This window comes from Pinus tabuliformis, chromosome 6, assembly GCF_031772625.1.
Source record: "Pinus tabuliformis cultivar Carrire ecotype Pingquan chromosome 6, CPIR1, whole genome shotgun sequence".
Classification (NCBI taxonomy): domain Eukaryota; kingdom Viridiplantae; phylum Streptophyta; class Pinopsida; order Pinales; family Pinaceae; genus Pinus; species Pinus tabuliformis.
Window position 1 is genome coordinate 2,036,287,018 of NC_142292.1, and position 72,089 is coordinate 2,036,359,106.

The following is a 72,089-nucleotide window of genomic DNA, read 5'->3' on the forward strand; positions in this document are numbered from 1 at the left end:
CGCGTTTTCTGTGAATGAAAGACGCGTATACGTAGGTTGGGTGTGGTACAGAAGCGTATACTCGTAGGTTGATGAACAATGAAGTAGCGTATATGTCTTGATTTTTGTTCTAGCTGCTTCTGTTTTATTGCTGCAGTGTTCTGGGTTCAGAATTGGTGTTTGATTACAGTTACTGTGTTCTGGGTTCAGTAATCAGAGAAGTGCTTAGCTTTTGATTGGTGAAAAGGAGTTTTGGGTTATGCAGAAATTCTTGATGTTTGATTGATGTTACTTGTGGATCCAGTCTGAAAATTAATGAAACGAGGTCCCTGAAAGCAAAGAGAAGGTTGGAGCCTTCTGCAGGTAGGAGCCTGCGTACTAGTATCTCAAGCTACTACAAGAACTAAGGGGGTTGAGAGCTCCCTTCCAGGAAAGCTGGAAAACGAAAGAGAGTTGTAGCTCTCTGCAGGTTGCAGCCTGCGCACTGGTAAAGTCTGCTCCAGTACAAGACATTGTAAAGAGAAGTTCCTAATTAAAAAGAAGATAGAGACGAATTGCAGCAGGGGGTTTTCACCCACATTGGGTTTCCTCCTTATATCTTGTGTTCTTGTGTGTGACTGTCTTCTGCTCTGTTTCACTGTTTCTGGTACTGTTTATGTGCATCTGAATCACAGATTAATAACTGACATCTGAAAGATAATTCAAATTATAATTCTGATTTATATACGCTGGTTTCTTTATCTGTAGTTGCGTATATACGCGGGTTGTTTTAACTGAAGTAGAGTATATCATCTGGAAATTAAAAAGGAATTATTTGGCTTAATAATACTGATTCACCCCCCCTCTCAGTATTATTTCCAACATACCTAAGTTGGAGGCCTCCGTGAAGCTCTTCTTAGCTTACATGAATGTCTGCTTTGAGCGTTCTAAGTCAAACTTGGGTTCCTTTGTAGGAGCCTTACGAACCCACGCAGTGTCTTCTAGTTGTTTCCCTTTATCATCTCCCGTGGGCATATCACTCCTAAGCATCATGTTTACATTTGGGTCTTCTTCATGTGGTTCAAACCTCATCATTTGTAAATTCAAGGTCGGAGGGAGCTGGCGTACCCCTTTTTCGCGCATCTTTGCTATTAGCAAAGGGAAATCTTTTGCCTCATGATCAAACTGATTACAGTACCAACATGATATCCTAGTCAGGTTCGTACAATCGCGGGCATAATGCCCTGACCCTCTACAATTGTAACAAATTATCTGGCCATGATCCCTTCCTAGTCCCATTCCACCTTGACCCCAACCGCGCTCCTGAAACCTAGCGCGCGCCATCCCTGCATTTGGGTCGAGGGCTCGCGTTTCGTGATCCAAGTGGATCTTCAGATACAATGGCATGGAAAAGCTGAAAATTCAAAATGGAAGAAAAGTAAGTATCCTAACATCAAATCGAAGTTCTCATCACCCTGATTCCAACGATGTGAACGAAACTCCAATCTAAGTCTGAATGATGAAGTTATGGCAGAAAGAAGGTCACCTTGTTCCTTTGGAAAATGAGGATTTTTCCTGAAAAAAAAATGGGTTGTTAGCTTTAAAAGGGAATCACATCAGAAATCATGCAAAGGGAGGACTTTAAGACCCCCGATCAATGATTTTCGATATATTGGGTCGGAGAAGTCAAAAAGCGGAGAAGCAAGGGCATCGGAACCCCTAATTAGGGATCTCTGACTAATCACAATCGGGGGGTAGGCAATCAATGATATCGGGGACATAAAGCGGTCAGAATCACCGGATCGGGTCGGTGAAACCCAAGGCACAAGACCCGGACCTTTGGTCCATTTTGAATGTGATCGCTAATCAGTGACATGCAATCTCAGCCGTCGGATCAGAAAGCAGACCAATGGCTGGGATCTAATTGGTGATCAGCGAATCAGCAAATTGATGATCGACAATTGGCAATTTCCCGGTATATAGGGGCATGAACCTTAGTGATAGCAATTTGTGATTGGTATCGGATCCAATAGATTTATAGGGCCGATTTGATATATTTGAAGTCCGATTTTAAAGGTTTTGGTCTGATTTTCAATGTTTTTTCGGGTTTTTTGTATTATCACTTTTAAATTATAAAAAGGCTATTTAGAGGGTTAGTTGCACCAGTCAACCCTTCTACCTGAACAATTTCCATTGTAAAAAAAACAACTTCTGATTTTCAAGTAACTTTGTCATAAAAGAGACATATAAAAGCCCGATGATTGAAAACAAGAGGGCAAGAGGGATTTTCAGCACACAGTTCATTTAGTATGGGAGCTCTAAAGTGGCCGATTGTGCACTTTGTCTGATTTGGACAAGTTTTATATGTTTTCAACCCCTCTCAATGCCACGGACGCATTGGTGTTGTCCATTTCTCCATCTGAGGTCTCCATTTCATAGCCATATCCAGAATGGAGGTATAGCCTCTTTTTATGCAACTGATGATTGTAATTCTCCTCTTTTCATGCCATTTAATAGATGAAGGCCTCCCCATTGATCTAATAGGGCCTGGACATGTAGTCCGAGTTGGACGAACTCCATTATCAAGTCTTGTTGTCTTCTTGTTGTGCCTTTATGTGTTCCTTTTTCTTTTATGTGTGCACATTAAATTTTTGAGTTAAGCTGCAATTTCTACATGTGATTCTTTTTATACGTCGATAAGCAAAAGATCCCTGGATCAAGTGGTATCACAATAGGTCTTTTTAGATGTGAATTGCATGTTTGTATGCTAACAAGAGACAGACTCCGAAGAGGTGAAGGGGAATTAGAGCCTTTCGATCCCGAAGCGGGGCATGCACATCGAAGGAGAAACATGGCATAAGATGATGCTCATCTTGAAGAGGAGCGCAATTTCTGCAAGACCTTCTATTCAATGGCAGAGAATATCAGTCATCTAGTTTTAAGGCTGGAGAAAGCAGAGGAGAGAAACCCAAAAGGAAAAGGTTCATCACATGGGAATGGTGGAGAAGAACCACCTCCTTCTCCATATGGGAGTGAAGGTTCTCCTTCCTCTCACCACCATAGTCGTAGAAATTCAAAGGATGCATCTAATAAACCTTTCTTTAAATTAGATGTTAAATTTGATCTTCCCATGTTTAACAGTGAAAGTAATGTAGAGAATCTTAATAATTGGATTAGGCAGATTGAGGTCTACTGCAGGATTCAACAAATCGTGGAGGATGAGGTAAAGATTTAGCTAGCCTGTCTATGGCTGAGCAACACCACTCTCATTTCGTGGGAGAGCAAATTGCAGTGCAATAAGAATGTGGGTTGCCTCTTTTTCTCATGGCTTGATTTTATTTCTGCATTAAAGGAATAGTTTTATCCTTTAGGATACAAGAAAAAAGAATTAATTAATTGGCAGTATTTAATACAAGGAAAAGGTCAATATGTTTAGAGTTTTATAGAAGAGTTTAGGAAGCAAGCACTGAATTTGGGTATTCCACTTGATACACCTGAAGTTGTAACTAAGTATATTGGCTCACTGCATAGCTATATTAAGCTTTCATTGTTGTTGTTTGAACAACCAAATTGACTCAGCCAACTTGAAGGAAATTCATATTGAGAACAGGGGAAAAAATTAAAGAGATGATCATTCCAGAAAACCACCATTCAAACCTCCCAATGGCAAATCCAAATCGAAATGCAAAGGAAAGGAGAAGAAAACGACAGCAGCCAAAGAAGGAGAAAGGCCATATTGAAATCACTGCAAAAAGGAAGACCACGATGATGATGACTGTTGGAAGCAACACCCAGAAAAGCATCCAAAGAAGTATGGAGGAAAAGGGAAGCAGAAGGCAATGGCAACGACGCAGCAAGACCTAGGATTGGATTTTGAAGATGAAGCGTTAATCATAGCCATGGGAACAAAAGGTACTCTTACACCTCATGTCAATTCTGAATCGCATGAAAGCATAATTTCTATAAATGAGTCCCTTCCTAATGATCGAAATAGAATTGAGCTATTTCATATCAAATTTGTCATAAATAATACCAAAGCTGAAACTATGTTTGATACTGGATCCCAAGCAAACTTAATTGCAGAATCCTTGGTAAAGAAACTTTGCTTAGAAACAAAACCACACCCGAAACCTTACCCACTGGAATGGATACATGATAAAGCAAAACTGAATGTAACCAAGTAGTGTGAAGTCAAATTTGTAATCACTTCTAAGCTAGTGGATGAAGTAGAATTGGATGTGATTCCATTGGATATTTGTGGCATGGTAATAGGGAGCCCATATCTGTACGATAGAAAGGCAGTCTTTTTCCGTCATGAAAACAAATACCAAATCACAAAATATGGGGTAGAATATATAGTAAAGGCTCATCAAAAATAAAATCAATGGTAGCCTTGTAAGCGTTGGACAAATGAAAAGACTGGTGAATTCCAGTAAGGGTTGCATGCTTATGGTTGTAAGGGAAAAAGAGGCAGAATTCACTGATGCTTTCTAGGGCTGCGATTAGGAACATAAACAAGAATTATTTGAATTAACTTCTAATTATGATGAGTCGTTTCAGGAACTAATGGGATTACCTCTGAAGAGGGAAATCCAACATCAAATCCATTTGCAGCATGACACTCCTTTGCCAAATATTGGAATGTACATGATGTCGACTATTGAGATGGAGGAAATATTGGGATGTACATGATGTCGACTATTGAGATGGAGGAAATCAATAAACATGTGCAGGAATTGCTAGACCAAGGGGTCATCAGGCCGAGCACTTCTCTGTGTGGTTCACCAATTGTCTTAGTGCCAAAGAAAGATGGCACCTGGAGGATGTGCGTGGATTACCGCGCACTAAACAAAATTATTGCAAAAAATATCTACCCTCTTCCATGCATTGATGACTTATTAGATCAATTAAAGAATGTTGTTTATTTCACAAAATTGGATTTGCGTAATGGTTATCACCAGGTCCAAATTGCAGAGCAAGATGTGTGGAAAACCACCTTCAAAACCAAACAGGGGTTGTTCGAATGGATGTTGATGCCATTCAGGCTTTGCAACGCTTCAGCCACTTTTATGAGAGTCACGAATGATCTCTTTCGGCCTTTCATTGATGAATTTTTTCTTGTATATTTAGATGATATACTTGTCTTTAATAAAATTTGGGTTGAACATGTGTGTCATGTAAAGAAAGTGCTTGATGTACTGAAAAAAGAAAAACTCTTTGTAAAATTGTCAAAGTGTGAGTCTGGGAAAACCTCTTTGGGTTAACTAGGTCATATTTTTGGTCATGGGCAGTTACAAATTGATCCCTCTAAATTTGAAGCAATTGTAAATTTTCCTAAGCCTACTAGTGTAACCAAGGTCCGTAGATTTTTAGGTGTAGTCCAGTATTGGAGGATATTTATTGCTAATTTCTCTGTTATTGCAGCACCTTTGCACACATTGACAAGTGTGAAACAGGTCTTCCATTGGGGAGGAAAATAGCATAAGTCCTTCGAAACATTGAAGGAAACAATCAGCACTACACCAGTCTTAGCCTTACCCGATCTTCAACAACTATTCGAGATCGAAACCGATGCCAGTGGTTACGCCATGGGAGCTGTACAGATGCAAAAAAAGAAGCTGATTTGTTACCATTCTGAGAAGTTTTCTCAAGCTGTGATAAACTATCCCACTTATGACAAGGAGCTCTATGCCTTGGTGCAGAGTGTGAAAAATTGGAAACACTACCTGATTGGCAAAGAGACTATTATCCATATGGATCATCAGCCCTTGTAGTACCTTCAGTCACAAACCAAGTTGCAGCAATCTCGTCATTTCAGGTGGATGGGTTTTCTTCAACAGTTTCATCTAGTAATAAAGTATAAGAAGGGAACTAGCAATAAAGTGGCCGATATGTTATCTCACCCTCCTATTTCTGCTTCTGTTATTTTTCATAATTCTTTGTTGTCTTTTGAGAGTTATGCTAAACAATATGCTAACGATGATGAATTTAAGGAGATTTATGCAAAACGAACCCATGGTTCACAGGTGGACAACTATCACTTGCAGGGGAAACTGGTGTATCACCTTGGTAAATTGTGTATTCCCACAAGGGAAAGAGTAAATGTAATTCAAGAGGCCCACACCTCTCTTCTGTTTATACACTTTGGTGTCAAAAAGACGTTATGTCATGTACAAAGATTTTGTTTTTGGCCTCATATGAAAAACATTGTGACTCACTATGTAAAGGGTTGTGTGATGTGTTCTGTTTCAAAGCCCTCTAATAGAAAATTTGGGCTCTACACACCACTCCCTATTCCGACTCGTCCATGGGAAAGTATGTCAATGGACTTTGTAGGAGGTTTGCCTTTGTCTAAAAAGATTCACGATTATTTGTATGTCGTCGTTGACCATTTTAGAAAAATGTGTATTTTGATGCCTTGTAAAAAAAAATCACTATAGAGCAGACTGCTTCTCTTTTCTTTCTGCATGTTTGGGTCCATTTTGGATTACCCACATCAATTGTGTCAGATCAGGACTCTCGATTTCTTGGAGAGTTCTAGACCAACTTGTGGAGGATGATAGACACCAAATTGAAAAGAAGCATGGAATTTCATCCATAGACAGATGGACAAACAGAGGTTGTCAACCATACTGTGGTACATTTGTTACAAGGCTATTGTGGGAAACATCCCAAGTTGTGGGATGAACATCTCCCATATGTACAACATTCCTACAACCGAGAAGTGCATTCATCTACATAACATTCACCATTTGAGACATGCTTTGGATACTTGCCAAAGGACCCTTTGATATGGTCTTTGGAAGGGAATATGGCTCCAGTGGGCGTAATGATAGGGACAAAGCTTAGCAGTTCATTCAGCGAATCCAATTGATTCACCAAGCAGTGCAAGAGCAGTTGGAGAAAATTCAAGCCTGTTACAAGGCTCGACATGACAAATACTGAGTTAACCACCAATTCCAAGTGGGAGAAAAAGTGTGGTTCCACATTAGCAAGGACAGGATGAAAGGAGAAGGGAAGAAGTTGCGACCCATCCGGTATGGTCCATTCACCATATTGGAGAATATTGGAAACAATGCCTTTTGTCTTGATTTGTCGATATATATGCAGATGTACTCAGTAGTGAATGTAGAGAATCTAAAGCTGTATGAACCTCCATTGATCATGGACACCGATGAGATGGGCACAGTTCTTATAGTTAATGATTTGGCTCCAGAATATCTTGATGAGTTACCTGAAGACATCATCCTTGAGAGAAGGACTAGAACTTCATAGCGAGGAGATGTGGAATAACTTCGAGCTCATTTCAAGGGAATGCACCCCAACAAGGCCAAATGGCTGGAGAAGGAAAAGGTGAGGGAATAATTCCCTCACTTGCCAATTGACTAATGAAAGCTTTTGGCAGTCCAAAATCTCCTCAATGGGGAGCATTGATACAGGTGGATCTTCAAATACAATGGCATGGAAAAGATCAAAATTCAAAGTGGCAAAAAAGAAAGTATCTTGACATTAGATCAAATTGCTCATCACCCTGATTCCAATGGTGTGAACAACACTCCAATCCGAGTCCGGATGATGAATTTATGGCACAAAGAAGGTCACCTTGTTCCTTTGGAAAATGAGGATTTTTCCCTAAAAAAAATGGATTGTTAGCTTTCAAAGGGAATCACATCGGAAATCATGAAAAGGGAAAACTTTAAGACCCCCGATCAGTGATTGCCAATATATTGGGTCAGAGAAGTCAAAAGGTGAAGAAGCAATGGCAACAGAACCCCGATTAGCGATCTCCGATTAATCACAATCACGGGGCAGGCAATCGGCAATATCGGGGACATAAAGCGGTCAACTTCGGCAGATCGGGTTGGTGAAACCCAAGGCACAAGACCCAAAAATTTGGACCATTGCAATTGCAATCGACGATCAACGATGTGCAATCTCATTCATCATATCAAAAAGCAGATCGACGGTCAGGATCCAATCGGCGATCAGAAAATCAGCAAATCAACAATCAGCGATTGAAAATTCCCCGGTAAATAGGGGCATGAACCTCAGCGATAGCGATTTGCGATCGGGATCAAACCCAATGGATTTATATGGTCGATTTGATATATTTGAAGCTCAATTTTAAAGGTTTTGGTCGGATTTTCAATGTTTTTCAGGTTTTTTTATTATCACTTTTAAATGATAAAAAGGTTATTTTAGAGGGTTAGTTGTGCCAACCAAACCTTGTACCTAAATGGTTTCCATTCTAACAAAACGGACCTCCAATTTCCAAGCAACTTTGTCATAAAAGAGATATATAAAAGCCTGATGATTGGAAAAAGGAGGGGAAGAGGGATTTTCAGCACGCAGTTCATTTGGCAGGAGAGCTTTCAGGTGGCCGATAGTGCACTTTGTTTGATTTGGACAAGTTTTATATGTTTTCAGCCCCTCTCAATGCCACGGACGCATTGGTGTTGTCCATTTCTCCATCTGAGGTCTCCATTTCACAACCATGTCCAAAATGGCGGTATAACCTCTTTTTATGCAACTGGTGATTGTAATTCTCCTCTTTTCATGCCATTTAATATATGAAGGCCTCCCCATTGATCGAGCAGGGCCCGGAGACGTAGTCCGAGTTGGACGAACTCCATTTTCAAGTCTTTTTGTCTTTTTGTTGTGCCTTTATGTGTTCCTTCTTCTTTTACGTGTGCACATTAAATTTTTGAGTTAAGCAGCAATTTCTACATGTGATTCTTTTCATACATCTATAGGCAAAAGATCCCTAGATCATTTTAGCCTGCACCGTGTAGGTAGGAGTCTGGTTCATAGCTTCAACGGGTGCGTTCGTCATGGCCTACATACCTACAGAAATTACAAAACAATTGTTGCGACGTCTGCATATACTTCTGCAATAGATGACAATTATCCATGGTGTGTTTTTCTCCTATCTAGCAGATCGCACACCATAATGCAGACACCGCACTCGGCCCTGCCTATGCCTCTGGTCTTAATGGCATTGGCCCTCCCCCTGCCAAGTAGTTTTTGAACACTGGACAGTGCTTGTTGTCGTGCCCTTGGCCTTTGCATTTTATGTACCATACTTCCTCGTGCACCTTCGGCTGAGTTGTCCTGTCTTATTTCAAACTTTGCATCTCCAAACACAGATTCTGCAGTTGCGCGTAGATTTGTTGGAATCCCAACTCAGGGTCTTGTATAGGGGTATCATGTAATCTTATTTCCATATCCAATGCTTTGGCCTGGGTGGAAAGTTTTTGTTCGACAACACCGTCCTTAAGTGTGGCATAAGTGAGGCCACAAACCATGTGCGATGTTGTGCATCTGTTAACGTCATATTGGCTTCGCGGATCATACTCTTCAGCCTTTGTTCCAGGGGGTCTCACCTAGGAGCATCATGATCTCCTTAAACCCAATGATTTATTGTGTCTCTAAGTTTGGCCTGCTAAATTCCTTGTTCAGCGCGGTCTGGATCTTTGCAATTCCTACGTTTTGGTGGTGATCAGAATGCTTGATATACCACGTTAATGTGTAATCCTGCAGCATACTCACCAGCGTATCCTTTTTAATATTATCATCCACGATGCCCTATGCTTCCCATATTGCTCTTACCACGAACTAGAATTTTTATGGATCTTCATTTCCTACTCCTCTGAACACCGGCAGTTTTATCACACTTGCCATACTCAATTGCGATGGTGGCGGAGGTGGAGTGGGTGGAGATGGAGGAGAGGGGGGTGAAACGGGTGGCAGTGTGGGTGGGGTGGTAAACATGATATTCTTTATCTTATCAAATGGACCGCACTTCTTGGAGAAACTTTCGCGAGCTCCTCGTCGCTTTCCTGCAAGGGTGAAACTAAAGGACTATTTTCCAACTCCTCACTACTTCTTCTTCTGTAGATCTTCCCACTCGCAGTCCCTTGAGAAAACGTCGCTCTACCTCACTGTAGCAGACAGTCGTGTCTACCATGAACTCAATGATAAATCCTCCTATTATTTAGTTGAGCCAGTGGTCCAAAGCTTGCGCTATATTATCTTCTAATGCTTCTAATCTGTGCACTAGTTCCGGAGTCCACACTATTGGTTTTTCTAGCCTACACCTTCCCTAACTATCTTCTAACTTCAGGATCCACTCATATAGCTCAGATGGAAAAGATGTGAAGAAAATTTCATGGATTTTCATATACAAGTAGCGTTCCAACCACTGTTCCTTAGATACTCGCGGATTTTTGTTCTCCTGTGCCGCGAACTCGTGAATCTTCTTGTCCCACCACTCTTCAATTTCTTTCTTCGTTGGATTCCAGTGGCACGACATCAGACATCCTTTATGCAGATCTCGATCCCCGGAAATTGAGCCATTTGTTGGCTTTTATGGGCCTAACCCAGGTTCAGAGGTGATTTAGCCAGGAGAATCCTAGTACTACTGGCCCTTTTGGCAATAGTTCATGGAGCACGAACTGAGGTCTCACCCAAAGTAGTATGGGAGGGTGCTAGAACCAGGTTTCCACACCCTGTGGATGTTTGATGGGATTCTAGAGGTTCGCAGTCCGACCCATTGCTACATGCACTTGTTAGTCCTTTGCAACCCGTGTTGTTGTTTCTGCATAGCCCTACTCAGGGCACGACCCATATAATACCCAAATTCCTTGCTAATTAACTGATTACTTAACTTGCGTGTGTAAGATTTATGGTTATTACAACATATTCAGCAATCATATCAGTGCGCGCGATACATAAACTAACACAAACATAAGGAAGATCGTGCACAACAAATAAACATAAATAAGAATCAACTTCTCTTTATTAGTCTTCAATCCTGATTACAGACTCGACACCGTCCTGCGCACTTAGCTACAAGGGTCCACGCACTCAGCTACATAGTTTACTAGGCCTCTGCGCACTCAGCTGCAAAGCCTCTTCCTACTACTACAACCCAATACACTTAGAATCCTACTCTAAGCTCGAACCATTCCTTTGCTATTCATTCTATCATCTACTATCTTTTCAACTTAAAGCCTCACTCTATTTATATAATCCCATGGTCCGTGGACCATGGGTAGGCCGACATGACTTTGCATTACATTACATTACTTTAAGGTGGACAGCCCTATGACTTAACCTCTACTTTGTGCTCCCCCGCAATTCGCAGAGTCTTACAAAACCTTTGACCAAAACTTAGGATTTGAGACCAAAAACATGCTGTGGGGGGATTCCATGCCCAAGAGGAACATCATGTACTGTGGGGTTCTATGCGGCCTCGTCGATGGTTCCTTTTGCTAAGCCCAAACCTCTTATGGTAGTCGTCATCCTGTTTGAGCTGTCTGTGGGCATTCGTGAACTTCGGGGCTCAAATCTTGCTCGGTGCTCAACACTTTGTGCTCTAATCAACTGCTCAAATCTCAAATGAACAAGTGTTGTCTCGTCGTTAGCCCCTAGAGTTTTATAGTGTTTTTTGAATTCAAATTCGACCATTCCCCCTAATTTTGGGCCATCATTGCTTTCTTGGCAGCATATTGCCCCAAATCTTTCCCTTAATTTATGTCTTAAATGCCCGTTGCCTGCTCCCTTTTGCATTAAATTAGACATCTTGTCATGAATAGTAACACCAACAATCACTTCCCAGCCTACCGGCACGGCATCGTAGCCTCCTGTGCGTGGTCATGACCGTTGTGACATGCTGATTCTACGCGCACCTCCCTCATTGCGTAGCTCCCAAACAAACTCTTTTATAGTCCCACACTCTCTTTCAACTGCATGGAGTGCTAAGACTATGCTCCCTATGGCTAGTTAGGTGGTCGTACCAACTGTGCAAGACTTCAACTTGCCTGTTGGCATGGTCCGTGGAAATTCCTTAATTGCCTTTGCGACAACCGGTGCCGCGCATTCTACTGTATGTAGTGCCCTCCCCTAGTTACTATGTTTGGTAAGGTGTGGTCATAGCCATGGTAGTAGAGTCATAAATTCTCAGTGACAATATTCTAATGCAGTGGTATGATCATCCGTATATTGCTTTTTCATCCTTGGTTTATCGACAAGACATGCTTTCGTGATCTCGTTTTCCAGCCTCTTGATCTCATTGTACATCAAAACAATTTTCTTCCTTAATTGTATCTAGTCCTTTTTGAGTTCGTGAAGTCTAAGGTTCCCTCACCGGATGGATTCCTAAATCCTTATATGTTCGACCTTGCATAGATGTGTGATTTCTTCCTCCTAGTCATCGCGTACTGTCACCATTGTGAGATCCATTACGTGTGGATTCCTTTTTGTATTCTCTTCAGAAATTACGGTCTCTACTCTGTTCCACACCTTTGGAATCATCTCCGCGTTTAGTGTTTTACACATGGTCCTATAGGTCCATTGAATCGCTAGCATGTGCAGGTCCCAATTAGTTCATCTCGCATGGTGAACCTTGTTTAGTACTCTGCACACCCTATCAAATGCTTCATTGTGGAGAATTGGTAGCACGCATCACCTTTCCTGCTGCTGCAGTTTGTTCTGATTCTTTATTCTGGGGGTGGTGTGCATTTGTGCAGGCTGTACAACATATGTCCATACCCATTGGGAAAGGTGGACGCGCAAGTTGATCCACCCTTGCTGATTGGCTTTCGTTCAGAGCTGGGGTTTTCCAAAGCTTAGGCACATCATCTTTCTGCATTTGTGCCATTCCTCAAAATTTCCTTGATGCGTAACCCACCATCGTGCAGGCATTATGTGCAGCACCCATTTCAGAGAATTGAATCACTACTGTTCTGGTACTGTGCTTTCAAATTTTCTCAGAAATTCATCCACCACTATTAATCCATCATATGTTGGCAGCTCCCTTTCCTCTGTTGTCACACAACGAAATGATCTAATCATCATGTTGCAATTTAGCGTTGTTAATTCATGCAGCTGATTTTGCCATTGTTCTACTTCTTCATCTGAATCTGAAGTGCAGGAGCTTTCACGCTCCCACGAAATCCTTCCATCTGTATTCGGATTCACTCAATCCTATTCTCACATAGTTATCTTGTAAATACAATCGAGATCGTCATCACTATCATCCTCGCGCATCAGTTCAGTGTATCGCGCTCCTTTGGCTAGATCTAGTGGTACTACCACGCGTAGTGACTTTTTCTCAAAGATCATTTTGCACTTCTTCAAATTTATGACTTCGTTCATATCGGTGGTCCAGTCTATTCCTAGTAGTGTGGGATAGGGATTAATATCATTGACAATTTATATCACTTCAAAATCTGCCTGCACACTCGCACCTTCCATATCTACCGTTACCCCTTGCAATCTTCCCATGGGAAAAATATTTTGTTGGTTCACCATTCATAACTGAATAGGGGACCATTGTAGCGTGGGTCTGCCCATGTGTTCCCATGTTTTTTTTTCTGGTAGTACATTTGTGTCCAAACCCAGATCCAGGATTACCTGATCCATTTCATACTCGCTTATTTGCGCAATCAACCACCTTTCCCTCCCTGTGCGCAATGCATGCTTTCCAAGTTTCCAGACCACACACGGTTCTCTTGACCCTACGCACCTACTGATAAGTTCCTGTAGTCCTTTGACTGCCTCGCTGTCGCACAATAGTTTCATGCATGTCTCCAAAAAGGTAGTGAGCATGATAGGATCCATCCATGGTTCTAGTTGATTCTTACTACCTAAAGTGGAAGCCTCCTTGAATCGCTTCTTAGCTTCCATGACTATCTCCTTTGTGTGTTCTAAATCAAATTCGGGTTCCTTTGTACGAGCCTTGCAAACCAACACACTTTCTTCTATATGCTTCCCTTTATCATCTCCCATGGTCATACCACTCCTAAGCATCATGTTTACATTTGGGTCTTCTTCGTGCGGCTCAAACCTCATCATCCGCAAATTCTGAGTCGGAGGGGGCTGGAGTACCCCTTTCATGCATCCTCTCTATCAGCGAAGGGAAGTCTTCTGCCTCATGACCAAACTGAGTACAGTACCAACATGATGTTCTTGTCGAGTTTGTGCAATCATGGGCATAGTGCCCTGGCCCTCCGCAATTGTAACAAATTAGTTGTCTGCGACCACTTCCTTGTCCCATTCTGCCTCGACCTTGACCACACCCCTGAAATCCAGTGCGCGACATCCCTACATTAGGGTCGAGGGCTTGCATTTTGGTCTATACCTTGTAGGCAAGAGTTCGATCGATCATTAGTTCATAGCTTTGGCAGGTGCATTCATCATGGCTTACCAACCTACAGAAATTATAAAACAATTGTTGGGACATCTGGATATACTTCTGCAACAGATGAAAATTATCTATAGTGTGCTTTCCTCCTATCTGATAGATCACACACCATAATACAGGCACTGTGCTTGACCCTGCATGTGCCTTAGGTCTTAATGGCATTGACCCTCCTCCTGCCAAGTAGTTCGCGAACACTCGACAATGGTCCTTGTCGTGCCCTTGGCATTTGCATTTTATGCACCATACTTCCTCGCGCGTCTTCGGTCGAGGTGTCATGTCCTGTTTCAAACTTTGCATTTCGAGACACAGGTTCTACAGTTGCGTGTGGATTTTTTGGGCTCCCAACCCAAGGCTTTGTATAGGGGTCTCATGTAATCTCATTGTCATATCCAACGCTTCATCCTGGGTGGAAATTTTTTGTTGTGACACCGCCATCCTTAAGTGTGGTGTAAGTGATGCCACAAATTATGTGCGATGTTGTCCATCTGTCAACGTCATATTGGCTTCGCGAATCGTACTCTTCAGCCTTTGGTCCAGATCCCAAGGGGTCTCACCCGGGAGCATCGCGATCTTCTTAAACCCGATGATTGATTATGTTTCTGAGTTTGGCCTACTTAATTCCCTGTTCAGCGCAACCTGGATCTTTGTGATTCCTATGTTTGGGTGGTCATTAGAATGCTTGATATACCATGTTAATGCATGATCCTGCAACGTGCTCACCAACGTAGCCTTTTTAATATTATCATCCACGATGCCTTGTGCTTCCCATACTACTCTTACCACGAACCAGAATTGGTCCAGATCTTCATTCCCCACTCCTCTGAATATCGGTAGTTTGATCGCACTCACCATACTGAACTGTGTTGGTGGAAGAGGTGGGGTGGGTGGAGATGGAGGTGAGGAGGGTGAGATGGGAGGCGGTGTGGGTGGATGTGGTAAATGCAGAATACGCTGCCTTATCAGACTGACCACACTTCTCGGAGAAACATTCGCGAGATCTTCCTCGATTTCCCATGAGGGTGAAATTGAGGACTAGTTTCCAACTCTTCACTAGTTCCACTTCTGTAGATATTCCCACTTCGCGTAGTCCCAAAAATTAATTTATTCACATAACCCATTTTTCACACAATAGCATCTTAATCCAAGTGTTCAAAGATTTAATATACTTACCTCGTGGTCCCTTGAGGAAATGTCGCTCCGTCGCACTATAGCTGATGGTCGTGTCTACCCAAAACTCAGTGATAAATCCTCCTATTACTTGGTCAAGCCAATGGTACACAGCTGGCGCGATCTTATCTCTTGACGCTTCTAGTCTATGCACTAATTCTGGAGTCCACACTATTGGTTTGTCCTACACCTTCCCTAGCTGTCTACTAATTTCACGATCCACTCATACAGCTCAGAAGGAAAGGATGCAAAGAAAATTTCATGGATTTCCATATACAAGTAGCACTCCAACCATTGTTCCTTCGATACTCGTGGAGTTCTGTTTTCCTACATTGCAAACTCATGAATCTTCTTGTCCAACCACTCTTCAATTTCTTTCTTTGTTGGATTCTAGTGGCATGACATCAGACATCCCTTATGCAGATCCCGGTCCTAACAACAGAACCATTTGTTGGCTTGTATGGGCCTGACCCAGGTTCAAAGGTGATTTAGCCAAGAAAATCCTGTTACTAGTAGTCCTTTCGGCAACAGTCCGCAGAGTGCGAACTGAGGTCTCACCCGAAGTAATATGGGAGGGTGCTAGAACCAAGTTTCCACACCCTAGGGATGTCTGATGAGCTTCTAGAGGTCCGCAGTTTGACCTTGCATGCACGTTGCTATGCGCACTTTTTATTCCTTCGCAACCTATGATGCTGCTTCCACACAGCCCTACTCAGGGCACAACCCATATAATACCCAAGTCCCTTTCTATTTGATTTGTTATTGCCCGATTACTTAACTTATCAGTGTAAGACTAATGATTATTATAGCATATTCAGCAATCTTATCAGTTCGCGCGATAAATAAATAGTATAAATGTAAAGAAATCAATGCACCAGTAGATACACAGAAATAAGAATCAAATTCTCTTTATTATTCTTCATTCAAGATTACAGACTAGACACAACCCAACACACTCAGCTGCAGGGGTCTGCGCACTCAACTGCAGACTGTACTAGGCCTCTACGCACTCAACTGTAGAGCCTCTTCCTACTACTACAACCCAATACACTTAGACTCTTACTCCATGCTCGAACCATTCATATTCTTCTCTCTTCCTTCTTTGCTCTTTTTGCAACTTAGAGCCTCGTTCTATTTATACAATCCCATGGTACGCGGACCATGGGTAGGCCGACATGACATTACATTACTTTACAACACTTACAGCAGACAACCCTATGACTCATCCTATACTTCGTGCTTTGTGCCCGTAATTCACGAAGTCTTACAATACATTTGACCAAAACTTGGGCTTTGAGCCCCAAAACATGTTGTGGGGGGATTCCATGCCCAACAACAACAAAACAGTGAATGCCATCTAGTAAAGTCCTTTACCAAGCCTTGGAGAACTTGTTTTACCTCCAGCATGAGGTAAAGCACCTATTTGTAAATAAGCCTACATTTGCTAACTACACAGAGGCTGATGAGGTCTTCAAAAAGTTGAAGAACATTCAGTTAACAATTGACAAGGGATGGGAGAAGCTAACTCACTTACTTTAAGTAAAAGTAAGCCCAAAAATTAACACAGTTCGATAAAAACATAATGGTTAAAGTAAATGGGCAGTTGTCCTAGTCAAAGAGTATTAGTGAAAGAAGATAAGTCGAAGAGTATCATATGACAGCTAAAAGATCAATCGACTAAAAGATAAAAAAAGAAATGAGATACAATAGTGCTAGAAAGAAATCAGTTAGAAAGGTGGCATTACCTTTTTAGAATTATATATTTTTTCCATAAAATAAATCCCAAGTTACTTTGGGATATTTTGTAAATAATTCTGTATAAATACTTCATAATTCGAAGCATGTAGGGTGGATTTTAATAGAAATTTTTACAGACTTTTTTATCATAAGACCTAGAGGGTTATTGTATCATTTACTGAGCCAGCAAGTTGGATTAATACATAAAGATTAGATATTTCCAAGAATTCATGTGTTGAGTGAACTTCAGAGAAGTATTCTCATGTTTTATTGTTATTTTTCTCAATTTATTTATAATATTTAATGTGTGTTGATACTGGTAAACTGGCTGCTGGAAAGCAGGCCCGAATTGGTACTACCCCTGGTACGGTTGATATGCGAATTGTCGTTGACTAGTGACAACCGTACTTAAACCAAGCTGTCCTACAGGCATCTGAACCGTAGTTTGAATCGTGGATCCAGACAATGGTAAAGATGTCTGAGGAGTAGTTGCAGAGACAGTAGAAACCAGAGCTGTCGATACTCCAGAAGTAAGTGTGGTAGACTGAACAGATGTTGCGGTAGTTGCAGCAGTCATTTGAGATGGAGTACTAGGTGCAATAGGCCCAGACTGAGAAACTATCGAAGGTACAGAAGTTTGAACACTAGACTGGACTAGTTGCTGGGGTGAACCAGAAACTAAAGGTTGTCCAGTTTGAGATGACAATTGTACACTTGGCTGCAATACCTGTTGAATTTGCGATGGATCCCACACTATGTTCATTCCGGGGTATTGACCCATAACAGGTTGAGGATATTAAGATCCATAACCAGATTGAGGATAGGATTGATAATTGAAAGGTACATTTCCCGTACCTTGAACATAAGATTGACCTTGGGGTGGTTGATAACCTTGACTCGAGTACTGACCTTGGGGTAGATACCCTTGAGGTAAGTACTGATACTGGGGTTGACCTTGAGGTATAAATTGATACTAAGGTTGACCTTGGGGTACATATTGAGGCTGGGGTTGACCTTGAGGAATGTATTGTACCACGGGTACATACTATCCTTGAGGTTGCCCCCCAGACGCAATTTGTGTACCTTGAGGTTGCCCCCCAGGCGTTAATTGAGGCTGCCCCCCAGGCGGTAACTGGCCACCTTGAGGTTGAGAACTGGGAATTGAACCTGACATCATGTAAATGTCTCCTACGCCCAACGGTTTATTACCATTGTTTCCAGTTAATAACCCATGTTCAATGGGTTGAGGAGATGCTCTCGCAAAAGTACCAGAAAGTGACTGATATCCAGCGGGAACAGAAGGACCGTCGTACAAAAAAGATTCAGGCGATTGAGTAAACACGGACGACTGACCAGACATATTTACAGGAGTATAAATACCTCCAGGTGGATAAGGAGTACGAGGTGGAGAAAAACTTGACCCTGAGTTGTCCAAATAATTAGTTAACGAAAGATACCAAGTAGTACTTCTAGGTGGACTGTAAAAAATGGATTCACGCTCCCTTAGATCAATAGCAGGTTGATCTTCAGGGATAGGGACGTCTATTTCTTCTTCTGGAGCAAGTTCTTCAATAGCTATCAAACTAGAAGGAATATTTTCGATGATGACTCTTTCTACCCTAGGTGAATCAGGAGCACTAGAAGTTGGAGTAACAGGTTCATATATCTCAGGTTCTTCGCCTATATCACTAGTAGATGAAAAACTACCAGCAAGCTCAGAAACTGCAATAGCTACAGGATTATAACCTGTTTCTAGACTTTGGTAATCAAGATGAACTACCAATGAAGACTCTCCTTCCTCAGGTGAACCTACTTTACTGCCACTAGCAATTACAAGGACCTTCAAACCTTCGTAATGACCCGGGACATCTTCAGTAGGTTGGCCCCGAAGTCTACGGGACTTCCTCAACAAATCGGCCATGGTTACAATCTCAGGAGACTGGCCTCGAAGTCTACGGGACTGTCTCGGTAATTCAGCCACAGTTAAAAACTTTTAACTACTGCACACGCAAACAAAGTAAAATCTCAAAGCAAACCGCCTAAAGTCTCTAAAGAACCAAACAAAATCGAATCACACACTTAAAGAATCTAGGGCGTCAAACCAAACACAAACAGTAACCTTCCGGACCGAAAGCACTAGTTGGTGAAGAAATCCAACATCGCTGGATTCAGTACAGAAGTGGCGGGTGGAACAGTTACCCCGGCAACCTGCTTAATGAATAGACTAGACCAAGTTCCTCCACTTTAACCGTCTCGAGTGAAGTGAACCCCCCCAGAAAATCCAAGTGAGTCTAGCCGACGTCTGCTCCAGGTATAGTGGGATCTTCCCTCCACCGTCACCTTGGGTAGAATCCTAAAGATAATGGTCACTAAGGTTACCAACAACAACAAATATACCTGGGGGAACAGTCTACGACCCAATAGCACGCAAGGGCAGAGTAACAAGCTTAATCCCCTTGCCGGCTCCTTGACAATAATCCAAGGTTTACCGACAAGTGACCCCAGGCTCCTCGACAATAATCCGAGGTTTACCGTTTGTATTACGTGCGTATCTGGCGTCTTTCCCAATGAAGGAGGATTGATCCCCTCACTGGTTCGGACACGGTCTCGTGCTTCTCCTTTAAGAGGAGCTTTCCCAGAGTACAAATGAAACAGTTGGATTTATCCTACCACAAGATGAGCTACTTGTTTGGTTTTACTGTCTTGGAGAGTTAATTACTCTCCTACTCCAAGACACTAGCCTGATCTATATTGGTGTTTCAGAGCCCTAGTAAATAAAAAGTTACTAAGTTGATTTTACTTTAAGCGTTAATTTTTATGGCTTTTCTTTAGGACAAAAGGTAGCGGAGATGAAACTGATGGTGTGTAGACTCGACTCAAATCCACTAAAAAGATGCACCTAGGATGATTTATACTATTTTTCTTTTTCAATGAATTCCTTAGCTAAGAGAGTTGAAGAATGCAAAATTGATATAAAGAGAACTTTCTTGGCAATGAAAATCAAAGAAACAATCTCTTTATCTTTTCTAAAGCATACAACACATGACCACTAATTATTTCACGAAAATTCCGTTCTCTTTTTAAAGACTTCAAATGCTACTAAAACAAACTTTTCTTCAAAAAAGACTTTTTGGATTTTTCCTATACTAACAAAGCATATAAAAACTACTTAACAAAAATCAAATTTTAAAACATCTATGACAATCAAATCAATTTTACCTAAAAGCAAATCTAAGAGAAATTCACCTAAGAGCACATCTAATGAGGCAAAAGCCTATAAAGTATAATCCCAGGATGTTTTACTCAGTCACGATTCAACCAAGGACTAGTTCATGCAGAATCATAAACCAGTCAAAAACAAAAATTAAAATCTTTTGTTCTTTTTCTTAAGAATGAAATTCACAGCTTAACCAACAAGCTTTCTCGAAATTCCGCAAAGAGACAACACAAAGGTAGGCTTCTCACAAAGGTGGATTTTATGAAAGGTCTGACTCCTAAGAAGACTGAAAAGACCAGGGATATCCAAGGTTTTAAAACTTCTAAAGCCAAAGTCACTACAGGACCAATGCAAAAATCAAACCCTAGGGCTAGAACCTCTATGAATTTCACTAAAACCCTTGATACTGATGAAACAAGTTTAGATGAAGACTTCTGACAGGTAACCAGTGGATCTGGGTAGCAAAAACAAATTATAAACAAAATCTAAGAGGCAAAAAGGAAAAAATTGAAATTTTCTCAACTTTTGACAGGGTACGTAGGCAACCTGTTTGCACAGGTGCGTGTACGCTTTGTGTACAAAGCTGCAGTGTGTACAAGTACGCACTGTGCTTAACGCAAAGGGTGCGTACTGCTAGCAAAACCAAGAAAAAATAAAATCTAACTTAACCCTAAGCTATTCCACCCAAATGCACAGTCAATCAGCCAAAAACTAGAAAGAAATCGACTTTTCTCAAATCAAAGTTTCACACAAAAGAGAAATCAATCAAATCCATGGAGTTCCCCAGTGGAGTCGCCATTTTGTCATGTGGAAAGAGTCAATTTTGCGGACAAAACTGACCTCCCTAGAAGCTAAGGCTTTCTAGTGACAAACAAGACAATTTAAGCACTATCTTCCCCTAAACATGCATTTAAAATACAAGCAACCAGGTGTTTAAAACATACCTTTAGTCCAACACTTGTTTGTTGTAGTCCAGCCTCTCTGATCCAGATGAGCTCTTTCTCCTTGAAGCCTGCATTCACTAACAAGCAAACGATTACATAGCACCTGAATAACTCATATAATAAAACATATTCATCATAAAGACCAAGGAGTATATGAAACAAATTATATAAAACAACTTGTTGAGAAAAATGACCTTAATTGTATTAATTGGAAACAAAAGAAACCATTACAACCATTGCCTTGGTGTTGTGCAGGTCCCTCCCAGGGTCCAGCAAGAGTTCTCCTTTACTTTGATCAGCTCACCCACTTCCAAATGAAGCTAGGAAAGGATTAGAATCTCTCCTCTCAAGCTCTATAAGGGAGTCCTAATTTCAGCAGCATCTACCCTTAGGAATGTTCAGCTTTCAACCTCCCCTCCCTTTGGCCCAATGCCTGTATTTATAGTGCTTTGGAGGAAGTTAATCAGGTCCACCATGAATGGGATAAGCCCCTCTTTCAATGGGATAACTCCCCTCTTCATGGGATAAGTTCCTCTTTCATTGGGATGCATGAACCATCTGGAGGCGCTCAATCCACATCAAACCATCTTCTAGAATGCTCTAGAAATGACCACAAGTAAATTTTTGAAGTAAAACTTGCGCCTTTTGACTTTTACAGGAGTATGCACCCACCCCTTTATAGACAGAGCGTACAAGTACGCAGGTTTTATGAACTAGAGGTGCGTACACGCAGGTAAGGCTAAGAGAAACTGCGTAACCAGAGTTAATTGACTTTTTAAGGACTTTCTCTCTGTCTTGGAGTTTGACATGAGGAGCAGAGGTGTAAGACTTGCCAAGGAGGACAGTATGACTATTGATGGAGCCATACTGACTGCAAATAGTCATGGTGACAAATGTTAGTGTAACACATGCTAATGATTGAAAAACCACATAGTATAGACAAACCGTAGCTCATCCTGGCCTCTAGGAGTCAAGAAAACATGTTTAGGAGTTGTTCCAACTAATTCTAAACTGAAAACTAGAAATTAGGCAGTGGAACAGCATGCCTCTAGAAACAAAGGAACTGATTCATTCAATTTCAAACAACTTTTTAACAGATGAATCAACCTCCATAAGAGAAAATTTAACATATTTACATCATGATCCATCAATGTACATTAAATTACATCACAAATTTGACATTAAGAAGGTGAAAAATTTGAATTGGGAAAAGCTAGGCGAAAAACAGAGTATACTTGGTCAAACTGAGCAAAATTTCCTCTATGTGCCATGCCTGATTCTCTATGCATAGAGCCTGTTTGGAGCCACTTTTGAAGGCCTTCATGGTGTCCAACTTCACTCCAAGTGTGCTTGTTGGAAAGGTATGCCTGTCTACTTTCCAACCCAAGTGGAATTTTCAAATTTTGCATCCATTCTCCCCTCCAAAAATCAGTTCTCCCAACACTGATTCCTGTGTGTCAAAATAGGGGCAGTAAGGTCATTTTTTTGAGTGTTTTTAACCTTTTTGAGGGCTCAAAACCTATTCAAATTTCTTGGCCATTGGAAGGAAAGCATATTTTTCCATGAAAAATCCAAAAATTCTTAGTTTTTGTCATTTGGAGGCTCCTATCAAAAGCGAGCACCAGGTGGTGCAGCGCATAGAGCAGAAAATCCTGTTTTTTGTGCCAAAAATTCCAAAAATGCAAAAAGTGCCCCAAAATTTTTTAAAATTTGGGCTAAGTCTTCTCCATCAAGCATTTTTTGGGCCAAGGAAGCCTTAGCCAATATCTAAAGTCTAGCGTGCTCTTTTCGCCTCTTTGATGCCCTTTTCAATTTTGCCTTTAGGCTCCTGATTCTCGCCTTACAGACTTTGTTTCTCGCCATGTAATGATATGCCATATGTCTCAACAATGCCTTCTCCTTTTTAGCTTTCTCCAAAAACCTCTCTAAGTGGATATTGTCTCTTTCAAGCCATGACTCCTGATCAGCATTGATCTCTTGCTCAAGTGAAGTGAGCTCCACCTTCCTCCTTTGGGCAGCTTGGCGATTATCCCGAATGTTTTGCAACTCCATAATCACTTGCTGATCTTCAAGTTGCTTATTTCTTTGCTCTAGGTACTTTATTGTCCATTTAGCCCTCTCTAATTTGAGGGACAAGGCATTGATGTCTGCCTGCTGCTCTTCAATGACTTCTTTGAGATTTGTGCTTTGTGGGCCCATATCAGTATCCTCAACCTCAATGAGAATGAAATCAGTATCCTGCTCACCTGATGGTCCTTCATCTTGTAGTAGCCTCTTGCCTTTGTCTTGAACCTGTTGTGCTAATGACAGAAGCGAGACCCCTTCCACCCCAGGGGGAGATAATACTCGCTTCGCTGCTACGAACAACCATCTAGTGCCCTTCTGATAAGTGATAAACACCGGAATACTAGCAGTCTGTGTCTCATGACCCTCATGCTAATATGAAGGTTCACCTGTCTCATGTAAAGCCTCTAGAGGTCCCTGAGGAGCTATGAAAAACTCACGAGAAATGAAGTCCTCCCAAGTGATGCCCTGCAAACCGAGCTGATGGATGACCACAATCTTAATGAGAGAAAAATGGTAAATACGGTTGAACTGCCACTGAGGAGTCTTGTGCTCTACTAGGGTGGTCATTTTCTCAATATTTTGGCACATGATGTAGGGGAGGTTCATCATCCTCACCCTGGTAAAATGCATCAGCAGCCTGATATGATAGGCATATAAATGGGAAAACCGGCCCTCATAGCTGAAATACTTCATTATCAGTTTCATTAAAGGAGCATATGAATCTTTGAGGTACCGAAAAGGAAACACTCTACTGAGTTGTCTCAAATAACCGAGCTTGATGTATGGTTCATAATGCTGTCGGTCAATTTGCTGCCTCTTGTTCCATTGTTCTCTAATGTTAGGAATACCGATTTCTAGTGAAATATATTCTGGTGTTAAAGTGAATGTGACACCAACTAGAGTGGCTTGACCATCATGTAAATGAAGCACAAACAAACGGGCCAGCTCATGATGAAACTGGATTCTAATAACTAGCTCACAAAATTCATAGTAGGACTGGTGTTGAAAACAAGTGATGGCGAGAGGGCAAGCCTGTAACTCAGAAAGAGTGGTAGGTTCTTCTCGAATATGTTTGCCACCTCTATGAGGCCTCCTGGGTGCATGTACCTCTGTAGGAGAATCACTCTGGGTCTCCTCTTCACGATCATATGAGGGATCAGACTCCATCTCTACTAGTGGGTGTGTTTTCTTGATAAGTAGGAATTTATGGTGTTTTTTGATTTTCTGCCACCAAGGGAAAAGGATGTGAGGGATTGTGGAGGGAGAGAGGAAAAAAATGAGGGATTTGGGACTATTAAGACAGAGTTTAGTTAGGGAAACATGGGATTAGGGAGTGATATTCAATTTTAGGATAACACTGTAGGGTTTGGGGATTTGTAGTAAGAGTTTGGGAAAATGGGAATGGGGGGGATATATGATGTTTTGGGAATATGGGGGTTAGGAAATGGGGAAATAAACTGGGAAAATAAGTGAGGGAGTGAAAATATGAAGAAATGACAGAATGAACTTGGTAGAAAAACAATAATGTAAATCCTAGACAGCAGTTTCTCGGGAAATGGCAAGAAGGTAGGGTTTGATTTTCTTTACACAATCGACCATAAATTGTATGGAAAACTCCTTTACTAGCAGTGATGAGAGCTTAACTTACTTGAACAATGAAAGTGTTGAGCGTTTTTGGGCAATTTGATGAAGTTTTGGAGCGAAATGGGCTTGGAAGCTCTATGCACCATGCCTCAAACCCAACACGCCGCGCCCTGTATGTGCGTCGCGCTTGTGCAATTTTGTACTGGAAATCATGGCCCTATGCGCCGAGCCTGCTATGTGTGTCGTGCCACTCACCCAATGCGCTACACCTCTCAATTCGGGCAATTTCTTCCCAATTTCTCTTGCTTGCTCTCAAACATGGCTTTGCTTTGCTCAAACTTTGTCTTTTGAATGCAAATGAGCCTTTCAATTGAATAAATAACTTATATACAAGGACCTTTAATTTTTTCTTCACAAAAACCCACTTTTACAATGTTTGGAATATGACCTTATTTTTTAACTCTGTCTTTTAGCTTTTTCACTTTATTTGAGCTTGTGATGAACTGAATGACTTGTGGTTTGTTTGCTTTGCAGGGGATTGGAGCTACTGAGGCTAGGGAAAGTGACCAGGGTTGCAAGTGAAGTGATTTACATATGAAGGAAATAAAATTACATGAATTTGTACAATAAAAGCTAAAATACTTTGTTTTTTCTCATAACAGAGTTTTGACGAAAAATACATCTCTGAGCACTTAATTATGAAATTTATTGATACTGGAACCTCCTCATGTGCCTGCTAACTATTATTGGACATTTTGAAACCTTTTTTTATGAAACCCTAGACCTAATGACAACGAAACCCTAGAAAAGACTTTTGCAAACTGTAAAGACAAAAAGTAAATGATATTGATAAGTAAAAGTGAGCCAGTAGGAACAGGACATGAGGGAAACTGTAGGAGAAGACACTACCATCAGATGATCCATGTGCCTAATGTAATGCAGTTGACTGGGTGGGACACCTAATATGCAATGCAACAAGAGGATTGGATCTCTAATGGAGGGATGAAGATACCGACACTAACACTTGCATTTGTATCGAGGGCTCGCGTTTCAGTTTGCACTCTATAGGCAGGATTCTTATCCATCATCAGCTCGTAACTTCTGCAGGTGCGTTCATCATGGCCTACCAACTTGTAGAAATTACAAAACAATTTTTGGGATGTCTGCATATATTTCTGTAATAGGTGACAATTATCTGTAGCGTTCTTTCCTCCTATCTGACAAATAATGCACCATAATGCAGGCGCCACGCTCAGTCCCGCTTGTGCCTCTGGTCTCAATGGCATCGGCCCTCCTCCCGCCAAGTAGTTTGCGAAGACTAGACAATGGTCCTTGTCATGCACCTAGCCTTTGCATTTTATGCACCATACCTCCTCACATGCTTCTGGCCGAGTTGTCATGTCCTGTTTCAAACTCTGCATTTCCAAACACAAATTTTATAGTTGCGCATGGATTTGTTGGACTCCTAGGCCAGGATCTTGTATTGGGGTCTTGTCCAGTCTCATTGCAATCTCCAAAGCTTCGGCCTGGGTGGATAACTTTTATTGTGACATCTTCATCCTTAAATGCAGCGTTAGTGATGCTACAAACCATGCGCAGTGTTGTCCATCCATCAAGGTCATGTTGGCTTCGTGAATCATACTCTTTAGTCTCTGATCCAAATCCCATGGGGTCTCACCTGGAAGCATCGTGATTTCCTTAAACTTGATAATCAATTGTGTCTCCGATTTTGGCTTGCTAAATTCCCTATTCAGCACAGCCTGGATATCTGTGATCCCCGCGTTTATATGGTCATTATAATGCTTAATGTACCATGCTAGAGCACGATCCTGCAACGCGCTTACCTACGTTGCCTTATTTATATTTTCATCTACGACTCCTTGTGCTTCCCATACAATTTTTACCATGAACCAAAATTGGTCTAGATCTTCGTTCCCTACTCCTCTGAATACCGGTAATTTTATCATGCTCGCCATATTGAACTATGGTGGTGGTAGAGGTGGTGTGGGTGGAGATGGAGGTGAAGATGGTGAAACTGGTGAAATGGGTGGTCTTGTAGGTGGGGGTGGTATGCGTGGAATTCTATACCTTATCAGGCTAATCAAGTTTCTCAAAGAAACTTTCGCAAGTTCTTCCTCACTTTCTCGCCGAGGTGAAATCAAGGGGCTATTTTCTATCTCTGCGCTACCTTCGTTTCTGTAGATCCTCCCACTTCACATAGCCCCAAACATCAATTTATTCTCATAATCTACTTTTCACACAGTAGCATTTTAATCCAAGTGTTCAAAGATTTAATGTACTTACCTCATGGTCCTTTGAGGAAGCGTCGTTCTACCTCGTTTTAGTTGACTGTCGTGTCTACCGCATACTCGGTAATAAATCCTCCTATAATTTAATCAAGCCAATGGTCCATAGCACGCACGATCTTATATTCCAATGCTTCTAGTCTGCGTGCCAATTCTGGAGTCCACACAATTGTCGAGCCTACACCTTCCTTGATTGTCTGCTAACTTCACGATCCACTCATACAACTTAGAGGGGAAGGATGAAAAGAAAATTTCATGTATTTCTGTATTTAAGTAGTGCTCTAACCATTGTTCCTTTGATACTCATGGATTCCTGTTTTCCTGCACCGTGAACTCGTGAATTTTTTTGTCCAACGACCCTTCAATTTCTTTGTTCGTTGGATTCCAGTGACACGACATCAGACATCCCTTATGTAGATCCCAGTCCTAGCAACAGAACCATTTGTTGGCTTGTTTGGGCCTGATCCAAGTTCGAAGGTGATTTAGCCAAACAAATCCTAGTACTACTAGCCCTTTCGGCAATAGTCTGCAGAGCACGGACTGAGGTCTCACCCAAAGTAGTATGGGAGGGTTCTAGAACTAGGTTTCCGCACCCTGGGGATGTCTGATGGGTTTAAGTGGTTCTCGGTTTGACCCTACGCTCATGTTGCTACACGCACTCACCCGTACGTCGCAGCCTAAGATATTGCCTTCTCGCAGTCCTAATTAGGGGTCGAACAATGTTATTACCCAAGTCCTTACTAATCATCCAATATTAGTTGATTAATTTAGCTTATTTGCATGCCTTCAGTTATACTTAACAATATTCACAATTTATACAAGTGCGCACAGTAAAGAAATAGTATAATTGCAAAGGATATCAAATATATAATAACTCAGAACAGATGCACAGAATTGGTAACAAAACATTTCTTTATTAATCTCTTCTCTAGTTACAGACTCAACTCTACCCTGCTTACTCAGCTGCAGGGGTCCATGCACTCAGCTACGAACTCTACTAGGCCTCTGCACACTCAGCTGCAGAGCCTCTTCCTACTACTATGACCCAAGACATACTTAGATTCTTCTTCTATGCTTCGCTATCTCATTCTATCCATTAGATCCTATTCTATGATCTTGTCTCTTTACCACTTAGAGCTTCACGCTATTTATACAATCCCATGGTCTGTGGACCATAGGTAGGCTGACATTACATTCAAACTTAGGACAGAAAACCTTATGACTCTAACATACATTTCATGCCTGCAATTCGCGGAGCTTTACAATAATATCACTCAAAACTTGGGCTTTGAGCCCCAAAACATGTTGTGGGGGGATTTCATGCCGAACGCCCGCTGAAAAGTGGCTCCAAGATTTTTAAGGCCAAAAGGCATCTTTTTGTATGAAAAAATACCCTAAGGACAAATAAATTCTATCTTTTGATAATCTTCTGGATGTATAGTAATTTTATTGTAACCAAAGAATCCATCCATGAACGAAAAAATTTCATTACCCGCACATTCATCAATAATTTGATCAATAAAGGGCGTGGGGTAATTGTCTTTTGGACAAGCCATATTTAAGACCCTAAAGTCAATACATACTCATATCGTTCCTTGCTTTTTATCTACATGGATTGGATTAGAGACCCACTCAATCAGAGGAATGGGGTATATAAAGCCGGCTTAAGCAAATTTTCAACTTCAGCTTTAATAGTTGCTGCTTTTCTTGGATTGACCAGTCGAAGTTTTTGACGAATAGGTTTATCATTTTTGTATGTCTTGATCTCATGTTGGACTATATATGGATCTATTACAAGCATTTCCTCATAATACCAAGCGAACACATCATGAAACTCTCTGAAGAGATCGATGTAAATTTGAATTTCTCCAAGGGAACAGTTAGCTCCTATGAAGAAATTTTCGATTATGTTAGGATTCCTAAAGATGTTCACAGGTATAGTTCGTGAGATAATAGACATGTTACCTTTGTTAGAAAATTGTGTTGGTGCCAAAGGGTTTAAAACTATATGAACATCACTAGTAGACAGACTGGACAAACTTGACTCAATTTCTTGCAAATGAGGGAGGAAATATGAGCGATGATTTAAATCATCCCATGGTCTATCGACACCCATCATTGCTTCTAGAATTAATTCCTCAGATGGTAAGACTGTATCTAAGTAATCCTGAGCTGAAGTTGAATCGAGGGTCCAATCCAAAGCCACATCTCCATCTAACTCCTTCTATGAGAAAGGAGTAGGATGGGAGTTTGTAGAGTTAACAATGTATTGATAAGCAATTTCTACAATAGACATAGGACATGTCATTCCACCTACCTGCCCTCTATCTAGTGTGGTGGTAGATGAGGGTAAAGGCCAAGGGTCTGAAAAATAATGAGTTCAAAAGAACTTTCTTCGACAAGGTCCCTTGGAGGATGAAATACATTGATTCTAGTTGAAGGAGCAAGGAGATCAAAACTACCCATTAAAGAAGAGTACATCCCAACTCCTAAATTCTCAATAGGTTGCCTGGGATTGTTCACTAATGGAACAGTAGACTCAGAGGATGCATGAGAATCACCTAGAGAATAATCCACCTGATCAACTTTTACAATCCTTCCCTCATGAGGGAAACAAAGGATGCAAAATAATGATGAAACTATGGTATCCATATCATAAATCCAATTCCTGCCTAAGAGGAGGTTGTAATCCAGGTTTGCATTGACAATTTCTACCTCAATATTTACCACCTTTCCCCCAACACAGATGGAAAAGGCTAGAATGATCCTGTGCGACCTATGAGAATGTCCATCAAATTCTGTCAATAGAGTCGGTGAAGGAACAACTTGAGGTGATCCAATGGCCTTCCAACATGACATGGACATCACACATGTAGAAGCTCCCTCATCTATAATTGTTCGAGAGATGTTAGTCTTTCTATATGTAGACTTTATCTGGAAAGCCATATGATGGAGAAGACTCTATTTGATGTTTGACATATCAAAAGTGAGCAGAAGAGATTTTTTTGGATCTGCTTCTCAGATTTCCGAGAGCAAAGCACTCCTCTGAGTAGGGCACAATTGGAGTACCTCTAATGCTAACGTAGAGCAAGGACCCTGAGTTAGATATTCTACAATAGAGTAGTTATGGGTTTCCCTAGCATTAGGGTTAATGGTTGAGTGCTTCATGGAGCCTTTCGGCATCCAAGGTATAGACTCAATAGAGGGCCTCTCAATATGGAGCAGCTCTGAGGCATTGGAAGCAGACTTAGTCATAGATGATTCTGATTCACCATAATCACATGATCACGTAGCAACGTCGATATGTGAACTAATCATATAAACATTTGATGAATTGTCCCCTTCCTGGTTGCCCTCTGCAGGGGTACCAACATTATAATTTGCGTCAGCAAGTAATTGCTACCCTTGGGGAAAGGGTTAGTGAGAAGAGTCTGGGAGCTAGAAGACCCCTGCTGTGCTAATAAGTGTTGAGTGTCTTGGATCTTAGGGCAGAGGTGAGTCAAACGATCCCCAATGCATAAATTGCATGGAAATTTTACCTTTTTCTTGGACTCTTTCTTACCTTCTCTAGCATCATTACCGAGTTTGTTCACATTTCCCTTCCCATCCTGGTTCTTCTTCCTGCCTTGTCCTTCCTTATTTCCATTGGATTTTTGATTTCCTTTGGGGTTAGAAGTTTGCATGGCATTTATAGACGTAGTTTGAGAAGGTGTAGATGTGGATTGTGATGCCTGCATAGAGGAAGCAATTTGTAAAGACAATTGTTGCAATTGATTTAGCAGGTTAACCATGTTTACATCAATTAATTCGACTAGACCATCCACATGGGGACCTGGCTTTGGTTTGGCTATGTCCACCTTGGATCTAGGAGTGTCAGGTAAATTTTTTTGAAGAACCCCAGATTGAGAATAGATCAATTCTAACTGTTGGGCCCTGAAAATAGCTTGCTCTTCAATGAAAACACTGGAGAGGGACACATCCTTAGAGATATCAGGTTGTAATGATTTAAGAAACCATTTGAGAAGGAATTCTTGTGGGATATCAGCTTTAATGAGCCTCTTCCTTCTCCTCCATTCCTAAATATGATCGAAAATGTGAGTCGCCTGATCTTGTTGGAAATTAGGTAGCAGCTCAGTTCCGGCATCATATCGGATAGGCAATTGAAAATGGTTCAAAAAGATAGTAATCAAATCACTGAAAGAAGTGAAGGTGCCCCCTGGCAACTCTATGCACCACTTAGCGACATTTCCAATTAGGGTACATTGAAATAATCTCAACATTATTGAATTTTCTATCAGGGAGTTGGATGAACACCATAAGTGGAAGGTGGTTACGTGGTCACCTAGATCTTTACCTGTCTTCCCCTTGAATTTTGGGATATCGGAGGGAAGTTCGGTTGGGACTGGAGGCCAAACCGGGTTATACATAATCAAATAATTAGTTAATTTAGTGAGATCTGGCAAGTTTAATGTTGCCAGAGAAGGGAGTCATGGTGGACCCTAAGGATTCCACCCGGTGTGGGCGAAACTCCCAATGTTTTGAAAAGAATGACCTGGATTTGTGAAGGCACCAGGTTGCCTAAAGTAATTCATAGAACCAACTAAACCATAAGGAGACCCTTGTGATCTAGCAAAATTCAGAGTTTGACCAACTCCTACCGTAAATCCTCTGTAACTAGTAAAGTTACCCCCTAAAGAAGTGTTAAAAGGAGCAGAAAGACCTTGATAAGGATTCCATGTGTTAGCATAGGGAGACAAGTTTTGAAAATAGTTGATAGAAGAATACGAGATATTCCCCTGTTGGTTGAAATAATATTGATTCCCGGCTCCTAACCCACTAATTGTAGGTTTTGTCCAACTTTGAAATGGATTATAACCTTGACTTGAAAAGGAAAAAGACATGGATCCCACAGTTGGGTTGGAATGTGCTATATGACCACCTCTAAACAAGAAACCCTGAAAAGAAGTTGATCCACTTGCCATGGATGTGGAGGCAGTTGATGGAATACTCAATGGAACCAAAGGAATCATGTTGGTCGGTATTCCGAAAGGGAAAAAACCAATGCCAGAGGAAACAACTTGAAAACTTCCACTCGATGATGGAATGGAACTGGAACAAAATATAGCAACGCTAGGAGTAACATAAGGTATAGAAATTGTTCCTCCTCCTTGTATAGATGCAGGAGTCTGCATACTCGTAGCACTTGTCATGGATGCCATGCTTCCAATAGTGGTCATTGAAGGAATAGATTGATGTAAACCTGGGCTCAAAGGCTTGTTGGTCGGATTTCTGACGTATAATAAAACGTCTGGATGATCAAGAGGAAGAGGAGAATTAAGAGCCACAATAGAATTTGAAATCTCTTCGACCTCGATGTTATCTTCTAACTAAAAGAGGACTTGAGAAAGAACTTGAGTGTTCCTCTCTAACTCTCTACTTATATCAGGTCTATCTTGTGAATCAATGACTCCAACTGGAGGATCAATCTCCTATGTGCCTATTGCCACTGTTTGAAAACCACTGGCAATATTTCTCCTACACCTTCGAGGATAAGGCTCAGGACTCGTAGGTGATAACCCACGAAGTCTCCTAGACCGATGACCTGGTCGATCAACCACTTTGAATTATGTTTAAGAAATCTACTTAAAGCTAGGTCAACTAGGAGAAAAGAGCACTCTCTAAAAGTCCCTAAAGATACAAGAAATCAAACAACTTTAAAGTATTTTCACTCCAGGTGATTAGGACTAGACACCAAAATACAAGAAAGCCAAAATCAAGGGCCTTCCGAATATATACTAGGGTAATTACGCCCCAGGCCTACTAGCGAAGGTATCAAAAGTAGTTATGTTGACCTCCAGACAACAGTCTTTGTTGGTGCAAGCACCCAAGCTTCGCAAGGGTACCCTCCAGAGGTACTACTAAACGAGATGCAACATAAACCTTAGGTGCCACAAGATTCCCCTCTGTAGCCACCTATGTGATCCCTAGGAAAGGAAACTATGGATACCAACTCGTATCAAAATCTAGGTCGAACAGTCGTGAGGCGAGATCCAACAAGTTGGAGAGGGGGTATCTCTCTTCCTTGTCTTCACTCTCCCTCATGCTTAACTCCCAGTCACAGAGCTTTCTCGATCTTTCAAATGATATTGGGTTTCACTCTTTATTCAACTTCTATGTTTTGTAATTTGAACGTCCTTGGATAGTTAACTCTCCACTCAACTAATCCAAGGCCCTAATGAACCTAAACTTGTTGGTGTTTGTTTAATGACAAAAATAAAAGTTATAGTTCATTTTATTAATCACTTGATTTTATATAGTTGTTCTTTAATTCAGGGAGAATTACGAGAGTGAAATTGATGATGTTTTTATGGCGCAAAAGAAATCAATAGAAAACTAACTATATGAATGCAGTCATTTTATTCGATGAAGAGTGATCTCTACTTAGGTTCTAAGAAAAATTATATATAAGAAAAATATTTTTCTTTTCTTTTGTGAAACAATCCACACACACCTCAAATACAAGGAGGAGCGGGAGCGATGCGCGCTGCTAGGGTTTGCAGACGGCGCAGCAGACGGGGCTGACAGGGGCTTATCGCGGTCGAGAGGGTGAGGAAGACTGAAGCGATCGCAGCGGGGAATAGAATCTCGTAATACCCACATCTCAGGCAACGAGATTTCAGCAGCAAAGTTAGAGGAAACAATTCGAGGCAAGCGCTGAGGGGGAAATGGACAACCCAAAGGGGAGGGGAGAGATCCCCTCCTTCAAAAATGTGGTAGCAGGAGAGACCAGTGCAAGTGGAATGCAGCATAATCAGAAGGAAAGCTCTGCCCCAGTGATGGGTAATCTATGGCAGAAAAGGATGGGAGGAAAATGCTTACCTAGGGCACAAAAACAACCAAGATACGTCATCCCTTGCAACAAACTGGAGGAATACAACTGTTATATGAAGGACCATGCCCTGATATGTAAATTCATAGGCTACTGGCCATCAGAGAAAGAGTTGTACAGATGGATTGACCAAAGGTGGAGACCAAGAGGCCATATAGATCTGAAACTGGGAGCAAAAGGGTTTTTCACAGCTATCTTCACAAACTTGGAAGACAAAAATAGGATCTTCGAAGAAGGCCCATACTTCATGAACAATGCAGGCCTGTTCATGAAATACTGGGAAGAAAGATACAACCCAGAGAAGGAAAAAATGCTGGACACCCCAATCTGGGTTCGATTATTTGGGTTGCCAGATGAATTCTGGGACCCTGAAATTTTAGAAGGAATCGGGAACTCAATCGGGAGTTTTGTTAAAATTGCGGAAAATACGAAACGAGGCAAATATACTTCATACGCAAGGATCTGTGTCTACATGAATTTGGCAGAACCCCTCCCAGAAAATATTGAATTAGAATATCATGATGAAGTCTGGCAACAGCCAATAGACTATGAACATATACCATTTAGATGCCGCAGGTGTCATGAATATGGCCATCTATACCGGCAGTGCCCGCTGAATAAGGAGGAGGAATCAAGAAGAAATCAAGAGGAACACCAGAAAAACTCAGAAAAAGTGGAGGAGACAGACAGGGGTTTTCAACAGGTCACAAGGAGACGGAAGCAGAGTAAGGAGGGACCAAAATATCACTCACAAGAAAAACCCAGCCAAGCAACAAGTCAAAACAAGTTCCAAGTGCTTCAGAGCGAGAACGAGGACTATGAAGTGAATCTGGAGGACGACGAGGACCCTGGAAACTCACCAATGGAAATTGTAAGTGAGGAAAAAGGAAAAGGTGCAAACTTAAGAAAAATCATTGAGACCCAGACCGAAGGAAAGACAGAAAATACAGAAGTGCAATCGCAGATGGATGTGGAAAACCAACTAGAAATTGAGGTGGAAGAGGAGAGAATCATGAAACAGCTAATCCAGGAATGGAAACATCTAGATAACAGATTTATACCTGAAAAACAGAAACAACTGTATAAGGAAGCATTTCAGAAGTATAAGGAAAAAAAAGGGGAGAACATGAATCAGCAGGTTATGATAGGAAATGAACAGGGGAATGGACAGGCGGGAATGGACGGCTCTGGCAAAAATAGTAGGAAAAGAGGTCGAAAAACGATGAGTGAAACCATCCAGACTGTGGGAGAGACGTTGATAAACTCAGGTAAAGTGATACCTCTGTCAGAGGTATTCTTCCCTTCCTACCAAAAGTTTTAAATGATTGTTATCAGTTGGAATATTAGGGGCCTGAATAGTAAAGGTAAACAGAGATATCTGAAAGATAAATTGAAAAAGGAGAAGCCTAGCATTATGATTTTACAGGAGACAAAAATTACTGTTCAACAGCTTGAAAGAATATTGGACAAAAATAAACTGCAATATGAAGTTATGGGGCAAGACGCTATCGGCTCTGCGGGAGGTATTGCAATTTTGTGGAATCCTAATGATATCATTTTAGAAAGTTGGACCAGCATGAGTAGAGTCCTTACTGGCCTGGGTAGGATAGTAGGTACGAAGGAACAGGTGGTCATCTCAGGGGTTTATGGCCCCCCTTCCCCAGGGGAAAAGGAAAACTTTATAAATAGTCTGAAAACCATCAGAAGAATATATCCAGAAGTTGCTTGGATCATAGGAGGTGATTTCAATCTAATCAGATCCTTAGAAGAGAAAAAAGGTGGGATAAGGAGGGTGGACCACTTTATGGATAAATTTAATGAAATGATAGAGGATTTAAGATTAGTAGACATCCAGACTATCAACGGGATACACACTTGGAACAACAGGAGGGGGGGAAAAAATCAAATTGCCTCAAGACTTGATCGCTTCCTAGTTTCAGAAGCTATCATGAATAAGGATGTTTTTGTTGAAGCAAAAATCATACCATCCCTGGGTTCTGATCATTGGCCGATTAGACTCGAGGTGGATATTAAAAGGAACCGTGGAAAAAGACCTTTCCGATTTGAAGCCTTCTGGTTAAGGGACCCAGAATTCATGAAGAAAGTTGAAGAATGGTGGATGCAAAGTACAGTGCAGGGCAAAGGAAAAATGCATACATTCCAGTTGAAGCTGAAAGAGTTGAAAGGTAGAATTAAAAAATGGAACAAGGAAGAATTTGGCAACATTATGGAAGAAAGACAAAAGCTAGAGGGAGAAATGGAATCTCTTCAACAAAAAATGATAGTGGAAGGCAGAACAGAGGAAAGCACTAGAGAAGAAGGGGTAGTCCTTGGTAAGTTAGAAGAAAGAAGAAAGCAGGAGGAAGTTCTCTGGCGGAAAAAATCAAGAATAAAGTGGTTAAGGGAGGGGGAGAGGAATACCAAATTCTTCCATCAGGCTATGATCAAACACAGACAAAGCAACAGGATTCTATCCATCAAAGATAGGAATGGGAATCGAGTGGTTGAACAAGCTGAGATAGAACAAGTCCTAATAGATCACCATAAAGGAATCCTAACTGAACCTCAAGCGGATAGATCGAGAGCAATTCAGGAGATCTGCTCAGCTATTCCTCGTTTAGTCACAGAGGACCAAAATATGGCGTTAATGAGAGCAGTGACATTAGAAGAGATAGAGGAAACTGTGAAAGCAATGAAGAAAGGCACTGCTCCAGGCCCGGATGGTTTCACAGTCGATTTCTACCAGGCGGGATGGCACTTCCTGGGAAAAGAGATCCTTGATTTGGTCGAAGAGTCCAGGATGAACCAAAAGGTATGGCCTGCCATTAACTCTACTTTTTATGCTTTAATTCCTAAGGGGGATAATTTAGAAGATGCCAATGGTTTTAGACCTATTGCTTTGTGTAATGTTATCTACAAGATTATAACATCCCTGATCGCCAAGAGATTAAAACCCCTTCTGGGCAAGTTAATATCTGCTGAACAAACAGGTTTTGTTGAAGGTAGACAGATCCTTGATGGTCTGGTTGTAACTCAAGAAGTTATTCACTCTCTAAAAACAAAGAAGCAAAAAGGTATGATGATCAAGTTGGACTTGTCGAAGGCTTATGACCGGCTTAATTGGAATTACTTGGAAGAAGTGTTGGGAAGTTTTGGTTTTAATAGTAGATGGATTAGATGGATACATAGTTTGATTTCCTCTCCAAATTTTTCTATTCTGGTTAATGGTACTCCCTCAAAAACTTTTAATGCTTCTAGAGGGATTAGACAAGGAGATCCATTATCTCCGTTTCTTTTCATCCTAGCAGCCGAAGGTCTGGGTCGATTTATTAAAAAAGAAAGAGAAGCAAACAGAATCAAAGGTCTACAACTCTGGGGAAATAATCTGCCTTTAACTCATCAGCAATTCGTTGATGATATAATGCTATTCGGGGAACCAACGGTCAAAGAAGTAAGACAGCTTAAAAAAATTCTGGACTTATTTGCTGAGGCTTCGGGTCTGGAAATTAACAGAGATAAATCCTGTATATTCATATTTAATACAGTGGAGCAGGTCAAAACCCATCTTATAAGATTATTGGGCTTCAAAAGGGGAGAACTGCCTACGAAATACTTGGGTAATTTATTAGACTTCACCTCCAAAAAGATGAAAAACTGGCAAGGAGTCCTGGATAAGCTGAGAAACAGAGTAGCAAATTGGGCCTTCAGAGTTTTAAATATAGCAGGGAGGATAGTTCTGGCAAAATCTGTCCTTCAAGCTATCCCCATTTATCCCTTGTCGATAATGGCTGCCCCTTTAGGAGTATGTGCTAAGATTCGAGAGATCATTAGAACTTTTATATGGGGAGGGACTAGCCAGAAGAAAAAGTGGGCCTTAGTTTCTTGGAACCAGGTAACAAAGAGAAAAGAGAGAGGAGGTTTGGGGCTGAGGGACCCTGAAACTCTTAATAGAGTATTGGGAGCTAAGCTCTGGTGGCGCTGGCTTAGGGGAGGCAATGATCTTTGGAAAGTCATATGGAAGACCAAATACAATATGCCTGACTCCACAGTTGAGATTTTACGACAGAGAGATACTCCTAAAGGGTCAGCAATATGGGACCTTGCGCGTCAAAACAGAGATCTGGTGGAAAATCATACCTTCTGGGAGATCCGAGGGGGAGAAGAAGCCAACTTCTGGGAAGATAGGTGGCAACAGAAAGAAAGAATGAATCGAATACAGAGGCTTCATCAAATTCGGGATAGAATAGCAGGAGATAGAATATGTGTCAGAGACTACTGGAAAGCTAATGACCCAGATGGAAGCTGGAGAGTTTGGACTGACCCGACTGAGTGGGATAGGGAGCTCAGTCAAGATCATCAAGAAGCTTACAGGAAAGAGGTTGAATCTAGGAAAATTAGAGCCCGCACAGGTAAGGATATCCTTAGGTGGGGGAATTCTATGAAAGGCTCCTTCACCACCAAAGAAGCTTATTTCTTAACTGATACCCAAACCAGAGGTGAAGAGGATCTAGACTGGAAAATGATATGGGAAAGCAACTGGTGGCCAAAAGTCTCCATATTTATTTGGCTTGCAACTAAGAATAAGATTTTAACCTGGGATCAACTTCAAAAAAAAGGCTTCAATGGTCCTTCGAGGTGCTGTCTATGTAACACTGATACGGAGACCAGAAATCACCTTCTGCTTAAGTGTCCGTTCGCAAAGAAGCTGTGGATGAACACCAAACGAGTATTTGGTAAATCCGAGATAGTTCCTAGCGAATTCACTGAAACGATCTTTCAATGGAATAAGGAAGTTTTTCAGTGTAGAGTGGTCAAAAGAGCGTGGAGTCTCATCTTAGGGTTTGTAATGTGGATGATATGGAAGGAGAGGAATCGCAGGGTATTTCAAAATACAGAAAAAGAACCTGAAGTAATCTGGGAACGAGCAGTCAAGTTAATGCGGGAAACAATCCTGGTTGAAAAGTGGGATGGGGAGGATTGGAAGGCCAACCCGGTTGAGGAGGGCATTCTGAACAAGTTAAACCTAAAGTTTGAGATGGTTCATTTCAAGAAGAATTCTCAATTGGATATGCGGACTCAAAGCCCTGATAAATTTAGCTTCCCCAGAGGAAACTTTATCAAATTAAACTTCGACGGGGCCTCGAAGGGGAACCCGGGAGAAGCTGGCTTTGGGGGCATTTTCCGGGATAGTAACAAGCAGGTAAGATGGATTTTCGCAGACTGGGGTGGAGAAATGACAAATAACGAGGCAGAATTCTGGGCTCTCCACCAGGGATTGCGAATTGCTGTAAGAAATGGTTACACCAATTTAGAAATTGTTGGAGACTCTCAGATTGCGGTCGAGACACTGAAAAAGCTTAGTAATGGTCGGGATTGGGAGAAGGTCACGAATAGTTGGCGTACGGCAGGTATTATCCAGGAAATCGTTGATCTTCTGAAAAGAATTGAATACAAAATTATAAGCCACGTTAGAAGGAAAGGGAACCAGGCGGCCGATTTCATGGCAAACTGGGGCTGTAAAGGTCGTGGCAGCACGGTGGATAATCAATGGAGAGCAGTGTGCGGGCATAGGGAGTGGAAGGACCTGGCAGAAGTAATTAAATCAGACTATGATCAAGCTACAAGCGGGAACACGAGGATCAATGAGTTGGAGCAATGAGAGGACGTGGAGGTCCCGAGTAATGATCTCAGATCAGACGGGACAGAGAAAAGATATGATCATAAGATACAGGCTAGTACAGTGGCGGCGTGCGTGGAGAACGGCCCAGGAAGACATCCGAGGTGAAGCAATAAATGATCGAGACATTAGAGGAGGTTGGAGCGGTCTGTCAGATCCCTTGACAGCAGAAATTAATCAGGGAATGATGGCCGGGGGAATCGTCATCCCGGAAAGCTACCGGCGGCAAACGAAAACTGAGCCAAGGACGTACGATAAGGATAGGAAATCGATATATACCCATTTGGGGATGGAAGATCACATACTAAGTTGTTTCCTAATTTGGAGAGGTGCGGACATTGCTGCCGAGAAACAGCAGATAAAGGTAAAAGCTTCCGGGAGCCCGAGATTTCTCTGCGCCAAACTCGCGGGTAGTATGGAAACAAGACAGAAAGCTAGGGAGACTGAGGAGCAGTACAATGCAGTTGCTGAGAATAAGAGCAGAAAAGGAAAAGGAATTATGAATGATGAATAGCCAATCAAGGTCTGGGACATCGAGGATGAGTCAAAGGAAGAGCTTCCACAGGGTGAAGGGAATGTGCGGTCTCTCTCTCAGGACAGGGCAACTGACGACATGCACCAACAGACGGAAGAAAATTACCCTGCTCCGCAGGAGGTAAAGTTTCGGCGTTATGACATGAGAAAACGGGAGAGGGCCCCCGACAGAGGCGTGGACTTGAATAGGAAAAGGGACCGGGGACAGAAAAGAAGGACGCGGGAGGTAGGAGAGAACTCCAGGCAGGACAAGAACCCAGCTAAAAAAGCAAGGAGAACGGTGAATCATAGGGTCCGGCGGGCAGAAAGGGCCTACCAGCGTAACTCAAACCCAGCAGTGCGGAGAATTATGCAGTATCTGGAGGAGGAATCTCTTCAAGATCAATCGGAAGAGGACATGGAGGAGTGGGAGTACCTGCTTCATGATCCAGGGCATACAAGGGGGAGAATGTCATTGTTTAAACAATCTTTGCACATATATTGGGTTATGAAGGGGCTGCTGGCAAAGGCTCTAGAGCAAGTGGCTAAGGAGATGGTTGAGCTGGCCCAGGGAAACCCTGACATGTGTAGGGAATTAAGCTTCATCCGCATTGCGATGGAGAGGCAAGAGGAGAAGCTGGACGCAATTCATCAGCTGCTGAAGGGAGACCAGCAAGATGCAGAGAAAGGAGCAAGTCAGCAATCGGCAATGGACACTGCTTGACATGAGATATGTTTAGGAAGTCTATTAGTCTTTTTGGTTATAGTTTTTTGCATGACTTAAATAGAGATATGCATTTTCTGCAGACTAGTAGTATTAGGAAATCTCAAGACTGCATTGTCTATTTGGCTAAGATTACCAGACTTTGGGCCTTTTATTTTTGAGCAGCTATTAAAAACTATAGATGGATTAGTCACCCGGTTTCCCCATGTGGGCGGGTCTGCAAGATTTTTGATATGATGTAATGTTTTATTTTCTATCCAGTAATAGAAAGAGTACCACCGCAGCTTACAAAAAAAAGAAACAATCCACACACACCCAAAAACTAAAAAAACTAAGAATGCCTTAAAATGAAAACTAACCTAATGCAAATTACAATGATGATGCAAGATCCTAAACAAAACTCATAAGCAAATGCAACTCTTTATAGAGACAATAAGCTAACTTAAAATGAAGAGGGAAAAAATTTGAACAAAAATATCTCTTCAAAGCAAGAAAAACAAATCGCAAAATATCTCAATTCGCTTTTCAACACTAAAAAAAAGAAACCAAAACCTAGAAATATGGAAAAACAAAAACAAAAACAAAGTTTTTATTTAAGATTTTTATTTTAAAGGGGACAAAATAACTTTTAGAGTTCACGAAAGTACTATTAAAACTCAGAAGATCAATAAATAGGCACAAAGAGTCTTTAAATCTCGCAAATTATAAACTTGAAAATGAATAAAACTTGAACAAGAAAGACTACGAACTTGTACAAACTGACCCAAGTAGGAGAAAAATATTTCGACAAACTGACAAAAAGTTCAAGAAATAAATACTTTAAACTTGTCAAAAAGACTCAAAAAGCAAGAAAAGCAAAAAGGCCACCAAACAAGGGAAAGCAAAGAAAGGGATTTGAAATCTAGGTTAGAAATGAAATTGAAAACAATTTTCTGTTCTAGAAGACCAGAACAACCAAGAACGTCAAAACCAAGCCTTGAACCCAAGATACAAACTACAAACTTTCTTAAGAAGAAATCATAGGCCATATATTTTTAGTGAGAAGGATATTTTTGAAAAAGAAAGCTTGCAAGAAAAATGAATTCTCTAAGTAGCCCGATGACCATACATCAGCATAAGCCACCAGGAAGAAGACCTAACTAGGCAAAAAGATTTGAAAAACCAATCTAAAAAATTGCATACGCAGCTGTGTAAAGACACAGAAGCATGCACACGCATTTCTAATATAGGAAACTCATGTATACGCAAGTCTGTGTTAAAGAAACCTGCGTGTATACGCTATTGTAATAAAATAAAATAGTGTATACAAAGCTTTATTAGGAAAAACAAAAATCAATTTCTGATCAAGAAGATCGAACTTAATGCCTAGGATACTAATGGATCAAACAATATTGTAAAAGAAAGCAATCAAGAGAGTGAACCCTGATTGAGAACAAACAACCCAAACCAGGAATAACAAGATTATTATCCCCAACGGAGTTACCAATTCTGTTATGGGTGAAACCACCCTAGGGATTTGGGTTGAGAACCCCAACAAAGTAGAGGGCAAACCTCAACAAGAAATGCTCAAACAATCATCAAAAATCCTTATTCTACTAAATCGTGTAGGAGTGTCCTTACTCGGATGACCTTTGTTTGGGTAGATCCTGTAGGGTGCAAACCCTCATCTTCTCTCGATGCTCTTGAAACATGAAAATTATTCAAATGGAACATACATGACAGTATAAACATAAAGGATATACATGATGTTAACTTTAAATCATATAAATGAATGACTAATTATACATCAATATAAGATTCATAAATGAATTATAACATAACTTTGATTCATAAACACATTTCATATCAGAAATAGAACAACATTCCTTTTATTGAAGTAAGCTATAAATAAGGTGGAGAAATATGACTTGAGTCCTTCTCTGGCTCCAAGCGAAGCCGTCCTCCAAAACCACCCTTTCCCAGCCTTCATCAATCTTCCTCCATCACCAATACAATGATATCTCAAGTAATATGGGGATATCTATAATCAAGGAAACAAGGGTTTCCTGAAGCTTTGGGGAGTGCAGGAAGCACAAGGATTCTTCATACTTGATTAGGGATAATATCACTATAGTATCAATATCTCATCCTTTCTCCCTTAAGGTCTTCCCATCGAGGTTTATTTATACCTCTCCAAATTAGTTTTTCCAGTTGGGAAACAGTTGGGCCACAGGCAATAGGAGGTGAGTAACAGGTAAAACCTATGAACTCCACCTGAAATTAAGGAAATTTATTTTTTTTAAGTGTTTTAACATATGTACGTGGGTTGGATATATGCTGACCCACATGTACACACTTTTATCACAGGGAAAAGTAGCGTATAGGGAATAAAAAATTGTTTTTTAGATTTTGGACCAAGCCTAGAAGGAAGGGTTGCCCTAGGCCACAATCAAAGCATCAGATCTACCAAGAGTGGTAAATGGTGTTATAACGCTTGGGTATTATAATGATCAATGCGTAGATGAAATAGTTCTCGTATTTTTGCAGTTGGAAAAAATTCATCCATTCTTTTCAATTACAGTTAATTTTTGTCCAATGCAATGCATGATCAATATGTGAATTTCAAAGATGATGGTGTTTTTAAATATCAGTCAATATTGTTATATCTCATGTTATTTAATCAATCAAATAGGTTCAAATTTCCTTTACAGAAGACAAATAATGAGGGCAATCCTTTGCCAGTGATTCACTAGACTTCTTTGGTTAGAAATAACTAAGAGGAGTATACTTACATTGATTTTGTTGATAAGTTTCTACATACCTCATTATGCTTTCTTTGTGGTAATGTGATCCTAAGGATTTCACCAGAGATAAAGAAGATATTTCACTTTTCAGAGGAATCAAAAGTTGGAGGCTGGTATTTACACCAGAATTATACTAAAATTAGAATATATGTATTAGAGTTACCTCCTTACAGGTTACCAGTGTTTGTACCAGTTAGAATGTTTTCATAGAATACACTAGATAAATGTTGAAAATGGATGAGTTGCACTTTGTATCCTACAAAAAGAAAGCACAATTCAAGCTCAAGGCTAATATAGGTCCTTATATTTTCAACACCAGAGCTACAGCAAAAGAGGTGGAAGTTATTTTAAGTCAAATGAAATTTAATCCTAGTTTCTCTTGGTCTTATGATCCTCTAGGAATCATTTCAATACTTAGATTGGAATAGAAGAGTACTTCCTATGCACATACACCAAGGCCCGAAATTGAACAATATGCTAACTAAGAGGAATGGATAGAGGGCACTTTTCAAGAAGTCGAAGAACAACTCGTTAGTGATTCATCCATGCAAACGTGTATTCCCAAGGAAAAGGAGGACAAAAGGGAGAGAGAGGCCATGTCCCCTATTGATTTTGAAACACAAGGTATAGAATTTGTTTTTTTTTTTTAAATAAGAAATAAGGACCCAAACAATACTCAAAAATCAAACCCTCAAGTTGATCCTCAGGTGATTTATATCCAAGATGAATCTCCAGAAGAAAGGGATACACAACAGCCGCCCATGATAGTTTTCACCGGAACTCCTATCACTACTTTTCCTCAAGCAGAAGAAATAATTCAGTCACATATTGTAGAACCAACAGTTAGACTCCAGTGTCTTCTAGTCCTGAAATTTCAACTCAGCAGAGTATATTTTCAAGGTACATGGAGATAAAGTTGAAAAATGAAGATTTAAATGCTTTAACTTACTTAGAATTTTGGAAGCAGACAACGAAAACATAGCATAGATTACTCTTTGCATTTGACTCAAAGAAATGACAATTCCAAATGGATTTCATGGAACCTTTAGTGCCAACTCCCAGGAGCTTGAAGAATACAAAGCCACCATTTTCTCAATTAATACAAAGAAAATACATGAAATCGATCAAATCAATTTACACAAGCAAATAGTGGAGCTGATATTTTCAACAATTACCAGTTCAGTTCTAATTACCAGTTGAGAAGATGTCCCCATTTTCTAAATACAACATAATCAAATCTCTAGAATATTTGATAATAAAGCTAGGACATGACCCTAATAATATCAAGGCAACATAAGAGCTTATAAAGAGAAAAGAGGCAGATATTCAAGCATTAAGAAAGCACCTGAAGCTACCATCCACGAAACATCCACAAGCTAAAGAAGTTGCTAACAGACAAATGGAAAAGGAAAATTTATTTACAATAGTTATTGAGAAGAATGCACAAATACAAAAAATTGAGCATGACATGGAAACAATGTTAAGAGAAAAATAATAGTGGGAAGCAACAGGGACATCTACATCAGGGATAGGTACAATAGTAGAGACTTCAGCAAATGTAACATCTTCAGATTCTATAGAAGATCTTGATAAAGCTTTGGAAGAATTATCATCAGTTAAAGCAGAGAAATAGAAGTTATCAGTATCATTGATTCAAATGGAGGAGAATAAAAGTAAAGCTAATAATGCCTATTTAACATAAGTGCAGAATAAATTCAAGCTCATTCAGCAAATTCAGAAATATGAAGACCAATATTTTATCATCCATATGTTGGCAGAGGCAAAAAATAGCATTTTGCAGAATATAAATGCTAATATGTGGCCACTAATTCAAATAACTTTTGAGCAAGGAGAACTCATGCAAAGAGTTAAGTCAAAAATATAAAATACTAAAGAATATTTGTATCACAGACCAGAAGAGGTACAAAGGATTATTAAGTTGTTAAAGTCCAAGACCAAGGATGAATTAGAGGACCTAAACATTCCATACATGACACAACAATAATGGAGGTTAAAAGAGTTTTAATGAAAAATAATTTTTTGATATAGCTAGAGAACAAATGTAAAGAGCTCGAGTTGCAAGTCAGAAGATTCAGTAGAAATTTCACACTACTGCAGGAAAAGGGACAACCTACTTTGAGGAATTCTAATGGAAAATTTATTCCATTATAAAACTACCAAGAATAGTTGTGTAACATAGTTGTTGATGCTTCAAAATTTGTAAAGGCCAAAGGAGCTATTAGTGGATAAGAATTTATAGAAGGACTACAATTTGATTTAAATATTCAAAATGAGATTCATTACCTTTAAGTCAATAAGCGAACTTTTGACATTTACGCTAAAGTGGATGAAAGGTTTAGAAACATGATAAACTTTTCTATCCTAAATGAAGAAATGTGGGACCAATTTCTAGAGTTGATCGAGTAAGTACAACTGAAGCCCTAAAATTTCAGCAGCAGAGAAATGGCATTTGCAGCAAAATAGCCATAGTCGGCACCAGATTCCTTCAAAGCCTCAATAGCGCAGCAAATTTTACTAGAGTTTCCTTAAATTTTTCTTCTATATCTAAAATATTTGTGTCTTTAATAGATATTATTTTGTAATATATTTTATTTTGAAGTATGACCTAAGATGTAAAAAGTTTCTATAAATACTTAGTAAAAGGATTTAGAGAGGGTTGGAACTGGTATGAAGAAAGGGACCATATTTTGATGTAAGTTGTGCATTGTACTCAAGTGATCAATTTATAATAATACAAAAAGTTTCTTTTCTAGGATTCCCGTTGTTGGGTTGTGTTATATTCTTTCCACGTAGTTAATAGGGGGTTTGAAGGGCACCCGTAACCCCACTTTATGGGGTCCGGGGCAGCGCCCCGGAAAAATTTGGTTTTGGACCATATGTTAGGTTGGGCGGACCCACCTATGGTTTTGTGCATGATTTTCGCACATGTTTTTTGGACGCGATGGTTTTCGGTCCACGGTATTGGACGCGATGGTTTTTCGGTCCATGGTATTGGATGCTTCGGCATGTATAAATATGTATTGTAACATTGAAAGGACAATAATGAAAAATCAAGCTGGTAGTCCCGGTTTTGGGATCCAGGGAAAAATCTCTGTGCATATGTGTTTTATGGGTTATGCTCTCGCATTGTTTATTCTCTTTGTTTAAGAATTCATATGCAGGTAATTCTGTACAGGGTTAAATCCTACATTTGGTATCAGAGTTGTTTTGGCTTCAAGGGGATGCCTTTGTTGCTGAGGGGTTTTGCTCGGGCCTGTGGTAGACCCTGTTCAGTGGGAGATCTGCGAGATCGATTCTGGTGGTGAAAGAAGATGGTGAGCAGTGGAAAGGTAGAGATTGAGAAGTTCAATGGTCAGAATTTTGAGTTGTGGAAACTCAAGATGGAGGATCTATTGGTGGATAAATATCAGTGGATCGCTGTAGATCCGGGTACTAAACCATCGGGAGTGACCGATGAAGAATGGAAGAAGTTGGATCGGAAGGCAAAGAGCACAATATGATTGTGTGTCTCGGATTCAGTATTGCTGAATGTATCAGGGGAAGCTACGACAAAGGCTTTGTGGGTCAAGTTAGGGACTTTGTACCAATCTAAGTCTCTGGTGAATAAAATATTCCTCCGGAAAAAGCTGTATAACCTGAGGATGAAAGATGCAGACTCAGTGACAGAGCATCTGAATGTGTTTAATACTTTGGTAAGTCAGTTATTATCTTTTGATATTAAAATTTCAGATGAAGATAAGTGCATCAGTCTGTTGTGTTCTCTACCAGATTCGTGGGATAGTCTGGTTATTGCAATAGGTAGCAATGCAACTGCTTTGCAATTTGATGAAATAGTCTTAGCCTTGCTGACGGAGGAGATGAGACAGAAAAATAAGGACAAACAGAATGGTGATGCCTTGTCTGTACGAGGATGGTCCCAGAACAAAAACAAAAATAAGTCATTGAGTGGGAGATCTAAATCTAGAGGGAGATCTAAATCTCCAGGAAAACCTACAAAGGTGGTGTGCTGCAAATGCGGAAAGGAATGGCACTTCAGAAGGGATTGTAAATCTAAAGCTCCTGATAAAGGAAAGGGATCTGATGATGCTCCTTCTGCAGAGGCGAAAACCACCTCAGATGAAGGTGGGGATATGTACTTGGCTTCTTCAAGTACACATGTAGATCATGAGGCATGGTTGATTGACTCAGATGCATCCTTTCACTTCACTCCCCATAGAGAGTGGTTCTGCGAGTATGAGAAATACGATGGTGGTGATGTATTCTTAGGAGATGATAGGAAGGCTAGAATCATTGGTCGAGGAAAAGTAAAGTTGAAGTTGCAAGGTGGAATGGTTAGAACACTTCCGGGTGTTCTACATATTCCTGCATTGGCTAGAAATCTGATTTCTGTAAGCAAGTTGGATGATGCAGGTGTAAAGACGGCGTTCGAGAAAGATACCTGCAAGATGGTTCAAGGAGCACTAATATTAATGCGGGGAGTTCGGATTGGAACTTTGTACAAGCTGCAAGGTAGCACTGTTGTTGATGGGTGCAATAGTTCTATGGTTCCTGAAAATGGAGTAGAGAATCTAGTGGTCTCTGGAGAGAAGACCATGTTGTGGCATCAAAGGCTTGGACATATTGGAGAGAAGGGCCTTCGAATACTTCATGGTAAAGGTATGGTAGAAGGTATGAGTAATAGCTCTCTGGATTTTGATTTCTGTGAAAATTGTGTATATGGGAAGCAGAATCGGGTGAGTTTCCCCTCTGGTGGTAAGAGGACGAAACAGATATTAGAGCTTGTGCACAGTGATGTGTTTGGACCTATGAAGGTTCCATCACTGGGTAAGTCTGTGTACTATGTATCATTGTTGTGGGGAAAAGTATCTGACTCGGAATGACCCTATCCCTACTCTAAGGGTGATAGTACCTCAGCAACAACAGAAAGTAAAGCTATTTGATATTTCTTCTTTATGAAAATACAGAGAGGAGAAAGAGATCCACCAACCGATGTCTTTCGCTAGTGTTGATCCAGTCTTCTCTCCTTGCCGCTTGCTCCCAGCTCCTTACTCTTTCACAGGCCTAGCTACACCAAGATCCTGCAAAAAGACAAAAGAGGGAAACTACAAGAAGCATGCATTCATAACTGATTCATGGATTAGAATAGATCAAATATACAAATAGAAACAATACACCACTGTAACACATGTATATAGAAGAACCTCAAATGCTTTATTAATGGAAGAAGTAAAGTTCTGAGAGGGTTACAACCATAGAGGCCCAATCCAGCAACACCTCCCAGCAGCAAGAAATCTCCTCTTCACCTCCTTCAAAGCAATCACCCAATAGCTCTAAACTCAAACCAACAGCACTTCCTTACTTTGCACAAAATTCCAGCCTCCTTAGACCTCATGAGAGAGCTCTATATATAGGATAAATGGAGAAAGGATGAGTCAGCTTGAGACTGACATGAAGCTGCCTTGTGTCCTCTCTCTCTTCAGTTAAACTTCAGTTCTTGAGTCCACTTGGAGATCCTTGCTTCCACATGGAGATCAAGTACCTCTTACTCATCATAGGGCGAATTTGCTGATCCAAGTGTCTTCTGGAAGCTTCCTGGGCATCTGACACCTTGCAGAATGGCTGTGCCACTTGGCCAATCTCGCCCAGTGCAGGTAGCCTTCAGCTCTTTTGACATTCAGCGCAGTTACAAAGTGGGACAGTTGACATTCAGCACAGATGCTCAGTGGAGCAGTTGACATGAACTTAAAATTGCCTGTTTTTGAGTGTTTTCAGGTGGAGAACTGATAGGAAGTGCTGTGGTTTGCTGACCTTGTTCTTCTAGGGGTAAGAACAACATGTTTAGGGACTTTGGATCCCTGTAATTATCGACATTTCATGCTCCATGCTGCGAGGCACAAAAATGTCTATAACAGTTGCCCCCTAAAGTATGAGGTCGTTTATCGGGTGAAATGCTTTATCCAGAGGGTCCGAAGTTCATTCAAGTGCTGAGAGGTGTCCTGTAATACAATACAATACAATACATTATTTTTCATTTTGTTTTCATGATCTAGCTGAGGCGGGCATTCCCATGCTCAGCTTTATAAATACATTTTAGTACATAGAACAGACGATCGTCTGATGGTAGACTGATAATTCTCTGCTGAAATTATCATCCTTTGAATAGGATGATCATCTACTGCAATGATGTACATAACAAATGTTTTTATATTTCCTGAATATATATCACAGCCCAGATGGATGAAACTAGATCTGGGGTCTTCAAACTCGTTCGATCTTCACTCTAAGTACAAGTCGATCCATGTGAGAATTGCGCTGAAGTCGAACATGGAAAGACATCGCTTGATTACTGGTCAATGATGAAAACCGTTAACAAGCGCGAGAGGAGTCACCGATAATGATGATGACCCTCAAGGTACCGCAGTACAATTCACGTGGCGTGAATAAAGGACTTGGCGTCGAACGCCACGCAAAATATTCTAGTCGAAGGTCATTGATGTATACCTGTCGCCGGAAGTGAGAAACTTGCCATTGAGGCATGCAAGCTTCAAAGTACTGAAGGGGGTGTTCCTAGATCAACTTCTTGGATAATGAGCTGAAGTCAACAAGAAGCGATCCGTCAAAGGAGGGCCTTAATGAATCCCACATCAGTGACACGGAACGGAGCTAATGATTTTAGTGGAGGTGAAAACAAACTGTGACATATGATTCAGGGTGGCGATCATGGACGGATGAAGGATAATGTATGGCAGTGGATGGGACACGGTTGACACTCTCTGAATGACCTCTCTTGAACATATAACGACACTGATGCGATGGATCGGTATCATTACCCCAAATGTGGATGGTTTGGCAAGGACCATGGTGATGAGACCGGTGAATGAAACAACCCAACCCGATGTAGTACGGAGGAAAAGTGTCATGTTCAAGAGCGACTTGCTACCATTAAAGCTTTGAGGTTCTCCCAATTTTTCCCCAGTCATTTCTGACCAGTACCTCTTTATTTTTGTCAAGCTTGAGGAGGATAACATATGCTTGTTCTATAACCTGCCCTTCGGGCAAGCCTATCGCTATGTTTTAACGAGCTTAGCGATAGGGAAACTCGTTCTCGTCTAAAGACAAGTTTGTCGCTATTTAATCATTTTAACGAGTCTAACGACAAGGAAAACTCGATCCTTTTCATTTTTAGAGAGTCTGAAAAGGTACAGAAAGTTAACTCCAAAATTCCTTTTTCGTCATCTAATCCCTTAAGTCCGAAAAAGTATAAAACAATACAGAAGGGATGAGTGTTCGGTACTTTTAACGAGCCGAACAAGACAAGCGCTCGATCTTTTTGTGTAATAATCCCTCAGGTCCAAAAAGATTAAAGTCTAAATGAGGGATAGCTCTTCCGGTCCCTTTAACGAGTTGGAAGGCCAAAACTCGGCAAACTTTTCATACTTTACGAGTCAGAGAAGAGCTCAAAGAGGACTCGTCTTTTGAGGAACGAGTGATAAATAGGGATAGCAACTGATTCCAGGTACAGGTTGGAATTTTCCAATCATGGCAGTGTCACAAGGATGGCTAGGTGAAATCACTCTTCGCAGCTGTTCCTCAAAATGGGTAAACAATCATATGGGGGTGAACGATCGGCCAAATGACGGTGGAGGTGGTGGGCAAACACGACCAAGGCTTTTAAGGCTGATAAAATTACGATCGCAAAGGTTATTTACCGGGATAGGTTCTTTTTTTAGATAAAAATGAGCTTAAACTTTGGAGGGAACATTGCTCACTGCTTTTATTTATTTTTTAATGAGCATGAAGACCGCGTTAAAACTTCTCGGATCTTGCGTTTATTTTTTAACGAGCATGAACTTTATGCTAAAACTGCTCGATATACCAGTCATAAAATCAGAATTGTCTCCTGTGAGATAGCTATTTTTTATGGAGCTTTATCTCACGAAGCTATGCTCCATATTCGGCAAGTTTTGACTTTTGCCCCACAGACTTTCTTCATGCAAGGTCGGAATCGGCTAATCCTACGAGTTTAAAGGGTTAGACCTACAGGTTTAAAGGGAGGACCTAAAAATTTAAAAAATAAATAGTCGTCCCTCGCTCACACTCCAAAAGTTTGCATGCCCCCAGGTATAAAACAAAACTTCAAGGTTACCTCTACTTACCCTCCGCCAAAACATTTGTTTTATTCGAGAGAGGCTTACCTCTTTCAGGTTATCCAAAAAATGGTTTTATTTGCTGCCGCAAATGAAACTCTTTCTTCGGCGATGTCTATCATTAGGTTACTCAAAGATGGTTACCCTTTGTTGCAACAAAGGAATCTCTTTCTTTGGACGCTGCCCCTACTTATCCTTTAAAACATTTGTTTTAATGGGTGAGGCTTGCCTTTTCCCCAAAGATGGTTACAATTTGCTACTACAAAGGGATTTCCTTCTTTGGCATTGCCTACTTCTTTAGACAAAGGTGAATGACTCTTTTTCCAAACACATAACTTTAACAAAAGAATCCTATTCTAGAACAACCCCTCTTCCATCCACGGACGGGGTACGGACTAGTCATATTCTTCCGCGGAAATTCTACCTTATACCCAGGGTTTCTTCTGCCCGAAGCAGACCAGGGTGCATGCCCCCTGGGTTCTAGTCCCATCTTTCCGAATCACTCGCACTCATCGGGAAGGAGGACTGGGGGTGGAGACATTTCTTGAGTAAATAGACCATTCAGGGTTGGTATTTGACTATTTGCGATGCGAGATCCCGGAAATGAAAGTTGGTCTACGAGCTTGACCACCCTTCCTTCGTGTGGAAAACACATTACTCTAAAGAGTGAGGAGACTATCGCTCCCATGCAATAAATATAGTCACGTCCAAGGAGTAGGTTATAATCCAAGGGTCCTTGGACGACCATCACGTTCATTTGAACGGTCTTCCCTTTCAATGTAACAGGCACATTGGGGAGGATCCCTAATGGTCGACTGGTTCCTTTATCAAAACCCGAGAGATTTCTTAACTCAGGTAAAAGCGCCGGGGAACCCAGTGCTTTCCAAGCAACAGAGGAAAGGATACTCACAGACGCCCCTTCATCAATGATAGTGCCAGCCATAATCATTCTATAGATCTGGACAATGATTCTGAATGGTATACTGGCTGGCAACCGGGGTCTGCCTAGTTGATTCCAATCAAAGGATACAACCAGGTTGCTTGGTGGTGGGACCGAATATACGGCCGGATATGACCCTGATGATGTTCCTTCCTGCGATAAAGGAATGGGCGCATTGCCCTGACGCTCATCAGAGTCGGTGCTGATGAAAAGAATCTGGATGGTGTCATCCTTATTCTCTTCAGTGAGGGTGTCACTTGAAGATGACTCTTCAGCGACGGTGTCATTTGAAGATGAAACTTCTGAAGGTAGAACCGGGTCAACTGCCGTATCGACCTTTGGACTTTCGTCCGGTCTGGATTCAGTAGGTTCATTTTCAGTGACTGACGCTTCAGCCGACCACTTGAGCGGGCCAGCTGTGTTTTCAACCAACGAAGGACTTGGCACGAGTTTTTTGTATCCAGGAGGAAGTCTTACCGGTGAAACCGGACGATCTTCCAAAACTCTCTTCGCTTCGTCTAAGAAGGGACAACGGTGGATGGCGTGACCGCCTTCACACAATCTACAGGGGGATCTTACTCCTCCCCTTTGTCTTGATCCTTCACTTTCGCTGGTTGACGGTAAGCATTCGACCTGACTGTCAGAGGTTGATGCTCCCAAATTGTGCAGACGAGGGGACCAGTCCCTTAGTATCCGGGGAATACAGGGACAATCTCTATGGAAATGGTCTCCTCTACATATGACACATGGCGATTTAGGCCCGGTCTGTGCTGTGTGTGGATTTTTGTCAGATGTCTTTTGCTTGCCCCCAGTCGCCTTAGGCTCCTTCTTCTTCTTCTCTCTCTTCTTCTTTTCCTTCTTCTCCATGGGAGCTTGGCTTTTGCCGGCTCTACCTCGCGAAGACGAAGGATCGGAAGAAGAGCTTTTGGAAGTAGAAGGCTGGTGGGCAGCTCTAGACTGATCTAACTGTTGACTCGATTGATCAGGAACCATGGTGGCCTGAACTACATTGGTTGAGAAAAGCCAAACTGGCAGGCCAATTGTCAGTCCTGGAAGCGACAATGTGGCCATATGGGGCGCACCAACTTCTCCCCAAGAGGAGAAAGGACTAGGACTTCCATCTTGTGGACTTCCTTGGTTGGGGCGTTCCATTTTCTCAACCTACAGATCAACGCGGGAATAAGAGGTGATTATGTTCCGTTTAAAATGAATTTTATAACGACGCTTTTTAGACACAACTTGCTTTTTCACTTTTTAAGAGTCGAGAAAAAGCTAAAGATGACTCTAGTCTCCTTCGATGTTTTAACGAGCCCGAAGTGAAAAATGCTTGGATGGACTTTTTCAGTTATAGAGTTTGAAAAAGGCCAAAAGAAACTGCTCTGGAGATCTAGGCAGAGGGTGTGCCAAACCTTTCGCGAAACCACAGAATACGTTTTACGGTACGGGTGGTCGATCTTCGTGAATGCTGTGTTCACTGCATCGCGATCAGTAGGGCGGCCGACACAGCTTCCTAAGGATAAAGGCTTTGTTCCTATAGGGGTCTCCCAATATACGCGACGGTACTTGGGAGCACAAGTCCGTATTGATACTTATCGCTTCACCGTGGAGGAATCACCCAACCACTCAACGCTAAGATATCACGTTTAACGACGCCGGAACACGTCTCTAGCTTAGACCTCTATGTGTTTGCGTTATGTTTCAATGCGTTGTTATGTAAATTCAATTCATTTTAATGTTGATCTTGCTTAGCAGTTTGCCTTTAAGGATCACCACGAGATGTATATATAACTTCCTAGATGCAATCTACAATGAGAAGCAAGCTTTTCAATCTTTCAACTTTGAAAATCTTAACTACTGAGGGAAAAGAAAGACATCAACTTTTCACACAGATCATAGAACACACACTAATGCACATTTTCCCTAAATCAACATGCAAGCTGTCAATAATGCATATGCACAATGCAGGTATTTCTTTTCTCTTTCTTAATGTTGATGTATTACAAAAAGAAAGCTGTTGTATAACTTTGAACCTAATTTCAAGTGAAAGCAAACAAGCTTGTCCAAAATCGAAAGACACCTTAAGATTGACTTGTTTCGACACTAGAAATGTATAAATTCAAACCATATGACGAAAGCAAACAAACTCAATCAGCTATGAACAGCAATAAAACTAACTCTTAAGACCACTACGACACTTATTACAGTTCTGGATCTAAGAGGTCACAGCAAGAGTAGTTCGCTTTTCGCTATGGGAAACTGTAAATGAAACAAGAAATACACGAAGAACAATCACAGTTTCATCATACAACCGAGGCAGAATAGTGGCAAGGACAGTTGGTTTCAGCAAGGTACAATGACAAGCAACAGGCAGCAAAACAACAGTGAAAACAGGGCAAAGACACAGTGGGAAACCTCAGTAGGACACTGCCTAACTGGTTCAGCGCAGGCTCTGGTCTGTCAGATTGACCTTCAGTGTAGTTCCCGAAGGGGCTACCTGCACTGAAATGCAGACTGCCTTTGGACAGCCTGCACTGAAGAACGAGAGTTGCGTTTTCTACAGTTTCCGGGTCATAAAATGCTCAAAAATTCACAGTTTTTGCTCAAATCAGAAGCTATCAGTCAAGTACACACTAAGGGATGATTAGGAGGATGAAAAGCTATCACAAAGAGCTCAAGATTCCTTGTGGATCAGCTCTTCAAATCATAAACTTGCCCAGAAACTGAGCTAGAGTAGCTGCCCTCTACTTTGCAATTGAAAGATTCAATTGCAGTTCGATTCGGTACTCCCTTTGTTTATGAAATGAATAGCAAGAAACACAACTAACCAACAAGATACAGCTCTTCCCCAGCGGAGTCGCCAATTTGTTGTGGGGAAAAGTATCCGACTCGGAATGACCCTATCCCTACTCTAAGGGTGATAGTACCTCAGCAACAACAGAAAGTAAAGCTATTTGATATTTCTTCTTTATGAAAATACAGAGAGGAGAAAGAGATCCACCAACCGATGTCTTTCGCTAGTGTTGATCCAGTCTTCTCTCCTTGCCGCTTGCTCCCAGCTCCTTGCTCTTTCACGGGCCCAGCTACACCAAGATCCTGCAAAAAGACAAAAGAGGGAAACTACAAGAAGCATGCATTCATAACTGATTCATGGATTAGAATAGATCAAATATACAAATAGAAACAATACATCACTGTAACACATGTATATAGAAGAACCTCAAATGCTTTATTAATGGAAGAAGTAAAGTTCTGAGAGGGTTACAACCATAGAGGCCCAATCCAGCAACACCTCCCAGCAGCAAGAAATCTCCTCTTCGCCTCCTTCAAAGCAATCACCCAATAGCTCTAAACTCAAACCAACAGCACTTCCTTACTTTGCACAAAATTCCAGCCTCCTTAGACCTCATGAGAGAGCTCTATATATAGGATAAATGGAGAAAGGATGAGTCAGCTTGAGACTGACATGAAGCTGCCTTGTGTCCTCTCTCTCTTCAGTTAAACTTCAGTTCTTGAGTCCACTTGGAGATCCTTGCTTCCACATGGAGATCAAGTACCTCCTACTCATCATAGGGCGAATTTGCTGATCCAAGTGTCTCCTGGAAGCTTCCTGGGCATCTGACACCTTGCAGAATGGCTGTGCCACTTGGCCAATCTCGCCCAGTGCAGGTAGCTTTCAGCTCTTTTGACATTCAGCGCAGGTACAGAGTGGGACAGTTGACATTCAGTGCAAATGCTCAGTGGAGCAGTTGACATGAACTTAAAATTGCCTGTTTTTGAGTGTTTTCAGGTGGAGAACTGATAGGAAGTGCTGTGGTTTGCTGACCTTGTTCTTCTAGGGGTAAGAACAACATGTTTAGGGACTTTGGATCCCTGTAATTATCGACATTTCATGCTCCATGTTGCGAGGCACAAAAATGTCTATAACAATCATTCATAGATGACTTCTCAAGGAATACATGGATATATTTTCTTAAGAAGAAATCTGAAGTCTTTGACAGGTTTAAAGAATTTAAGGCTCTGGTGGAAAATCAGACAGAGAAGAAGATAAAGGTGCTGAGGACAGATAATGGTGGAGAATTTTGCAGCAAGGAATTTGAAGAATTTTGTAAGAAGTGTGGTATAGCACGACAGAAGACTACTCCATATACACCTCAGCAAAATGGAGTCGCAGAAAGAATGAACAAGACGTTGATGGAAAGGGCAAGAAGCATGCTCAGTGGTGCCAAGTTAGGACAGGAATTCTGGGCAGAGGCGGTGGATATTGCATGTTACCTGATCAACAGATCACCTTCATCAGCGTTGGAGGATAAGACTCCACAAGAAGTATGGACTGGTAAGAAACCCTCTCTTTCACATCTAAGGTATTTGGATGTGATGCATATGTACATGTTCCAAAGGAGAAACGAACCAAGTTGGACACTAAATCTGAAAAGTGCATATTTATTGGGTATAAGGATGGTTTAAAGGGTTATAAGCTTTGGAACCCAGTCACACGGAAGGTTGTGTACAGCCGAGATGTGTTGTTCAGAGAGGTAAAATATGTTATTCAACATGAAGTCCAACCAAAGGAACCTGAGAAGATAGAGTTTGAGCCAAAGGAGGAAGAATCAGACTCTGCAGCAGTGGAGGAATCAGAAGATGAAGAGCCACAAACTCCGGCTGTGAGAAGATCAGTTCGAGAAAGAAGGCAGCCAGAAAGGTATAGTCCATCTGCTTTCAGTTCAAATTTTGCTTTTTCTATTACTGATAATGATCCCAGAACTGTGAAGGAAACAGTGGATTCAGAGGATGGAAAACTCTGGAAAGAGGCCATGGTCGATGAAATGGCATCTTTGCACAAAAATGAGGCTTGGGATCTAGTGGAGTTGCCGGCTGGAAGGAAACCCATTGGCAGCAAATGGGTGTTCAAGAAGAAGACAAATGCAGAAGGAAATGTGGAGAAATACAAAGCTCGGTTGGTAGCAAAAGGTTATTCCCAGGTGCCGAGAATTGATTTTGGTGATATTTTTTCTCCTGTTGCCAAGGTAACTTCTATTAGATTACTTTTATCTGTTGCTGCCGCTTTTGATTTTGAGGTAGAACAGATGGATGTGAAGACAACATTTCTTCACGGGGATTTGGAAGAGGAAATCTACATGAAGCAACCTGAAGGCTTTGTGGTGAAGGGTAAGAAAGAACTGGTATGCAAGTTAAAGAAGTCTCTGTATGGGTTAAAACAGTCACCAAGGATGTGGTATCAGAAATTTGATACATTTATACAGGGACTTGGCTTCACCAGAAGCAAAGCAGATCATTGTGTGTATTTTAAATTAATTGGTGACCGTATTATTTAACTGGTCTTGTATGTGGATGATATGTTGCTGGTTGGAAATGACAAAGAAATTATCCACGATTTGAAGACCCAATTTTCCTCCAAATTCAACATGAAAGATCTTGGTGCCGCAAACTATATTTTGGGCATGGAAATTAAAAGAGATCAGTCAAACAGGAAGCTCTGGTTAAACCAGAGGAAGTATGTCGAGACAATACTGCAGAGGTTTAATATGCAGGATAGTAAATCGGTGAAGGTTCCTATTCCTGTAGGTGTGAGGTTATCTGTTGAACAGTGTCCCAAGACACAAGAAGAGGAAGAGGACATGTCCCGTGTTCCATATGCAAGTGCAGTGGGTAGCCTGATGTATGCAATGGTCTGTACTAGACCAAACATTGCACATGCAGTGGGAGTATTGAGCAGGTTTATGTCAAAACCTGGGAAGGAGCACTGGACAGCAGTGAAGCAGGTTTTCAGGTATTTGTGTGGCACTAGTGATTATGGTCTGTGCTACCAAGGAAGACTAGGATTGGACAGAGTGTTGGATATTCATGGCTTTTTTGATGTAGACTGGGCTGGAGATATGGATCAGAGAAGATCTACAAGTGGGTATGTGTTTAACCTATTTGGAGGTGTAGTCAGTTGGATGAGTAAGAAACAATCTGTAGTGGCACTATCAACTACAGAGGCAGAATACATGGCAGCCACTCATGCAAGCAAGGAAGCAGTTTGGTTGCAGAGATTGTGTTCAAGTATGGGGTTAGTACAAGGAGCTATAAGAATATACTGTGACAACCAAAGTGAAATTTTCTTGGCAAAGAACCCTACTTATCATTCAAAGACAAAGCACATTGATGTTCAGTATCACTTTGTGAGGGATATGATAGAAGACAGAAAGGTGTTGCTGGTAAAGGTGGACACTTTGAAGAATACTGCAGATGCATTGACAAAATCTGTGAGCTCTGAGAAGCTCTCTTGGTGTAGAGAAGCAATGGGAATCTCAGGGTTGAAAAAATGACTAAGCTCTCCTGTGGCCCCCTGTGGAAAGAAAACAACAAGCGGGAGATTGTTGGGTTGTGTTATATTCTTTCCACGTAGTTAATAGGGGGTTTGAAGGGCACCCGTAACCCCACTTTATGGGGTCCGGGGCAGCGCCCCGAAAAATTGTGGTTTTGGACCATATGTTAGGTTGGGCGGACCCACCTATGGTTTTGTGCATGATTTTTGCACATGTTTTTTGGACGTGATGGTTTTCGGTCCATGGTATTGGACGCGATGGTTTTCGGTCCATGGTATTGGATGCTTCGGCATGTATAAATATGTATTGTAACATTGAAAGGACAATAATGAAAAATCAAGCTGGTAGTCCCGGTTTTGGGATCCAGGGAAAAATCTCTGTGCATATGTGTTTTATGGGTTATGCTCTCGCATTGTTTATTCTCTTTGTTTAAGAATTCGTATACAGGTAATTTTTGTACAGGGTTAAAACCTACACCCATGTCAAGAAATTGGTGATGTACTTTATCATATGAAATTGTTATTTTCTCATTTTTCCATATGTTTTCTATATTTATTATTTCAAGAATATTAAGGGTTGGATTCACTTAAATGTACTTTGCTCTAGCTTGTAAACAATATTAATGTTTTCACTCTTATGTTAAGTATAGAATTCATCTCAGCATGCTCTATATTTAATTAAAATTAAATCATTTCATTCTAAACACTCCAAAAATACTTTAAGGATCCAAAAAATTTTCTATCCCGCCCTGTTGCAGCTGCTCTATTATTTTCATGGTTGATCACCCAAAGACTATGAGTCCATGCCCGATGGAATTTCCCTACAATTTTCAATCAAATATTTAAGAAAACTAATCTCATAACTCAATAACTAACCTAATACCTTAAGACATAATTTAAATCGGAAAGAGAGATCCCTTTTTGAAGCTGGAAGGGCTAGATACCAGCTTTGCAAGTGGTTTTGTGCTTACCTCTAGGCTTCTCTCCACATCCTAGGGAAATTACAGAGTGATAAAATTTTGGCGACCATACTGGGGAATAAACATGATACAAACTATATTTTTTCCCTTGTAAGTATCCCTTTTAAAGATGAGAGTTATTTCCAGTGTTTGACTATGAAATATATGTTATTAAGATAAATATTTCCACCCAAATTGTGTACATATATCCATTTGTAAATAATCTATCGAAGATCTGACTCATAGAAATATCTACACTAGATCCCATCTAGATCCTAATCCACCTAAAATTGTAAATAATCCTGAGAAACTGTTGGCTTAGTGGGTCCTAACCCAGGTTCATAGTTAAGTTTGCCAAACAAATCCCTACACTACTAGCCCTTTCGGCATCAATCCACGGAGCACGAACTAAAGTCTCTCCAGAAGCAGTATGGGGGGATGCTGAAACCAGGTTTTCGCACCCAGATATGGTTATGATGTATTTTTATGCCCTAAACTTTCCTTCACGCAGATTGATAAGCTTTTGAGGCTTATCGATATAACTTCCTCTTACTAGCCTCTAGACCTTCGCGAAGGTCTACAACTACCTTTCGCAAACCTTAAGCAGGTGAATCAACTACTTACACGCCTTTGTAATCACTCTTAAGTCTGTTATTACCTAGATCGGCTTAAGTGTCTGATATCTTTAGCATGAATTAAGGTATTCTTCACATAAATAGATATTATTACTTGCATTCATATAACAATGTAAATCGCGCAAAATCATGCATCAATACTTATTAAATAATAAATCCAATATTCATCATAACATAAATGCATTCATTCATAACAGAAGTCAATAGGAAAAACACATATATTTCCAGAATAATCTCTTTATTGATGCTTCATATTTTCTTACAGACTCAAGATTACCCCGTGCACTCAACTGCAGGGGTCCGCGCACTCAGCTCCCTACTCTACTATAGGCCTCCGCACACACAAACGTAGAGCCTCTCTTCTACTCTAAGACTCTTTGCTCTTCAAATTTAATGAACCATTACATTCATCATCAACTTTCAACTTAACTGAACTGCCTTAGATTCTCTAAGACTCTCTGTTTTATATGTCAATCACATGGTCCACGGACCATGGGTATATCTACTAAAGCTGACACAACTTACATAAAAGAAGGGAAAATCCCTTTATGACACTTACTATCTACGCTCTGCGCGACCTCAACTTGCGAAGAGTTTACACTTTACATAACAAAAACTTGGGCTTTCTGCCCCAAAACTTGGGCTTTTGCCCCAAATTTGACCGCAGGGGACCCTGTCCCAATAGGCCCCCAACACAAATATCCTAACTCACCCTCGAGTCACTCTTTTGGCGCAGAGATCTTACTGTGTAGACCTCCCAGCTCGACTTGTGCTACTACTATCTCATTCGTGCTCTACATGGCAGCTTGCTTGATTTGATCGACCAACTGCTTGGTCGTTGGTCTTGCACTGTCTTCTTTGAATTTATGTTGTGTCCTCTATAGGCCAACCAGCTTCTCTTCAATGGTGAAAAATTAAACATAAGCCTCAACCAACCAAGGCCCCAATATGGCCTTGAGGACCACCTCTTTTCATTGCACTACCTCCACTTGTTTGAGCAACTGCTTTGCCTCCTACAGCTTAGCTAGTCGCTGTGATATAGCGACGGTGAACGTCATCACTCATGCTTTGTCATACTACTGCTGCAATTCTCAGGCCTCAGTGTTCAACCTCTACAAGTTAGGAACCTCCTGCAAAGTCGTAAAAACTTCCATAAACTGCTCAAATAGCGTGGTGCAATCTTCCACCATGACATCTACTGTCGTGACTGCATCCTTTACAGCTTCCTCACACTATTCTCTAACCTCTGGTGGAGCTGAAGCTTGTGACTTCAAATCAAGCTCTATGATTTTAAGGTTCAGTTCAAACTAAACCTTGGCCATCTCTAGCCTTGTGTCGTGCACACCTGCAACCAACTTCCTAATCTTGGCCTCCACTAGCACTTCTTCTAGGGTATGTAGCTCTGAAACAGTTCTGCATGCTTCGGCTACCACTACTGTGGTGTGCTCATTTTTCTCCTAAACCTTCTTCACCTTGGGAACCTCTCTTGGCAGTGTAGGCTTCAGCCTAGGTGACCTCGACACCTTAGGCACTGCTACAGGAACCTCCATACTCATGACTTTAGGGGCAGCTCCCTCAGAGGTGATAGTGCCCCCAGTACTAGCGGTATTAATTGGTACAGACATCAAGTTGTTAATGAGGTTCTGGGTTTCGTCAGGTAACCTATCAAACACAAAACTAGCAATCAAGTCCTCAAAGAGCTCACGGCTCATGCGCAACAGATAGCACAACACATAAATTCTAAGAATGCAACGTGTTTCTTGATGGATGATCATCTATAATTTATAGGCAATTTCAAATTCAAATTCGACCATTCCCCCCAAAATCCATCCATAAATGCAACATTGGCGACAGATTTCCAAATATTTCACACTTGATTTCAGCCTTAAATGCCTTAAATGTCGGCCGCCTGCTCCTCCCTACTGTCTTTTGGCAGTCAAATCATCAATAGTGAAAGTAACAATCACTTTCTGGCTACGTTGTACGGTCTCTCATCCTATAAAGAAGCTCCCTTCGTGTGTCTACTGACACTGTGACACCCTTCTAGTCCACACATACCCCTCATCCCACATCTCTACCACCTGGGCAATGTATTTTATAGTCCTACGCCTCCTTGCAACTACCTAGAGCACTAAGACTAGGCTACTGTCATAAAGTCATCTGGCCAGATCCCCGGTGTATGGCTTCAATCAACTGCCACTAACCTTTCCCGAAAATGGATCTCCATTCAATTTCACAAGATGAACTACTCCACCATCGGTAATCTCCTTGATCACATATGGCCCCAGCTAATGCATCTGAAATTTTCTTGGAAATTTATCAAACTTGTTGTCATATAATAAAACTAAATTGTTTACCTTGAAGGTGCATAGTTTGATGTGTCGACTATGCCATGCCTTTTCGCGCTCCTTCTGAAATTGTTGATGGAATCCAGCCAAGAATCTATCTTCTTCCAACTCTGTCATTTTCTTGAGCCTCTCTTCTAAGGCTCTGTGGTCCGCTATTCCTATGAACGTTGCTATGCATAGACTAGGCACAATGTACTCCATCAACCTCATTGATTCTACGCCATAGACCAACCTAAACGGTGTCTGTCCAGTCAGCTTTTTACAAGTAGTTCTATAAGCCCATTGCACTGTTGGTACGTGCACATCCCAATCATTCCTCTACGCATTACAAACCTTTGTCACTGTATTCTCCAATATGTTATTAAATTCTTCCACTATTCCATTAGCCTGAGGGTGATATGGCATGCTATTTTGATGATACACTTGGAATTCTTCAATCACCGCGCTGATTGTTTCATTAAGGAAGCGCGTACCATGATCACTCATCAAAATATTTGGGAAACTGATCCTCGTCAGCACATATTCAAATGGTTTCAATGACACTTGTGGATTCAAAGGTAGCTCATCCCTCCTTGATGGCCTGCCTGTCCTCTAACATGCCTCGCATGCCCTACAATATGGTTTCGAATCCTTATGCACTGTTGGCCACCACAACCTAGCATGTAAAATCTTCTACGCTATTGCTTTTCCTGCATAATGGCCTCCCGCATCCCCTCCATGAGCTTCAGCTAGGATGCTACTTCTTTCAAACTCAGGCACATAACGTCACAATATCTCATCCGCTCCCATCTTGTACAGGTGACTTGCAATAACAGAAAAATCTTCCGCGTGCATCACCAATTCCTTCTTATGTTGACTAGTGTACCCCACTGGAGTCGTTTCCATAGTCAGAAAGTCGATGATGTCTGCAAAATGATTGTCTACCATGCACAATGCAAAGAGTTGCGCATCTGGAAGTCCTTCCTCCAAATTAGTAGGCTCCTCTCCAGTTTCAATGCATGACAAATGATCTGGTCCGGCATTCAGTCTCCCTAGCTTCACAATGACTTCGAAATCATACTCATGAAAAAACAGCAGCCATCTGCATATTTCCCCCCCAACACAAGCTTGTTGACTAGGTAATTTAATGTAGAATGGTTTGTTTACATCTTAACACGTCCACCTAGCAAGTAATGACTAAAATTCTAGATCATGTATACCATAGCCAACCCTTCGTGCTTCGTCGTTGAATAGTTCTTTTAAGCCTTCGACAACTTTTTTCTTACAAATTCTATCAGGTGATCCAGTTCTCCTTCACCGGCTTGTATCAATACTGCTCCCAGCGCAATACATGACGCATCCACATGCACATGAAATTCCTTCTTCCAATTTGGGAAGACTAGGATCACCATGGTGACCATTTTATCCTTTAACACATCCAAGCTCTGCCGACATTCTTCATTCCAATAGAATGTAGTGTCCTTCTTCAACAGTTTTTCCATTGGTGCAGTAATCTAGGCATAACTCTTGATGAACTTTCAGTAATAACCAGTATGACCCAGTGTTGCACGCAACTATTCAACACTCCTCGGTGCCTCCAAATTGATTATAATTGTGATCTTAGTTGGGTCCACCATTAATCATTGTCTACACACTACATGACCCAGCAAGATTCCAAAAGGGATGCAAAATAGACACTTCTTCAAGTTTATCACGATCTGATACCTCAGCACGTATCCAGCACCAAGTGCAAATTAGCTACATGGTGCTTGACCAATCCAAACACCGTCCAATCATCAAAGTATACCTCCAAAAACTTGTGACCGAACTCTTTGAACACCGCAATGACTACATGCAAAAATATTCTCAAGACATTCTTCAGTCCAAAAGGCATTATTGTATACTAGAAGCATACCCACTCTGTCGTGAAGATCGTCTTACTCCTGTCTTCTGGTGCAATCTTGATCTAATGGTACCCCGAGAACCCATCAGTGAATGAATATGCTTCCTTTCCTCCTACATTATCCAACACTTCATCGGTGAACAGAGTTGGAGAATGATCATGCACACAAGCATCATTCAGCTTCCTGAGATCTATGTAGATCCTTATTTCGTCCTTCTACTTATTTTCCTTAACTACCATAGGACTGACCCGTTCGAACTCCTCCACTGGTTCAATGATTCCTTCTCCCAACATTTTGTCCAACTCTAAGTGGACCTTTTCTTTGTACTTAGGATTGAGGTGATATGGCCTTTGTTTCATAGGCTTCACATCCAGTTTCAACATTATCTTCATCACTCCTAAATCACCTATTATCCCCTTCAGGTCTGAAAACTTGGTAGGGAACAAATCTTGGTATTCGCGGAGCAACCCAGTGACCTTATCCACTGTAGCATCATCCCATTAGTCCTCTATCTTCAAAAACTTTGGCTCTGCCTCTCTTAGAATGTTCACTTGTCTCGTTTTCAGCGGCACAGTGATATTTTCATTCTTTATCTCTGGCCTCTAAACTTCATGGTGACCTTCTATCTCTGGGATATTAATGTTCCTTAGATCCTCCTCTTCTTCTTCAGTGGTCACATTGTAGCACTCCAGTACATGGTGCAGCTGAGTGGTCCAATCAGGTTGAATCAAATCCAAGAGATCATGCAGGATTCAAAATATAATTTCTTTGACCTCCTGCAACACTTCTTCGATGCACTCGAATCCATCCTCAAAGTTGAATGTCATCAAGAAGCCCTGTCTCAAAATATCTCATTCATCTGTGTCATGGCGAAGCTCTGTTTCCAAGTACCAATTCATTGATATTATGTCTAAAGTGTGACTAAACAAATGCACCCACTCCAGTTGCGGTTTTTCTCCATAAGCATCAGTCCATTTTGCCAAGTGGTCGCGAGAATCACTCCTCCCATCGTATTTCTCTGTCAATCATAATTTCAGGTGACCAAACTGCAACCTCATCATTCTTTTGTATTTGTGCCATCCATGGAAATTGTCTTTATGCGTACCCCACCATCTTGTAGGTGTAGCGTGTAGTGCCAAGTCCAAGGCTTGGAAGCGATGCTTCTCTTGCACTTCCCTTTCAAATGCATCCAAAAATTTATCAACATCAGTTAAACCATCATAATAAGGCATACTTCTTACCTCTTGTGATATGCAGCACAACGATTTGGTCATCATGTTACATCGTAGCGTAGACACTTCGTGCAATCGATTATGCCAGTGTTCCAATTCCTCATCTGAATTTGATGTGCAGGAGCTTTCACGGTCCCATGAAATACATCCATCAGCTATTGGATTCACCTAATCTTTATCTCATGTCGTTATCTTATAAATCTAGTCCAAATCGTTGTCACTTTCATAATTGCGGACCGGTTTAGTATAGCACGATCCTTCTGTAGGGTCCAAAGGTACTACTACGCGGAGTGATTTTCTTTCAAATGACATTGTTCGCTTCTTCAAATTGATCACCCCATTCATGTCGATAGCCCATTCGATCATAAGGAGTGCGAGGTATGGATTTTTGTCATCGACAATCTCTATCACTTTGAAATCCACCAATGCACTCACGCCTTCAATATCGACTATCACTCCCTGCAATCTTCCCACAGGGGATAATATTTTGCTGATTCGCCATCCTCAATTGAATAGGAGAACATTGTAGCGCTAGTCTCCCCATTCTCTCCCATGTCTGTATCAGAAAAACATTCATATCTGACCCAAGATCCAAAATAGCTTGGTCCATTTCATACTCTCCTATTTGCGTGGTGATCCTCATCTCATGCCCTCTTCTTGCCTTATTCTTACCAATTTTCCTAACCACGCGTGGTCCCTCAGGAGTGTTTTCTTTACCACCGCATTTATTGATAAACTCTTGTAATCTTTTTATGGAGTTTCTATCAAATAGAAGCTTCATACAGGTCTTCAGAAGGTAGTAAGCATGGAAGAGTCCATTATTCAGACTTCTTATCCTGACTTCCTGAGGTATAAACCTCAGCGAAGCTTTTCTTTGCTTCCATGAAGGTCTCTTTTGTGCATTCTAAATCAAAGCAAACCTTCTTCTCTAGAGCTTTTCAGACCCATTCACCTTCTTCAAGCTGCTTTCCCTTATCTTCACCATTCATCATTCCAATTTACAGCATAATATTCACATTAGGATCCTCTTCACGGAGTTCATCCCTCATCATTTGTAGGTTCTAGGTAGGCTGTTGAGGCTGCATCCCCTTTTCACGCATCTTAGCTATTAATACAGGGCAGTCTTCTGTCCCGTGGTCAAACTAATTACAGTATTGGCACAACAAGTGCATCGGATTCATGCATTCTCACACATAGTGTCTTAGCCCCCCACAGTTGTAGCAAATAACTTGTCCCTGACCTCGTGCAGGTCCTCCTCTGCCTCAGCGTTTCCCGCACCCTTGATATCCTCCTCGCACTCCCCCAACGCCTTGATCTGGAGGCTGATTTTTTGTCTGCATTCAATACGCAAGCATTCTCTCCATCATTAACTCATAACTACAACAATTGTACTCCTCGTGACCTACTAATTTGCAAAATTTGCAGAAGAGTTGTTGCGGTGTCTATACAATTTTCTACAGCAAGTGGAAATTATCTGTCGCATGTTTTCTAGCTACGTGATAGATAGCACACCACAACGCGAGCCCCATACTTGGCCCTGCTTGAGCTTCCAGCGTCAGAGGCATTAGTCCCCCCCCTACAACATAATTCTCGAAGACAGGGCAATGATCCTTATCATGCCCCTGACTCTTACATTTCAAACACCAAATTTCTTCGTGCACTTCTGGCTGAGCCATTATATCATTCTTCAGACTTTGGAATTCTAGGCACAGATTTTGCAACTCTGCATGAATCTACTAAACTCCCAAAAGCAACATCTTGAATTGGTGTCTTGTTGGTTTAGCGGGCCCTGACCCAGGCTCAACGTTACTCAGCCAAATAAATCCCTACACTACTGGCCCTTTCAGCATTAACCCACAGAGCACAGATCAAAGTCTCACCCAAAGCAGTATGGGGGGCTGTTGGAACCAAGTTTCTGCACCGTAAGATAGTCATGATGTCAGTTTATACCTCCTTCTCTTGCCTTCATGCAGGTGGCTAAGACTTAGGGCTTATCGCTCTACCTTTTATCCCACCCTTCAGTACCTCTGCGAATGTGTACGGTTAACCTTTGTGCAGCCCTAACCAATGGGTTAGGTACTTTCGTGCTGCCATGACGATGTATCATATAGGTTCCCTAGTTATCTCAATTGTTCTACTCATTCTACCAATCAATGGTAGTTATCGTTGTGTAAATTGATATTCTTACTTGCATTCAATTAACAGATATAGTCACATATATTTGTGCATCAAATAAATATTGTAAAATAAACCCAGACTGTAATATAATCAAATGAATTAACAGAGACTAAATATATGGTAATTGTAGAATACTTCTCTTTATTGATATCTTCCAGTTTATTATAGACTTTATCCGCCCTGCACACATAGCTGCAGGGGTCCACGTACTCAGTTGCGGACTTCCACCGTAGGCCTCTGTGCACTCAGCTGCAGAGCCTCTACCTATGGTAAGACTTGAGAACACTTAGAACTCGATACCAAAAACTTCCAAAGCTTAATTAATTCTCATTGCCTAGAGCTTACTTACTTAGATCCTTTTTATACAATCCCATGGTCTGCGGACCATGGGTAGGTCTTTACAACCGACTTGACACTTTACAAAATAAGGGAGGACAACCCTTTATGACACTTGACACCTTCACACTCCATGACCACAAAATGCAGAGACTTTACAACTTTACTACAAAATTGTCCCAAAACATGGGCTTTTAGCCCCAAAACTGCTCTTGGGGGAACCTATTCCCAACAAGCCCCCAAAGCAAACATGGTGACTCGCCCTCGAGTCACTCTGTGGGCACGGAGATCTTGGGGTGAATACCTCCCAGCTCGACTTGTATAACTACTACTTTGGCAGTGCACTGCGCGGCCACCTGCATCACTTCTTCAACCAACTGCTCTATTGCTGGTCCTAAACTGTCAACCTGAAGCCTCTGCTGAGTCACTTGTAGACTAGCAAGCTTTCCTTCAATGGATGTCATGATCGAATAGGCCTCACCCAGCCAAGGCTTTAAGCGTGCCTTCAACACTGCATCTTTGTGCTACGCGACATCTACCTGTTCCTTCAGTGTTTTGGCCTCCTACAGATTTGCAAGTCTCTGTGTGAAGGCGACAGTGTGTGTTGTTCCTTTTACCTTGTCATAGTGCTACTATAGTTCTCGCACCTCTATCTCTAGCTACTGCACATTAGGATCCTCTTGCATACTGGTCAGGACCTCGAACGTCTATTCAAATAGTCGTGTGGAGTCTGCTATTTCACTGTCTATTTCCACTATCACCTTTGTGATAGCGGTTTCGCACTGCTCCTTTACTTCCGACAAAGTTGAAGACTAGGCTTTCAACTGTAACTCTACAATTTGGAGGTTTAGCTCCAGCTGAACCTTGGCCAACTCTTTGTAAGCATCACACACCCTTGTAGCAAGTTTGTGAACATGCACCTCAACCGGTTCTTCCTCAGGAATGGCCAACTCTAGGACCGTTCGACATGCTTCCTCTACGACCTGAACTATACGCTTATTTCCATTAGTTACGTCGTTCATGGTGACGATGGCAGAGTCTCATTATAGGGCCATCTGCATATTATTGATTTATTGTTCACTAATCACCTACAAAGTGTGTTGTTCACGGGCCCTCAGCTCCATAATCACCCCATCCTATAATAGGTGGAGTGCCTTGCTAGGAAGCACTACTAAGTTCAGTCCCACTCCCTTGAGGGCACTGACAGTGGGCCTATCAGCTTTGTTTTCCGTGGTCAGTGCTCCCTTCGGTAGCGCTATCGCTTGGGAGTCCTTCGCATGCAGCATTGTACCAGCTTCTAAAATACCAATGGCGAGGCTGGTGGATGCCACATCGGTCTATGATGCACAGATCTGCAGCTCATGCAGACCCGTCTAGATGGCTCCTAATAGTTGCTATTGTTGTTGCTGAAACTGTTGTAGTACCTCCGCGGTGACATCCCGCACTATATCTCCAATGTCATTCATATCTCCCTCTGTTAGGGTGATTGGGGCTAGCGACGTCCTACTGGCCTTGGATTTCTTCTGTGGCCCCACTTTTTCCTATTCTCTTGGACGTTGTTGGGCATGGAATCCCCTTGAGTCATGTTTTGGGGCTCAAAGCCCAAGTTTTGACCCAATATTCTTGTAAAGTCTCCACGAATTGTGGGTGCAGAGTTTGAAATGTATGATAGAGTCAGAGGGTTGTCCACCCTAGTCTTGTAATGTAATGTCGTCCTACCCATGGTCTGCGAACCATGGGATTGTATAAATAGAGCGAGGTTCTAAGTGTAAAAGATAGTAAAGTATGAGATAACGAAGTAGAAGCACAGAGCAAGTTTCTATGTGTGTCTTGAGTCATAGGGTAGGAGAAGGCTTTGCAGCTAAGTGCGGAGAGGCCTAGTAGTCCACAGCTGAGTGCGCGGACCCCTACAGCTGAGTGCGCAGGGTGGAGTCAAGTCTGTAACTAAAGAAGAGAATAATAAAGAGAAGTTTTATCTTAATTCCATGTATCTGTTCTTGGGTTATTATTTGTTTGATATAAATTGCAATTTATACTATTTATTTATTATGTGCACTTCTATGAAGGATTTATATTGCTAAGTATAACTTAACACATACAAGTAGGCTAAGTTAATCAACTAACAGTGGAATACTAGTAAGGACTTGGGTAATAACAGTGTTCAGACCCCGAGTAGAGCTTCACGAAGGCAACATTTTAGGTTGCGAGGTACGGGTAAGTGCGTGTACGGTGTGCATGCAAGGTCGAACCGTGGACCACTTGAACTCATCAAACATCTCCAAGGTGTGGAAACCTGGTTCTAGCACCCTCCCATACTACTTTAGGTGAGACCTCAGTCCGCGCTCCATGAACTATTGCTGAAAGGGCCGGTAGTACCAAGATGTGTTTGGCTAAATCACCTCTGAGCCTAGGTCAGGCCCCAACAAGCCAACAAATGGTTCCGTTGCCGGGACCGGGATCCACATAAGAGATTTTTGATGTCATGTAACTGGAATCTAATAAAGAAAGAAATTGAAGGGTGATTGGACAGAAAAATTCACAAGTTCATGGCGTAGGAAAATAGGAATCTGCAAGTATCGAAGGAACACTGGTTAGAGCGCTACTTATATATGGAAATCCACGAAATTTTCTTTGCATCCTTCCCCTCTGAGTTGTACAAGTGGATCACGAAGCTAGCAGACAATCAAGGAAGGTGTAGGCTCGACAAACTGATTGTGTTGACTCCAGAGTTGGTGCGTAGACTAGAAGCATTGGGAGATAAGATCACGTGCACTGTGGGCCATTATCTCAATTGAATTATAGGAGGGTTTATCATCGAGTTCGCGGTAGACACTTCAGTCAGCTACGGTGAGGCAGAATGACGCTTCCTCAAAGGACCTCGAGGTAAGTACATTAAATCTTTGAACACTTGGATTAAAATGCTACTGTATGAAAAGTGGGTTATGTGAATAAATTGATGTGTGGGGCTACGCGAAGTGGGAGGATCTATAGAAATGAAGGTAGTGCAGAGATAGAAACTAGCCCCTTGATTTCACCTTAAAGAGAAAGCGAGGAAGAGCTCGCGAAAGTTTTACCAAGAAGTGCGATCAATCTGATAAGGCAGCGAATTCCGCGCATACCACCTCCACCTACACCACAACCAGTTTCACCATCTTCAACCCCATCTCTGCCCACACCACCTCCACCACCACCGCAGTTCAATATGGCAAGCGCAATAAAATTTTTGGTGTTCAATGGAGTAGGGAACGAAGATCCAGACCAATTTTGGTTCGTGGCAAAGGCTGTATGGGAAACACAAGGAGTCGTGGAT